Below are 72,089 nucleotides of genomic sequence, written 5' to 3' on the forward strand. Positions count from 1 at the left end.
CCACAGAAGTGCAGAGGGAACCTCATTAAACTTACTAACGTGTAGTGACATTAGTCACTCTTCAGTTCAATTCTAATTTATTTACATAGCACCACATCACAAAAACAGTTGCCTCAAGGTGTTTTATATTGTAAGCTGAAGACCTACAATAACAGAGTAAACTCCCCTAGAGCACGCAGCTGGGGATAGTGGTAAATGGAGTAGTTCTTAGATCACTTTCTGACCACTCAAGACAAGACAGAACTTGTCTCATTCACACAAGCATGTTTTTCTATCCAACATTCACATGCATTCACACTCCAATGAATGCATCAGAGAGCAACATGGGGTAGTATCTTGCCCATGGAGACTGGAGTAGGCAGGATTGAACCACCAACCTTCTGATTAGTAGGCGACTTACTCTGAGCTACAGCCACCCCAAAAACAGCAGAGTGGGAGGGCAAAGACTTGCTTTTAACAGGAAGAAACCCCAGCAGAGCCAGGCTCAGGGAGGGGCAGTCCTCTGCCATGACCACTTAAATAAATAAAATTGAATTGAAAGTGGAATTGAATTATTAATGACAGTGGAGCAGAAGGCTTTAATGCAAGACATTTACCTCACAATGAAAGAACAAAAAGAGAACCGCTGCACATTTGTGATATGACCTTGACCGACGAACAACCATTTCTGTCCACATTCTGTCAGCTTTCTACCAAACATCACTCAAAGGCAATTATTATTCCAACAAAATATCATACTTGAAAATGCCCTAATTAAAACTGTGTTGCTCCATATCTTTAATCTGATTCTGCTGATTGAATCTAGGTGGCAGTAAGTACCACTTTCTGTAAAACCCTGGGGAAGTTTTCTATTAGACAATCTCTTGCTTCTTTCTCTCCTCTTTGGATCTTAGAGGTCATTTTCTCTTTTTCAATTAACATCATTATATTAAAATGTACTGTTTCTCCATTATGGTCTGACAACATTTAATCTACAGAGAATACAAAGTGGATAGAGGAGGTCTGGATGGATATGTGACAGGTCTACATTTCCTTCACACAGGTACAGCGGTGGGAAGAAGTGTTTGCCCCCTTCCTGATTTCTTCTTCTTTTGAATGTTTGTCACACTTGCATGTTTCAGATCATCAAACAAATTTAAATATTAGACAAAGATAACACAAGTAAACACAAAATGCAGTTTCTAAATGAGGCTGTTTATGATTAAGGGAAAGAAAAAACAAACCTCCCTGGCAGTGTGTGACAGAGTGATTCACTCCACACAGAAAGACTTTCCATACAGCTACACAGTAACACGCCACCAGTTTCACTTTAACTGATACAGCTTCACTTGTAACACTGCTATCAGTGTTCTCATTGAGCTCGCTGCAAGAAAACAGAGTAATAACATTTCTCTATGTTTAAAACAATTTACATTTATTCTATATATTGTGGGAGCAGCACTCTATGCATAGATGCCCGTACAGATCCACCTCCTTCAGCTTTTCCTAGGGCACACCGAGGCGGATTAATCAATCTGTTTATTATTGTGAAAAAATTGTTAGGTTTGTACACATTTTTATCAAAGTTTGCTGCAATAAGGGTTAGCCTAACCCCCTCAGAATTTTACTTGATGATACTTAGATCCACTGACTGAATTCCACCAAGTTTATACCATCTAGAAAAAAGACAGTATAAATAATGTACTGTCAGTATAGAGGATGGAAATCTCCAGGGCAACTCATAAAACAACTGCATTCAACCAGTTGTGTACGTCTGATCAGCTGATCACAGCCTGTACATTAAGAAAATCTACTGGAACTCTCCATGGAAGTGAATGTGAGCTATTATTCTTTTCTCCATGCTGAGCCATTATAACCAGTTTTAGGTTCCCCCACCTCGGTGTCTCTCGTTAACTAGCAGCTGGTTCATTCGTGCTGCCAGACGCTCGTGGAGTGCAGTCAGCTTCTTCAGCCAGTAGGCGTGAACCATGTCGGCCCTGGTGCTGTCCAACTCTTCATACTGGAGACCCTTTCTTGGATATCTGCCACTGTGATGGTACTGGACCCTGTTCAGGGAGGTCGCTGTGGTCTGCCCTCAGATCTAGCCACTGAGCATTGTCGTCATGGGTTGCGTCCTTCTCCCATATGCTCTTCCAGTATTGCTCCGTCTCCAGCCTTGGTGGTGCTGTTCTCTTATTATTATTGTTCCCTTGCCACTGAGAGTACACCTTGGCTGGTTCTGTGGAGAACAGCTGGTTTATTCTCCTGCCTTTGGTCTCTCTGGTGTACCTCTTCAAGCCGCTGGCCAAGGCTGTGAGTCGTTGCTTGGCAGTTTCCAAGGCCTCAGGTATAGACAGCTTGCTATACTTCTTAGACACCTTCTTTGTTGCACCTTTCTGCAGCTCCAAAAGTTGTCTGACCTCCCGCCGTGCTACCTTGATCTTAGCCTCTAGCCTCCTTCTCCATGGAGGGTACTGCTCCTTGTGGCTGTTCAACTTGTAGCCAAGCATCTCACTGATCACTGCTGCCGTATTGTAGATCAGCTTGTTAGTGTCGGTAATCGTGGTTGTAGGTATTGTCCGTAGTGCTGCATTAACATCATCTAGCAGACCTTCTGAGGGTACTTCACGTAATCTTGGTAACCGGCTACGGGGGATCCAGGTTTCAAGCTTGGCCATGATCCTATTTTTCAGGTCAGTTCCTCTCGCACTCAACGATCCTTCTCCTATCGCACTTGGGGCTATGTACCCAATCTCGGGTGGGGGTGATGATATCTCCCCCCTGACCTGGTGTCCTTGCTCCCCCTTGCCGGTAGCATTCGTGTTGTACCTCGTCAATCTCTAGCTGTGAGAGCAGTCCCTTCTTTCAAATGTTGGAACTACTAGTGGTTTTGCCGTCAATGTGGATGTTGGGTATCGAAGATTCCATAGGTAAAGCAGCTGGATGGGGTAGTGGTAAGACTACATGCCTTTGGAGCGGAGAGTCACAAGTTTGATTCCCGCCTGTGTCCGTCTGCTGCCAGAGAGGGACACAGAGGACAAAGACACAAGGGGAACCTAATAGACAACAAACTAAACTCATTGTAAGCAAGCTCAGAGACATAGTAAGAATGAACTATTATTATAATTTAAGTTTAACCAGTTAGTACTGAACTGGTTAAACTTAAATTATAATAACACCAAAACACTCACAAAATTACAATGAACTGTTATCCGGAAACAGGACAAAATTGTGAAGCATCCATGCCGAAAATCTGGATTATATTATGAAAATTAATACATTTTTTTATTTTGAATAACACGTAGAAGATGTGCAACTCCTTTGATTTTCCAAGATGTGAAGTCTTATGTTTTATTAATGATTGTGAAGTCTGAGTCGTTCCAAATTTGGGAGTGAAGACAGGGAAGCTGTCGAGTTGGTAATCTGTCATGTTTTCCAACATGCTGACAAGAGCTGACGTTACGGATATGCTGTGAAAAGGGCAGTGTTTCTTAATCATCTGACTGATAAATGGGAGGTCTGAAAAAAGTATGTCTTGGCATAGTACTTATTCAGTTTGCAACCGGAATGAGTCAGACTGAGTGTTACTCAACCATTTAATAAGGCTGTTAAGTTAGTCAGTTAGTTGATTAGCTAGATGATGTTTGGTGTTTCTAGACTTCCTTGAGATTTGGGTTTTTGGAAATTTGAAGTTTTATGAGGAGAATTTTATTTTTTCAATAAAATTTTCCAAATGGTAAATTAATGGTTTGAAACCAGGAAGTGCTAGGAAATACTGAGAAAGGATACAAGATAATTGCCTGGCCTTCTACAGAGTGATATGGAGAGTTTGACCCAAAGGTTTTAATAATTTTCAGTTGGTTTAAGCAGCAGAGCTTTCCTTTTGAAAATGCACATGCTGAGCTAGGTGAATATTGGGGAATCTTAAATATTTCAGGTTTCCTGTGTGGAGGTGGTAGGTTGTTGAAATGGCTGCCACACCCCCCTCATTCATACAAACTGGTAAACTGGTCAATTTTGACCAGTTTATTGAATAGGTGAAGACTTCTGAAAACAAATCTATAACCTTCAATGTTAGGGTCAGGAAAGAAAGCACAGGAAAACAGTGCTTTTATTTTTTTAATTTTTTTTTTTTTAATTATTTCATTTTATTTTCACCTGCTAAATACGGGACGGATTTGACTGGGGAAAAGAAGGGGAGAAAGAAAGAGGGAAAGAAAAACAGTGGGGAAGAGGGACGGGGATAAAGGTCAAAAACAAAAAACCAACTAAATAAGCAGACAAAAAATCCATCTATCAATCACCTGGATCACCTGTTGAGAAAGAAAAAAGAAAACAAGCAGAAGAGAACAAGAGTAATAGAGTAAACAACATCACAATGATATATGGGAATATGACAGTAAATACTAAATATTAAACATTATTGTGCGGCACATAAGATCAACAGAACACAGTGTGCTTTGAGGTAGGAGCCAAAAAGGGTGTAGTTTGTGGGTGTGATCACCCGTGTGTACACCTGTGAGCATGGACGCGCTTGTTTTTAAAAGGTTCCTTCATGTAATGATCTGCTAAAGGGTGTGGGGGGGCCACAGCCCCGTCCTCCAGGGCATGAAGCAGGTATGGAGGAGATCAAAACTCCAGACATCCAGAGGCCCCCAGAACACAAGAGACCATGGAAGACCCACAGAGGGGCAGCCGCGCCACTGTCCCAGTAAGAGCTGAGGAGAGTCCCAGATGAGGGCTCACTCAGCAGCCGCGGAGCAGAAGCCAGGGGGAGTTGCAGTGACGCGCCTGTGAGCTCAGCCAGCCGTGCCTGAGTGACCGAGCCCCAGGCCGAGAGGCCGGGGGCACCCCACCTCCGAAGTGGCCCGAGCAAGCCCCAGGCTCCAGGCCCTGATAAGCAACCACCAAGGAGTGAGCCGGTGTGTACCTGGACGCCCACCCCCGGACACAAAGAACCACCAACGCACCGATGTCTGAGGGAGTCCGCCACTGGCAGGGGAGTGGTGGGGGGAGATAGGCCAATTTATTTAACCATGATATTTGACGTAAAATTACACGGTTATTTGACGTTTGATTAAGAGTGCAAAATAGTTGTTCTAGAAAGATTGGTTTATCTAACATCCTAGCTTGTGTTATTGTAGGAAGAAATGTAGTACTGATCAATATCTTTGAATACCTCTTATCTTTTAAGAGGTGTTTAAGTTCATATAAAACTACATATCACTTCTACATATACAAAATACAATACTATATATATGTATATACATGTAGAATTAGGCCAAGGCTTCCCTGCTGAGTCCTTGATTATTGGGATGTAGTTTTTTCTTCGTTTTGCATGTTTGCCAGATATTTACAAGATGTACTATTGTATTCACATTTGTCATGTCTCAGGTGCTGTAGAAGAAATTGTGCCATTAGCTCATTTTCCTAAATCACTTAGAATAAGTTCAGGTTGCATAGATTATTTCTAGTGATTTTATTTTCTCTTGCAAAATATTTTTAAATTCTGTGTCTTTCTTCTTTGGTAGGATGAGCATAAAATGATCCTGCCCATTAAAACAGCTTTCCCAGAATAAGATTGGGGAGGCATTTGGAAAACAGCTTATATCTATGTCTACTCCCTCTTGAAAATGATTGAAGTCCTTTCGCAGAGATGTGTTAAAACGCCATCTGGTGGATTATTTTTGTTTAAGTTTGTCATTAAGCGTAAAAGAGACAGGAGCGTGGTCATTAACCGCTCTTGAGTGGATTTGTGTTTCTGATTTATTCTAGATGAAGACAGTTGTTGGTTAGGAAAAGAAATTCTCAGTGAGGAATGATGGAGTTGAGAGAAGTGTTCTTGATCATCTGATGCAACCTCCAGCCATCACAATGGCCATACTCTTCTATGTATTGTTTTAAAATGACAGTGAATTGCGCTGTACTATTCATGAATTCAATGGGGAGACAGTACAACTGGACCAGCAGCAGTGTGACATGAGAGCACTGAGAAGATTTAGTCCAAAGCCTTGCTGCAACATCCTGAAGAACCTGAATATGTTCCAGAGAACTTTTGCATTTCTATCGATTACTGAGAATATGAATAATTTTGGACATGACACTTTTTGCTCAAATGTAAATAAAAGCTAAAAGAAATTCACACAATGTTGCTTCTTGTCTTATTATCTTTTGGAAGATGCCTGTGTCATTTCCTGTATAAAAAAACAAACAAAACTTGCTGGTTGAATAAAAGTAACTTCAAGATAAAATTTGCCAGAGTAACTCTGAGCTTGACTGTATATGATCATCAGGTGATAAGCAATAATGCAGCTGTCAAATGGCTCATCCGGTCACTGTTCCTGCTGCTGTGTTTCAATTTGATCAGAACTGAAGGTGACATGTGGGAGTAAAACCTGAAACCAGCATCGTGTAATGACAGGCGGTGTGTCTGAAGTAATGTCTACATTTTGTAGCAGCAAGGTCAAAAGGCAACATTCTACATCATTAATGTAGCTGCCTCTAATTATTGCCCTGAATTGGTTGCGACTCAGTTTGTCAAGGTCTCTTAGCACTGATGCATCCATGATCCACCATGCAGCATGTGTGTCTGCAAACCAATTGAACTACTTGAGCGTTTGTACTTGACAGCTGCTCAGGCACCTACTAATGAATGAAGTAACTGATCACCAGAGGAGCAAACTGAAGACGGAATGACATCGTGGAAAATCAGAATTACACATCCTTCAGTAGGAAAGCACAAGGTTTCGAATGGTGGTTGTGACAGAGTACAGGCCCACTTCTCAACATGTCAGCTGCTGACTGACATGGTCCTCTGTGTACCCACTTTTAAATCATATGATCACCAGAATGGCATACAACAAAACATGCATACGTTGTTACGAATGCTTGAGTGAGAACATTTGCAAAGAGGAATGAAACATATATATCTCATATTCAGTTTTAGGTCATTAACTTCACAGCAATCGTTATGGCTTTTTATTATGATAAAGAGCCTGAAATATTGTCCTCATGATGAAGGACTTACAAATCACACTTCTTTCTAAGATTTGGCCAAGAATTTGTGATTTTATTATTAAAATTAGAAAATAAATAAATCTGGCGCTTAGGTTCCCATATCGTCATCAACAACCTCTACACTCTTTAAATAATTTTACACCTAGATTTAAACTGGGAACATATCAGATTAAATTCGATACTACAGAATTAGATGCTACAAAACCTTCTCTGCCTAAACTGCACTCTTAGACACAAATGACACAAACTTCTGGGTTTAAAGCACATTTAGGAAAACAGCCAGGGTCTGGTTAAAATCTAGCCAGAGCTGCAGCTGTTGGACTAAAGGTATTACAGTATGATGATCATTTATTTGCCCCCTCGCTGATTTCTTTTTTAAATTTTTCTTTCATATTATATTACACAAAAGCAAATAAGCTAACTGGCCCTATTTGAAAAAGTAATTGTTCTCAAGCATGACTGCCTGTTAAAGGTTATGCAAGAGCATGTCAGTCTTTGACTAGGCCATTTCAGAACCTTCATTTTGGATTTTGGAGTCATTCAGAGGTGGACTTGCTGGTGTGTTTCGGAACATTGTCCTAGCTGGATGTTTCTTCCTGTTAAAAGAGAGTTTTTCCATCCCACTGTCACTAAAACACTTGTTTATAGGAGGTCATGTCATGGCTGGATCTTCTTTGTATTATTTTATAGTCTTTACCTTGGAATGTAAAGCGCCTTGAGGCAACTGTTGTTGGGATTTGGCACTATGTTAGAATTGAACTGAATTGAGTTAAACCTTCCAAAAAGTTAAACTTTTATCCACAGTTCACAAGTCCACAGAATATTTTCCTAAAAGTCTCAGGAATCATCACAGATGCGAGACGAGCCTTGTTTTTTTTGTTTTTTTTGACAGCAGTGGTTTTCATGTTTTCGCTGGAGGAAAACGTGTAATTGACTCCAAATTGTCCATGTAAATGAGTCCTATACACACACTAAGGTTAATTATGGAGTTCCACAGAATTCCACGTAAGGACCAATTCTGTTTACATTATACACTCTTCCTGTAGTCCAGTGGTTCCCAAACGTTTTTTGCTAGGGCCCCCTTTGTTTGACGAAAACAACACATCCTCCAACCGCACACGCCCATATTTTGCTCCACTGCGGTTTATTTCACACCTCAAACATTTAGTAAACAATTAAGCAAATGCAAGTAAACAGCAATAAATTAATAAAATAAACTACTAACTCTTTTACACTGCGTTAACACCCACACAGGTTTTTTTAAAAACGCAGCTGTTTCTGTGTGTTTGGACCTTTCGTCCACGTAAACGTGTTTCAAATCACAGAAAACTGAGATTTTTTAAAACTTATTTTTTGCCTTTACGTGTGGAGTTTGTAACACAACATCAAAGGTATGCGCCTTTTATCACGTCACGCTGTGGCCACATTATTGTTTACATGAGATGAATTGCAGCATGGCAGATAGAGACAAAATACTGTTAATCTGACTGTCTGCAGGTTTTACACGCAGTTACTGTCCCTCCATTTACAAAGGCAGAGGCGTCACGGTGGGATTATTTTACTGTAGTTGTTTTTTCCTGTGTAATAATATTCAACATTGCTGTCAATACATTTTTCACTCCCTCTGCAAAATAGGTTCAAAAACATAAACAGCTGTGAGATCCTGTTAGTCCGTGATTTGAACCGGGGGAACAAATCGTGGCAGGATCAGCCTGATGTTATTTGTATCCCGCTGTAACTTTACTGTATAAAGAGCAAACATCTCCAAAATGTCAGGAGTAGTTAGTCATTACAACAAGTGTTTGTGAAATAAAAATCACGAATGTGGGATCCTGTTTGTCCGTGATTTGGAGAGCCCAGCGCTGCTCCCGACGAAGGGAAAACCAACCCTGCAGGGAGACCTACCTCGGCACCTGTGCAGGTGAAGCCAAAGGGCAGATTTGCTTCATTATATTTTCTAGTCTTTGGCTTAGAATGAAGTTGGTTTGGAAACATATTCAGCGACGCTTCATCTCCTGCTTTGCGTTTGTGTGGGCGCCCCAAAAACCTGTCCGTTATGCTAGCAGTGTCCAAGCATTCTTTTTGTCTTTTCTTTTCATACCGCGCCCCCCCTGCAATGGCTCTGCGCCCCCCTAGGTGGCGGGCCCCACACTTTGGGAACTTCTGCTCTAGTCAGTATCATTTGAAAGCATAGCATATATTTTCACTGCTATGCAGATGATCCCTGGCTTTTTCTATCCATGAACCCAGATAACACACACCAAGTTGTTAAATCGGAAGAATGTCTTAAAGACCTAGATATGACCTCTACTTTCCTGCTTCTCAATTCAGATAAAACAGGTTATTTGTACTTAGCCTGGATGGCATTACCTTACACACTAGTGTCAGAGGTGGGTCGAGTATCCAAAAATTGTACTCAAGTAAGAGTAGCATTACTTTAAAATATTATTACTCAAGTAAAAGTGAAAAGTAGTCGTCAACAAAGTTACTCAAGTAAGAGTAAAAAAGTACTTGGTGAAAAGACTACTCAAGTAGCGAGTAACTGTTTGAAATGTCCGATTTATTTTTTCAATAAATGTTACCAGACAAACAAAAATAAATAAATATACAAATTTTACTATTTTCAACAGGAATATATGTAAAAACATCAACAAAATAAGGCACAACAATTCTAATTTCCAGATTTCAGTTTTTCACAACATAAAGCTTTTTTCACCAATACCTGCAGTAAATAATATAAATATATAAACAGTGCAAACAATTTCCAGTGACAAGATATGCTGTAAACTTTATATTCATCTTTGCTCCAAATGGCACAGCAGCCTCAGAGAAAACAGAACGAGGCATCTTCATCATATGTACATACAAGGCAGCTCAGTTTACCATAAATTGTATAAGTGTGCATCTATTTCTGCATATTTAGCAAAAATGTGCCCTTTCTTCACTCAGTGAGGTGATGGTTAAGCTTCAGCAGCAGTGAACAGGAGTCCAGCATGACTGAGAAGTCCTTCACAAGCTCCAGATGCATGAAGAGCTGTATTGACTTTGATCAACAGCTTCTTGATGTGAGGAACGCCATGCAATAGATCCACACCTCCAGTGAATGGACATGAAAGGTACCTCTCCAGCTCCCCTGCTTCTGGCTTTCCTGACACCATGGATCCATCATCTTCGTCGGTTAGGCCGCTGTCTGTGCTGGCCTCATCCAGCTCTGAGTCTAGGTGATGTCTGATGAAGTGGAGACCTGTGGAAAGATGTAAGGTTTTCAAAAGAATTAGGTCTGGTCAATACCCAGATAGCAAGGAAACATTGAAACAATGTTGAGTCAATATCAGGCTGTGTCATTGAATCAACGTTGAAGTGTGACGTTGACCTAACGTCACTCTTGCACCCTTTTTTAACGTTGAAACAACGTCAGGTTTTGATGTGGAATCAATGTTGAAACCTGACGTTGATTCAACGTTATATTTTCTAATACTGCTGACATTGAAACAATGTCAGATTCTGATATTGAAACACTGTTGAGCTATGGTGTTGATTTTCCACCTCTTTCGCACAGTTGCTTTTTATTAAAACAACAGTTAAATCATGACTGGAAATCTACCTTTCTTTATAGGTATTTTAACCAATACTAAACTACTGCATGTTTCCATCAATACTTCAACCACCTAAACACATAATTGTACTTATTCCTTAAATTGGACACCCTTTATAAAAAAAAACCAAATGTCTCACAATGTATCATGTCAATATTAATATCCTAAAATAAGAAAGCATTGCATGTGATGTAACAGAGAAAAAACATAAACAAAAAAAGGTCAATAGGCATGTTTCGTTTGCTAAATACTTTATTAAAAGACAGTTTCCTATTTACGTTTATATGATTCACAGAAGTTTGTAATTTTTTGCATGATGTGCGTCCTGCACCACCCAAACGATCTGGGGCGTATCGGAGCCATTTCTGCACTGCTTGTGCAAAGACAAATTCGGACATAGAGTTTGCCCCTAACTGCTGCGTCAGGCTCCAATCAAGGCAAAGCGTCTCACCTATAGACACATACAGAGATGGAATTAGCGTGTCTCATGTCTTAAATGTGTATGCAAGTGCTTGTGTGTTTAATCAACAGGCCGTTGTTATGTATTTAAATCACATCTGACAGCTATTACACTTTATAGTTACAAAGTGTACATAACCTTTATATACTTACCATTGCCTTATTTGCCTCTTGTGATTGAAGAGCTGGCTCTGCATTGTTTAGCTCCTCAATGTTGTGCAAGGGCAAATCCAGAGGCAGTACCCCAGCATCTACCGATTCATTGCAGCCGGTATTGCGGATGGCTCTGACCTCCTCACGGAGTTCGTTAACAGCTCTCGTCAGGTCTGACAGAAAAAGATAATTTTTTTTAAGTATTTAAGAATACAGACAACTTGTCAAACGTTTCCTTGTGTCACACACAGATATGTACAAAGACACTAGACAGTATTTTATTACCTGGTATTTTCACTCGAGGGGCCTGGGGAAACCATTTTTTTGTGGGCTGCTCATCCTCTGAGTCACTATATGTGTACAGGGGATTTGGTCTAAAGAAAAAAAGTTGAAAACGGTCATAAGTAATTACAAATGTGCTTTTGGAATATTTTTTCCTAAAGTTACAGTTTGATTTATAACAACACACACAGGAAACGGAGATGTGCAAGAAGTTACAGTATACACGGAATTTTTTGAAGTGCACAAGTGTACACGGCTTTGCATTTATAAAAAGTTTACAAGCTTCCACTTTTTGGACTATATTATGTGGTGATATTGCAGTATGCAAGCACCACAGATATGTATAAAAGACAAGATCATAAATTCTTAGCAATCAAAGATATGTTTGTGAAATAAAAAAAGTTTTACTTGTGCTTTCTCTTATGACTGGTCTGAGTTTCAGCTTCGGACTGAAGGTCAGACGTATCACAGTGTTCACTTAGATATTTCTGAAGACTGCGTTCTGCTTCGTGAAATGTGTCTGGAAGTACAAACACAATGTATGGCCAGACATAAATTAGGACACGAAAAACTTGTTATTGTTGCAGTTATACAACACCAATCCAGATGATACCCACCATGGCTTATTAGAAGTCGGACTGGTGCATAGGTGAGCCATGTTGCACCAGGATGAACTCTCCTCTTTACTGCGTCGTGGATCCTGAATGTGTCTCACGGAGGATATGGAGGCCATGACAATTTCTCCCCATTTATCCATGATCTAGGGACTATTTCTGTACCACCAGTGCTAAACTGCACAATGCACCAGTCTTTCATTTTTATCTTTTTTTTAATTTGGAGTCCTTTTTTGCCCTGTCTAGGATAAACAGGAAACAGATAATTACAATATATTTCATAGTCACTACAAAACTTGATCTATTGATTGAACTAGTGCTGTATACACTACTAAGCTGCAGATGTTTGTTTGGAGCTAGCCTCCAAAAACTGGCCATACACTGTGTGATTTTTGGCCCATTTTGAGACGATTTTTCAGTCGCGCAACCGTTTTGGGGATCGGCCCGAGCTTTGCCTTAATCGTGTGTGCATCATGTAGTATACATGGGGTAACGAAAAGCAGTTACCACCTCACGACCAGCTCCCAATCATCAATCGTATGGTCACATGATAATCAAACCTGTTTGAAATCCTGTCGCCCCTCAACGCAGCCTCTCACACTGCACACGCACAAACACAGAACGTGAAAAGTGTTCGTGCAATATACCTTTCACGTTTGAAAAATATAATATCACGTTTGTACAATATAATATTAATATTGTAAGAACGTGATAATTATGTATTTTGTACTAACATGAAAAGTATATTGTTAGAACGAATAGTTATGTCTATAACTTCTGTTCCCTGAAGGAGAGGAACGAGGTGCATACATAAGTACGGGATATCACGCCCTCGCGTGTCCTGGCTGAAGAAACCTTTATTCACGCCTTTAAGGCAGATGACGTGTGATGACACGCGCACGGCCCCGCCTGCACATATAGCCGCTGTCATCACAGTCATCAGTTCGATAGCTGCTCTTCACCGAGCCAAACTGCTCAGTGGGCCCACCTTGTGTTGTACCTCGTTCCTCTCCTTCGGGGAACAGAAGTTATAGACATAACTATTCGTTCCCTTTCAGTCGATTCACTCGGTACAACACATAGGTATGGGACATATATACACGCCCCGCAGAGCAGCCACCGAACCGGAATCGGACCACCACATCCTTAGTGAGTGGTAGACCCAGCAGAAAGGACAGCATGAGCCACCGAAGGGACTGTAACGTCCAACCGATAAAACCGCACAAAAGTGTGCGATGATGCCCAACTAGCCACAGGCACCCCTTTAAAAAGAGCCCATGAGGTTGCCATCCCCCTGGTGGAATGAGCTCTCACCATCATTCTCTCCATTATTTTGCAGACGTTGGATGTTAAAGCTGCTGGTCTGTAGTTTCCAGGCTTTGTCCTTCCCTGGTTTACGTATCGATATTATCACTGCCTCCTTCCAGCTTTGTGGCAACTTCCCTCCCTCCCAAACTCTATTAAACACTTCTTTTTATTTTATTTTATTTATTTATTTATTTTAGAAAAAACACCTGTTGAGAAAGAAAAAAGAGAAAACAAGCAGAAGGAAACAAAGAGCAACAAAATAAACAACATCACGATGATCTATGCCAGGGGCGTCAAACTCAAGGCACACTTTAGGTCGGGGGCCAAACAAGATAAACATTTATTGAAGACACTAAAACTGTTTTTTTTTTAAACATAAATATGAATAAAAACAGACAGGAATATAATTCCAGATTAAATAAACTTAAAAAAAACAACTTTAAATATCCTGCCAAAATTATGCAAGTTAGAAATATGAACATGCTGCCAAAACCCCAGAAAAAGTAAATGAAAGCAAACACAAGGTTGGAGCCGCATGTAGACGGAGCTGGGCGTTGCTGCAGGAGTGGAGCTAATAAACTGTGCGGTCATTCAGTGTCGTACTTTCCCTGAGTGCATCATTACACTGCAGCTGCATCTGAATCTGCACAGGTGCAGCTCAGCAAAGTGCGCTGACTTGGTTCAACATTACTTGGCAACAGGGGAAGTGAGGCAGGCTGCACTGGTGCATTAGTGACAGCTTGAAACGCCTTCACCGCATCATACATGTCCATGAACTGACAGGTTTCCTTGCTGAGCTCAAAAACTCTGTTGAGAACTTTTATCCCAACTCAGCCAGCGGAGCTCTGCATGAAGGAATGTGGGCAAACTCTGAATCTATTTCCCACATAAAAGACTGAAACTGACGGTGATTTAAACTTTTAGCTCAGATAAAATGTACGGTCTGCGTCACGGTGATCATTACATGCTCCATTTTTAGGACCACACAGCCTTTCCTGGTGTGTGATGCGGTGATATGCTGATAACTCACCGGTACATTTCTCCTGCATCTTTACTCGCATCCTGCTGACTACTTTTTTCACCGCACAGCACCGGCGCTCCATCTGTTGTAAGTCCAACAAGTTTGTCCCAGGACAGTTTCACGTCGTTACACTTTGACATACGTTTTAAAAAATGTATTTTCCTGTCGTTGTCCCGTGCATCGATTTAATGTTCAATATTTCCTCTCCACGGATGAAGATGGCCAGCTGTGCAGTGTCCATCATGTCTACTTTCATCCACAGCAAGAGAGTATGCAGTGAAGTTTTTGCTTCTTTCACACAACTGTGTTCTTAAATCAGTGACCGTCTCACAAACCCGATCAGCAATCGTATTTCTGCTCAGGCTCACATTTGCCTAAATCTGCGTTTTGTCTGGACGGAAGACGTCACACAGCTTCATCCTGCAGCTCTTCAGAGTGGTACCGGGCTCATTTGGCTCCTCTGCTACAATAAAACTTGCTTTCACAACAGCTTCACTTTGTGGTTTTGCTCTGATGACAAACGTCTGCTGAAATGTTAGATTCTACTTCCTGTAGTTTCTGCGTTTAGGTTTTTCAGCTTATCCTGACGTTTTGTCTCGTAGTGCCGTCTTAAACTAAATTCCTTACAGCCACATTAGCTCCACTAATAAGACGCACGGTTTACCAGCATGTCTGTAAACATATATTCAGCCTCCCACTGGTGCTGAAAGGCTCTGCTTTCAGAATCAACTTTTCTCTCCACCATTGTGAGCGGCTAGCTTCGCAATAACAGATGTTTGACTTGATTACACGGGAATGTTCTCCGTTAGCCTAGGTTCAGCAAGGAGGCTGCAGCGCTGCATTATGGGATCTGTAGTTTGTATATTATTAGCGCCTCATATCGCCGGGCCATGCATAACAATAATAGTACATCTGTATAAAATGATCTCGCGGGCCGGATATAAATGTACGCCGGGCCGGATGTGGCCCGCGGGCCTTGACTTTGACACGTGCTCTAGAACAATTTTCTCAGGTAGGGAAATGAAGCAGCATCCGCAGACAGTCAGCAAGGCAGCTGCAGCAGAGACTAGTGGAATTTGCCAAAGTGAGGACGCAATCCCAAACATCATCTGACATAGAGAGATCCAACTCTTTTCTCCATGTGGATTTGAGGCCCTCGGAGAGAGCTGAAGTTGCACTGCATATTTTATTGTAAATGCAGAAGATACCTTTGCCTGATAGTTGCAAACAGTAAATTAGCATCTGGAGCTCTGGAAAGCTGGAGAGGTGGGATTGCAAGAAATGTCTGAGTTGCAAGTATCTAAAAATGTTAGTTTTGGGAAGAGCGTATTCTGCAGACATCAGCTCAAATGTTGCTTGTTTGTTGTGTATAATGAGATCTTTAAAGTAGATAATACCTGCTCTAAACCAATATATATAAACTTAGAAAGAATGTTCATTTTAATGGAATTAATTCGACTGACCAGAGTTGTGTTCAAGATTGACCACTGTAGTAAGCTGTTGGGAAGACCCTTTCCAGCCTATAGGCCGGCATGTTAGCTAAAATTTTGAAGTCAGCGATCAGGAGTAATTTGGCCTGTATGACGCACACTCTCCTGGATCCTTCCCCTTTTTAGAAATTCAAGTTATAGATGCATGGTACCAGGAAGTTGGCAAAGTGCCCTGTATGAACGACTCTGATAAATCTGAATGGAGTAAAGGTACGAGTAGGAGGTTCAGAGGTATAAATCTTCAGATAGTATTCCCTGAACATGTCATTAATTTTTTTTATGGTCAGTAACAAGCCCATCATCCGAGTTAATAGCAGTTATACATTGGCACGGCTTTAGATGCCTTATTTGGTTAGCTAAAAGTTTGCTGGATTTTTCCCCATGTACAAAAAATGTGCTCCTACTTTTTAAAAGTTGCCTCTCAGCGATATGAGTTGAAAGAAGTTCAAATTTAGTTTCAAGTTCAGTACATTTCCTGTAAACCTCAAGATCCTTAATGTGTGCATACTGATGATCCAAATCTTTTATTTTATCAGCCAAAATTTATTTTAACTTTTCCCTCTTCATGTTAGCTGTATATGAAATGATCTGTCCTCAGAGGTAGGCTTTCATAAAGTCCCAAACTAAAGAGCTGTAAACATTTGGGGAGATGTTTGTTTCTAAAAAAAAAAAAAAAAAAAAGAACAAGTTAATTGGTTGTTCATAAATTCCAGAAAGGTATCATCTGACAGCAATGTTGAATTAAAATGCCAACTCCATTCTGATAAGTTGAGTAAGGCAGGTATAGACAGGGTCAACATTAAGGGGGCGTGATCTGATATTAATATGGCAAAGTATTCGCAGGCACTCATAAAACTAGTTAAATAATTATCCAAGAAAAAATATCATCCTAAAATTAGAAAAGGTGTGATGCACATTAGAGAACAAGGAATACTCACTATCAGTCCATCAGTCACATCAAGATTTTGCCATATATCTTTAACAACGTATGTAGAGAAGAAATAGTGAATGTGCAAGACTGATTTACTCAGACAGGTCAGTTTTAACGAGGCTCAGTCCAAAACAGGGTCTAACCAGCAACTGAGGTCCCTGAGTATCAAAGAGGTGTTCGAAAAACTTGTGATCATCAATGTTAGGAGCGTATACATTAACTAAAACTATCTGTATGTTATATAATCTCACTGAAACAATAACAAAACAACCTACCGATCTGAAACCTTGTTGCTGATGAGAATGGATACTCTTCTAGCCTTGGCCTCAAAACATGAATGGAACTACCAAGCTGTAAATTACCTGAACCTCTGACATGAGTTTCATGTTAAAAGGCAACAGAAGCATCGTCTTGCTTTATTTGTGCAAAATAATGATTGATTTGAATGATTTAATCCCTTAACATTCTGGGCAAATCTAAGGCACTGATCATACACGATGGTAATCTTGTATAAAGATTAAAATAAAGAAGGAATGCAAAAACAGTTTGTCATACAAGTGAAAAGAGGAATGAAAGAAGCCCAGTACAGAACATAGGATAACACCCTATGTGGATATGAGTTCTGTGGTGGAAAAAAGGCTTTCCAACAACACAAACCCCCTGATCCCTCCTGCTTCACCCCAATCACTGGACACCTACTGAAGAACGCAGCAGCAGCTCACCCATACAACATTTGTTCCTCCAAGAAAAAAACAACTTCCAGGTCAAAACTACTAACTCGGCTCTCACCCCGATCTGAAGTATGCACTGAAGCATTACTCAAAGATGTGGAGAAACCTTGCAAAGAAAAGTGACCAACAGCGCACTCTATTGGCATAAGCAGCTCAGTAAAGAAGAATGCATGAAAAATAAATAAATTAATGAATTAATTAATTTATTAATTACAAAAAAGACTAAAAACAAATAAAATAACATAAGCAATAGTAATAAAAATTAATAAATGAATAAATTAACTAAGTAGAAATGATCTACATGCCGGCAGTTGAGAACTCCCCTTCAGCACGCCTCCCTGATGATGAGCTCTTTCGTCTGAAACCTGTGAAGGCAGAGAATCACTGGTCATGGTCGGTCCGCCGCTTTTGGAAGAAGCTACAAAACTTTAAGGCTGACACTAGATTCTAGATCGCTGGATACTAGCTTCAAAGATTGGACAAATAAAGGATTACTTTATGTATGGTAATGGAGGAAGGTAGATTACTTAGTTTTGAAAAGATTAAAGAAAAATATTCATTAGGAACAGGATTTTCATAGATACCTACAGATGAGGCATTTTGTCAGCAAAAGGATAAAATCTAAGGCTGAATTAAGCAAACAGCTGTTGGACTTATTTGAAAGGATCTCTATCTTTATTTGTATAATGGGTTATAAAACATGAAATCACACTTGACCCTATGTATCAAAACAAAATGGGAAATGGAGGGAGGAATAGATATAATGGAGGAAGAGTGGACAACAATATGCACATATCAATGGAAATGTAGCCGCTCACAGAGCTGGAGGGAATTTGGTTGGAAAAGCCTGATAAAATATTTTATTACACCTCACCAAAAATCTCACTATGAAGGTAACCCTCCCGTTTGCTGGAGAAAATGTGGAAACACAAATGCAAATCATTATCATATTTCTGGGACTGTCATGTTATTAAAACGTATTGGAAGGGAATACATGCAACAAGAGATATTTGGACGTTATTTACATTTAGAAAGTAAAACTTTATTTTTTGGACTCATGCCAGAAAGATGGACAAAGAACGATAAATATTTGTTTAATATTTTATTGGTGGCAGGCAAAAAAGCCCTCACAAAAACTGGCGTTCATGTGAGAGCCCAACTATGAACATGTGGATGGATGTCACACTGGACAGGATGGAGAAAATGACAGCGGATGTGAACTACGAGACGGACCTGTGTGTATCACACTGGAAGAAATAGATGGAATAACATGGAGGCCAGATTCTGACTTTGTTAACATTAGATAATATATTATTTATATTACTGGTAATTAAATCTCACTCCCTAAGTGTTTATGTTTTTTTCTTATTATTTTCTTCTTTTTTTCTGCTTTTGTGTGGATGTTTTTGTTGTTGAAAAAAAAACACATGTAGATGGATATCTAATTATTGAAGCTGATGCACATGATACTGTACAGTGATTCCTAAATGTCAATAACAATTATATTTTTTAAAAAGAAAAAAGCCTGACACTTCTACATCAAAACAGGGCCATACATTCTGGTGTTAGGAAATGGATGCACTCTTCATGCTGCAGTTTAGCAGCAGAAATCAGTCAAGCAGTCATTAACTCCAGCGGTCATCACATCCCTTGGTCCCTTAATGAATCAAACTCTTGTAGTGTTACCTTAGAGAACCACTGCTAGCTGGCTTTGTTGTTCCCAATTATTACAAGAAAGATTCAAGATTCAAGAGCTTTATTGTCAATACAGCAGTATACACAGTATAGAGTGTACTGAAATGCTGTTTCACCCCAAACCCCCCCACGGTGCATTTATAAGTATATAAAAGATATACTAGGAATTACAAATAAATAACATGCTAAATTTCAGTAAAATTAAGGGATAAAAAGGTACTAATTACTAACTATACAATACTATAATGATAACTATACAATGCTAACAGTACGATAAACAAAGACAGGACAGAGACAATACAAAGTGGATGTGTTAACCCAGCTGTTGTAACATCAGCCATAGTCATCGTCCATTAGCCATATTCCAAAATCAGTACGCGAAACAATGTAAACAGTCAAAACTACATACAAAGAACAGCGCGTGCAAACAGGAAGTGATGGTTATGTGTTATGCTTCGTTGTTCTTTTATATCGTGTACCCGCGACCGATTTTGAAGAGTAATGGGCAAACTTAATGTCTGATCCATTAATGCTCATCAGTACTATTGCTGACCATATACCCATAGCTGTGCCTGACTAACCATTCATTACTCCGCTTTTTTAATGGGGACATGGATCAACTGGGTAATGAGATATTGTAATATATAATATTAACACACCGGTTTAGCTCAGTGGGATGAGCAGGTGACCATATGCCGTATGACTGAGAGCAGCCGGCCACGGCCCTTTGCCGCATGTCTTCCTCTCCTCCACTTTCCTGTCAAGTCTTCGCTGTACTTATCTAATAAAAACTGAAAAAAGGCAAGAAAATTAAAATATAAATATAAAAGGACGCAAATACATGCCATGGTGTACAAAAGTGACAGAGTACAGTGAGGTGTGGGAGTGAAGGTGGATTGTACGTGGATAAATGAAAGAGTCTGCAGCAGGAAGAAACGACCTTCTGTAACATTCCCTCTGACAGCAAGGTTCAAGGATTCCAGTTGTCCAGTGTGTTACGGAGGGGTGGGAGTCAGCCTTGATTGCTAGTAGTCTTACCAGCATTCTGTCACCGACCACCTCCTCCAAGGTGGCGAGCTTTGTGCCAGCAATTGACTCAGCCTTTCTGGCATGAAGCTCAAACATATGGACTGTTTGTCAAGACAGACCATTTAATACTTGGACTGTGGATGCTCTAAACTGTGTCACCACTCGGAAAAAAACGCTGTCAGCACTGCAATACCAACAAGGAGCCAAAACACTCGACAAACCAACATAAAGATTTTTTTTGTCAAAGTTTCCTGCAGAACATGTCATCTTTTCCAAACACAGCATCTCTGCAATTGTATATCATTATATGTGCGTGTAGACTGATTCCGCACACATGCCCATACCACCAGTCTAGCTGAACTACAATTCAAAAGACACAAAGAGCAAGACTTGGGGTGTGTGGAGGTGGGTATACTGGACTACAACATCTTACAGTGCCTAACACCATAACAGATAGGATCATGGATATGTTTGATACAGTCTGCAAAAAACAAAAACATAAATAAATAAATATCCAATACAAAAATTAAACTTTTATGTGGCTGCCATATATTTAAGGAGCTGTCACATATTCTGATTTTACTAATGTTGCTTACTGAAACAGGACGTCTGCATTGAAGCTTGCAGAATTTTCTGTTTTTAGGTTGAGTTGTTCTTTCCTAAAAGATTTCTCGGATTTGACAGTGCCATCGCCCAACTGGTTCTTGGTCTTCCATGTGCTAATCCCCCCAGATTCCACTAACAGTGTTTAATTTAATAATATTTGTATCAATATTTTTGATATGACAGATTATTCTGTTGGCAGTGTTAAATATAGGATGAAATGAATGCTTTTATTTGGTTCTCTTAGATGAATACACCACCGCTGGTTTCCACGGTCAGGCTTTTTTTGTGTGTGTGTTTGTCGTTTTTCGAAGCATTCTATCGCATTTGTCCTAAAGTCAAATGAACCCAGCTCAGTCTGTTTGAGATAATCTGGTTACACGTTTAGATCAAAACAATAACCTTTACGTCACAGGGGGTTATGTGTCTATTTGAAAACATATTTGTAAATTCCCGTCGCCGTTATTCTGTTATATGGGTTCTTTTACCCCAGTAATATTTACGATAAACTACATTTAGCGATGCAATGTTTAGAGAGTTATGAAAAACAAAGCGACTGAATACATTAGTGTTGATTTGCGACAGACCCCCCCTCAGCAAGCACATAATGCTGCAGTCCAAGGCGCGCTAAGCGATTTGGCGCTAGTGTGTGTCCGGTGTTCTGTAATCAGCTGCTGCAGCGCAGACACTTTCCACTTTGAGCTTCTGGCTGTTTTTGAATCATACAGTGCCGTGACCTTCATGGCCAGTCATGTCTGAAGAAGAGATCAAGGTTTCCGATGAGCTTTTCAAAGATGTCAAATTCTACGTGGTTGGGGATATTGATCAAAAGGTGAGATTCTGGACGTTAGCAGCTTTAGCCAAGTTGGTAGCCTGTGCTAACTAGCTAAAGTCATTGACTCTAAAGCAGGTGATGCAAGAGAAGCTAAGTAGTAGCTAAGTATTCGAGCTGTCTTTAGCTAACCTCTGTCAGGCCACGTAACGGTGCTTGAGACTTTCAAGTGACGCTCGCTCACTGAATAATTTGTGCAGAAGCTCCTTCAAACTGCACTTTCACGCAGCCCTTTAGCACTAGCTGCGAGTTTTGCATGTTAGCTGCTAGCTCCTAGCTTGCGGTTTGTGAGGCTAAGGCTTGCTGCTGCCGCTTGTTAGCATTATTTTTCTAAACGATTAGCCTCAGTAATATTGCTTGGAACTTCTGATAAGCAGTGAAACGCTGCACTGCCGGTGTATTGTGTTACTTTTCATCAACCTATGACTGTCAGCATCTTGCTCAGTTATTCGCCCATTACTGCGCATGTGTCCACAATTCCACTCGTTGGTACTGAACACCTGTGGTAAAGAGCTGTCCTTCTTGTCAAATGGCATTATCCAGACGCTTTGAGTCTGCACCGAGAACAAACAATACAATTATCATTTACAGTCTTCTCGTGGATTGATGTCTTATTGGGATTGCTCCAAGCTAAACCTCACATTCTAAAAGCTGGTGGGTCGTGTTGAAGTCTGGCTGCGGTTAAAGGCTGAGTTACACTTATTCGGAGCAGAGAGGTGTGGTGGACAGTGCCGTGTCTTCCTTTAGAATGCAGTCGTGCACGGTGGGAGAGATGAAAAATAAATCCAAAAAAAAAGTATTTCAGTTTTTGTTATATCAGTCACTGAAAAAATGACAGTAACCAGCTCCGTCTTTGTCTGTTAAGGCACACAGGTAATAATTGTAATATTATTATCAAACATGCTGTTATTAACACTAGATTTGGGTGGAGCACAGGGCTTCTCATCTTTTTCATCTCTTAAATGATCAGTTGTTAGTGCTTCATGCAGTCCAGGTTAAGGGATGTGACAGGCCAATTTTCAGCCAGTGAGAAGGGGCTTTAACGGCGGTTTAGTCTTGAACATTGCATTGAACGATTATATTTTTGTACACATTTACAGTCACGATAATATGCTGACATTTACACCATAAACCAGCAAGGTTTTTGGTCTGCCAGCAACAGATCTGACACTGCTGTCTCTTAAGGGATCATGTCCTTATCAGAATGTGTGGAAATGGTTCCAGTGATAAAAATAGGCATCAAGATATAAATGAAATGTCTCAAATCTTTGATGCAAAGTTTAATTGAAGCATTACAGCCTTTGAAATCCACTAGTCATAATTTTGTTTGTCAGGGATGGGCCTTCTCAGATAAGTGCTCACGCTGCCAGATAGTTGCCACAAGCGTCAGCTTAAACAATGCTCCTTTGCCAATAAGACTTCCTCATTAAAATGTTGGAGGTTGCCCTGAATCGGTGCCTGGGTGAAGGTAGTTTGAAGTTGTCTCTCAGACTCTGTGCTCCTCCTCCAAAGAATGATGACTATTAGTCTTCAGTTTTCATAACGTGGACATTGTCCAAAGCTGGTGTGGATAGACTTTAAGGTCTTGGACTTAGCTGGCAGTACTTGTTCTGCTAAGCAACAAAGGTGAGCTACAATAAAACCAAGTGTCCACTTAGTCTCTTTGCAGTCAGAGATGTAGGAGTTTCCACCTGTCTGACTGAGAGTGAGCTGAGACTGCTGACTGACACTGAGGAAGCCAACAACAGCAGCCTGCCTTCAGAGAAACACTAGATCAAAGCTCTCTGGTTAGCAGCAACTGAGCTTTCATAATCACTGATACTCTCACATGGATGATAAAGAAATCACAAAATATACTTGCACAAGACTTTAGTTGGAAACACTGTGCTCAGAGCATCTACAGTTTATTAAGAATGTCAGTATTTGTATTTATCCTTCTGACCTATTTAGTTCAAAATAACTTTGTGAACTTGTGGCTCCCACAGCGTCTGTGTTAGTTAGTTAAATTGATGTAACTGGAATTCTGTGCTCGTACTCCAGGTGGTGCAGCTGCTAAAAGCAGGAAAAGCAAAGGAGGTGTCCTACAATGCTCTGGCCACTCACATCATTGCAGAGGATGGGGACAACCCTGAGGTGGGCGAGTCAAGAGAGGTTTTTGACCTTCCTGTTGTCAAGGTAAGGGTTGTGTTACAACATACTCACTACTCCAAGTTTTTCTGTTTCTCACTTGATTCTGTAACAGCATAACTTTTGAGACAGCTCTAGCTCCTCTGCCATAAAGTTGTCATACAGCAGTATTTTTTCTGCCTGATCATTTATGCATTCTGGTTGAATCTGTACCAGCAGCTTACAGACACGCTGTCAGCCTTTGACTTACAGTTCTGCTCATGTTTTTCAGCCATCCTGGGTCATTCTGTCGGTCCGATGTGGAGACCTGTTACCGTATCCTTCCACTGTCCAGACCAGCGCAGCTCAGACTGCTGTTTGCCAATACATAAATCTATATTAATTCATTGATTGGTACTGAAGGGTAATAACTAGACCTATGAAAAACAAAAACAGTTCACATCAATGTGAGCATCAGCTAATGGTCAAATCCTTTTTTTAAACCTCAGTCTGTTCCTACAGACTGATGTAACCACGTTGGTAATAACAAATTGTCAAATAACAGTGGCTTCTCCCTTTCTTACTTTTTCCATAACCAAGAACGCCACAGAGTTACTGGCTTCTCGCCAGAATCGGGGCAGATATTCTTTGGTGTCACAGCTTGTCTTCCCAGAGTAAGTGTGTGTGTGTGTGTGTGTGTGTGTGTGTGAGTGTGAGTGAGAGAGGGCTTACTATCAGGTGTGTGTGTTTGGTGTTATTGCACTCTGAAAAATGTGAAGCTTGTTTGTTGTGTTTGTACGCAGCTTCCTGATGATCTCAATGCTCTGTGGGCTTACATAACCTTTTATGGAGGAGAATGCCAGCTTAACCTAAACAAGAAGGTCACTCATTTAGTATTGAAGGAACCTAAAGGGGTGAGTGTGCGCTCCATGGAGCTGAGTCTAAACTAGCTTTTTGCCACAGTTCATTCTTTGCCATCGGTGCTGATACGGTGTTAGCGGCTACTTTCTTCTTGGCACAAAGTCATATCTGACTTTTTCATAGGTTCACTTATTTGTTTTCACTACAGATGGTGTTTGATTGCATATACATATATATATTTGTCTCCAGGCTAAATTTGAGTGTGCCCTGAAGCACTCCGGCATCAAGATTGTCACCCCTGACTGGATCACAGATTCTGTTAAAGGTAACATCAGTGCAGGCAGTCTAATGATGCGTTTTATCAAGTTGTTGTTCTCTTAAAGGCAAGTTGTTAATTATCAGTTCTTCAAACTGTATTTTTCTGTTTAACATTGTATGTTCAACTGAATATCTTTGGTTTTGGACTAAATTACTGAGAAACGGGCATTTTCACTATTTTTGTTGCAAAAAGAAAGTGTATGCCTGTATCAGTTCATTTTCCTTATTCAACTTTAATAATGTATAAATTCTGACCAATAATGGAGCTGCTAGTAATCATTGTCAGACAGAAGATCTGTAATAACCTGTCCCTCTCTTCACCATTTAAAGATAAAGCCAGGAAGGAGGAGGCACTCTATCACCCCAGACTCACATATGTGGAGCCAGAGGAAGAGGAGGAGAGTGAAGCAGAGTCATACAACCGTCATTCTGATGGAAGCTACAGCCCCCAGCGATCCCGGCTGTCCAGTGGTGGCTCATCAGATGAGGAGTCCAGCCCCCGCAGACGACCGGGACCCAAAAGACTGAATTCTGTCTCCCCGACCTCTCCACGCAAACCCGAGCGCCGCAGCGAACGGATGTTTGATGATTCTGACGACGACTCTTCCACAGAGAAGGAGGGCACCAACCTCAACTGGACGCCGGCTGAGGTGGTCACCCCAGCTCCCCCTATTACAACCGGTACAGCCAGGCGTCGGAGTGGGCCACCCGGCATCAAAGACCCAGTGTCGTCCACAGGCAGTGGGCTGATCAACCTATGTGCGAATGTGCCTCCTGTGCCCGGTAGTGGCGGTGCCGTGCCTGCAGAGGCTCGCTCCGCTGCTGCCGCCATCGCTCACTCCGCACAGCAAGGTAGGTTTTTAAAAGCTTCGTTTGCTGCTCAGGCCTGCATTAGATTCTCTTGCACACTGTGTGTTGAGAAATGTCAGATAGTATGGGAAGTATTTGTGGAAACAAAAATGAATGCAACACTGTTAAGCCACTATAATGCATCATGTGCGCAACAGAGAGAGCATTGGATTTGTGCCAACATAAACAGCTGTAAAGTGAGAGACCTCTGGCTCATATAAATCAGGTTAATTCAGTTTCACTTGTAACACCAAATCACAACAACAGTCTCCTCAAGGCAGCAATTAATGATTTGGGCCTAAAGATTTGCTTTGTGGCGACCTGGTAACCACCAGTCACAGGGAAAACCAGTCCTCCCTGACAAGTCAGTTAGTGGTGGTTAGAAGCTGGTGGCAGCCGCTATGGAATCGATTCCTAAAACTCCATTCGTGCTGGACCCGTCAGGGATTCCTGGCAACCACACGTTGATGGGGAAAAGTGCGTATTCTGTGAATGGGTGTTGCCAATCATTAGCAGGAAATTGTTTGCAGAGAGGTGTATACGGTGCTGCCCAAAGCACTGCATATTCAGTTGTTTCACTGAGAATAGGTCCTATAAATGAGTGCAGTTTAAAGTATAAGAATTTCTTTTATTATGAAAATAATGTTTTGCATTGAAGAAAAGTTGCGTTTTTTATTTGTTTGTAAATGGACTGGTTCTTATGTATCACTTTTCTACTTTACTTGAACACTCAAAATACTCACGCACTTGCCTCATTCACCCATTCACACAAGAACCTTTTCTATGATTTTACCATCTCAGCGCTTTCTATCATCTATCTTACCTCCTGAGCTACAAAAAGCCCAAGCTTACTGCACCTGGTATTCCCAGGCAGTCTCCCATCCAAGTACCGTATTTTCACGACCATAAGGCGCACTTAAAAGTCTTAGATTTTCTTCAAAAAGTACGGCGCGCCCTATAGCGCAGTGCGCCCTGTGTGTTGTAAGGAGGACGTAGTAGAGAACACCATGAGAACGCTAAAGGGTGAAGTGTGGGCGCAACCCTGAAAATGGCAAAGAGACACGCTTATGAAGCACAGTTTAAACTGAAGGCCATCAGCTACGCGGAGGAACATGGAAATCGAGCAGCGGCGAGAGAATTTAAGATTAACGAATCGATGGTTCGCAAATGGAGGAAGCTAGAAAACGAGCTCCGGCAGGTCAAAACGCAGCTGAGTTTCCGCGGACATAAGGCGAGGTGGCCCGAGTTGGAGGAAAGACTCAAGCGGTGGATCATCGAGCAAAGAACGAGCGGGAGAAGCATTTCGATGGTCACCATTCGGCTAAAAGCAGTTTCACTTTCACTTTTTATGAAACGGTGCCATTTTTCCATCCGGACCAGGACTACGGTAGTGCAGCAACTTCCAACGGATTATAAGGAAAAGCTGGCCATCTTCCGCTCCTACTGCAGCAAACACATCGGCGACAAAAACATCCAGCCCAGCCACATCACAAACATGGACGAGGTGCCGCTCACTTTTGACATCCCGGTGAGTCACACTGTGGAGAAGCAGGGGACCAGCACGGTAGCGATACGCACAACGGGGTATGAAAAGTCTTCTGTCACTGTTGTGCTTGGCTGCCATGCTAATGGACAGAAACTGCCGCCTATGGTGATTTTTAAGCGAAAGACTTTGCCTAAAGAGAAGTTTCCAGCAGAAATCATCATTAAGGCAAATGAAAAGGGCTGGATGGATGAGGAAATGATGAAAGAGTGGCTGAGGGAGGTGTATGTAAGGAGACCAGGTGGTTTTTTCCACGCATCACCATCGCTGTTGATCTGTGACTCTATGCGTGCCCATCTCACAGCCGATGTGAAAAAAACTAGTGAAACAAATGAACTGTGAGCTTGCTGTCATTCCGGGAGGCCTGACAAAGGAGCTCCAACCGCTGGACATCGGTGTGAACCGGCCGTTCAAAGTAAGGCTCCGAGCGGCCTGGGAGCGATGGATGACCGATGGAGACCAGTTTCACCAAGAGTGGAAGGCAGCGCCGGGCGAGTTACGCCACAATTTGCGAATGGATTGTAGATGCTTGGGCTAACATGTCTGCTGGCACTGTTGTTCGAGCTTTCGCAAAAGCCGGCATCATTTCCGAGGAGCCGCACGGCACGGAAAGTGACTCTGACAGTGAAGAAAGTGAACCTGGCATGTTTGATGGAGATTTAGCGCAGCTGTTCAATTCAGACACAGAGGATGAGGACTTCGATGGGTTTGATTGATGATAAAAATGTGAGTACCAAACTTCGTTTTGCTCCTGCTTTATTTTTAAATACGCACACTTGTATGCTTGTGTGTTGTTGATGATGATGATTACTGGTAATAAAAATGTGAGTAAGGTACCGAACTCAGGTTTGCTCCCGCTTTATTTTTAAATACGCATACGGTACTTGTATGCGCCCTATGATCCAGTGCGCCTTATGTGTGTGTTAAATACAGTAATGGCACACATAACTGAGACTGCGCCTTTTAGTACAGTGCGTCTTATGGTCGTGAAAATACGGTACTAGGAGATTCAGCAGGTCACCCTTGGAAAGAAATTGCAAGTCGGAATTAGCCAAGAAAACTGCAGTCGGTCACTGAGCATTTCTCTAAATAAAACTTAGACATATATGTCTGAAAACATAGAAAATTCGCTGATGCTGAGGTGAGTACAGTGAGCTCACAGGACTTAGTGCGCTGGGAGAGCAGCCAGCAGAGCCAAACTCAGTGTTGTTTAGATTTTGTTTACATGTACGTTCTCTCTCACACACACACAAACACACACTCTCTCTCTCTTTCCAGTCTACTCAAATTCAAATTCAAATTTTATTTGTCACGTACACAGTCATACACAGTACGATATGTAGTGAAATGCTTGGACAACTGCTCGTGACCTAAAGAAAACAAAAAAGGAAAAGGCTATGAATAAGATAGGAAATAAATATGAAAAATTAAAAAGGGTAAATTTAACTAGGAAGGAATAAAATATAAATTAAGGTTAAAAATGAAATAACTGTACAACACAAATTAGAATGAAGGGTAAATTTAACTGGGAAGAATAAGATAAAATATATAAATTAAAGTTGAAAATAAAATAACTGTACAACAAAATACACAATATAGAACTATATAAGAATGTATGAAGAAATATAAATAAATATATACACAATAACAGCAGCATATACACAATAACAGCAGCGTGATTTAAGTAATGAAGTGAAACAATGTCCAGAATGTCCAGTGTGTGTGTAAGAACTGTATGTGTGGGTCAGTACTGTGTGGTGGTGTGATTGAGAGACCGTATCGCCTGCGGGAAGAAGCTCCTCCTCAGTCTCTCTGTGTTGGCCTTCAGGGAGCGGAATCGCTTTCCTGACCTCAACAGAGAGAACAGTCTGTTGTTGGGATGGCTGAGGTCCTTCACGATCTTCCTGGCCTTGGTCCGGCACCGCCTGCTGTAGATTGAGTGCAGGTCAGGGAGCTCGGAGCGGATGGTGCGCTCAGCTGACCGCACAACCCTCTGTAGAGCTCGTCTGTCCTGCATGGTGCTGTTCCCGAACCAGGTTAAGATGTTTCCCGTCAGGATGCTCTCTATGGTGCAGGAGTAAAAGTTCCTGAGCACCTTGGAGGGCAGTTGGAAGTCTCTCAAGCGTCTGAGGTGGTAGAGACGCTGTCGGGCCTTTTTCACCACGGTGTTGATGTGACAGGACCATGACAGGTCCTGCGTGATGTGAACTCCGAGGTATTTGAAGCTGTCCACTCTCTCCACTGGGCACTCGTTGATGACGGGGGTCTGGTAGTTCCTCTCCTGCTTAGTGCTGAAGTCCACTATCAGCTCCTTTGTCTTACTGACGTTTAGAAGGAGGTTGTTCCTCTGGCACCAGTTCTCCAGATTCCTAATCTCCTTCAGGTAGGCCGTCTCGTTGTTATCAGAGATCAGGCCCACCACGACGGTGTCGTCAGCAAACTTGATGATGGTGGTGGAGCTGGTAGTGGCCACACAGTCATATGTGTACAAAGAGTACAGCAGGGGGCTCAGAACACACCCCTGGGGGGCTCCAGTGCTGAGAGTGGTGGAGGCTGAGACATGTCCGCCCATCCTTACTGCCTGTGGTCTGCCAGTTAGGAAGTTGGAGATCCACAGACACATAGATGAGCTGAGTCCCAGATGCTCCAGCTTGGTGGTGAGTGTGGAGGGAATTATGGTGTTAAATGCAGAGCTGTAGTCTATGAAGAGCATTTTAACATAATTCCCCCTTCTAGTGTCCAAGTGAGTGAGTGATGTGTGGAGGAGATGAGAGATGGCATCGTCTGTGGAACGATTTGGACGGTAAGCAAACTGTAGTGGGTCCAGTGTGTCTGGTAGTGAAGAAATGATGAAGTCTCTGACCAGGCGTTCAAAGCACTTCATCACTACTGAGGTGAGGGCTACAGGGCGATAGTCATTGAGAGAAGCAGGGTGGGGTTTCTTCGGGACAGGAACAATGATGGACTCTTTGAAGCATGTGGGGATCACCGACTGAGATAAAGAGATGTTGAATATCTCAGTGAACACAGGAGCTAGCTGGTATGCGCAGTCTCTTAGGATACGACCTGGGATGCCGTCTGGTCCTGCTGCTTTCCTGGTGTTCACTCTCTTGAAGGCTCTCCTTACTTCATGCTCGGAGATGACGAGCACGTTTCCGGTGCTGGCAGTATCTTCCTGTCTGCATCCGTTAGCGCCGCTAACACTAGCATCGTTGGAGACCTTAGCTGCAGCCTCGAAGCGAGCATAGAAAGTGTTCAGCTCGTCTGCCAGAGTCACGGCCGCGTTCGTCATACCGGTTGTTGGTGCTTTATAGTCCGTTATTGTCCTTAGTCCCCGCCACAGGCTCCTAGAGTCACTCTGTTGGAGTTGTGACTCTAGTTTCCTCCCGTAGCGCTGCTTCGCCTCTTTCACCGCCCTCCGCACGTTATATGACGCGGCTTTGTACGGGTCCATGTCCCCCGTCATGAGTCCCTCTTCAGTTCTGCACTCTTCAGTTCTGCACTGTCCAATAAAAGTGAAAAATGCCCAGGACATTCTAATGATGTTTTTCTTTGAGCACAATGTATTAAATTGTATGATTTCTGTTTTGTTACTCCTGATGCAATATGATGAAGATGCTACTTCTCTCGCCTCTTCAGGTGTATCTGTTCCAGAGAGCATGTCAGGGTGGAGCCCGGCTGTTAGAACGCTCCGCAACATCACCAACAACTCCGACATGCAGCCTGCCAATCGAGCAGCCAGCGTTCATGTAAGAAACACAGCCTGCTTCCACTGAGCACCAGCACTTCTCACATTGGCTAGAAAGGAAACGATGCTAAAGGAGTGTGCTTTGAGTGGTTATTTGTTTTCTGTGTTTATTGGTTCTGTTTCACATTTTCAATCATTACTTTTGCACTGCGACAGTGACACACATGCTGTTGAAGAAAGTAAGAGCGCGGGCAGTAGCTATTACAGACAGGGCCGTGAACCTTAAGAGTTGTACAGTTGTTAGAACAGCATAGATGGAATATTTGGATAGTACTGCAAAGTGGGAGCACAGGGTGCGTAGAAGATTTCATTGAGATATTCACTGTGTCTTGGGTGGTGAGTTATGCTGAGTCGATGGATGCTCCATGAGACTGCACACGTCAACTCACATTTGAATCTCAATCGTGATGTGACTTCCCACGGTTAATCTGATCAACCGATACAAAAAAATGAATGTTCTATCAAATAGAATGAGAAGCAAATCTAGCACTCCCTAAATCCCAACAACACAGCTGCATATAGCATATCCAGTCACAGCTGTTCCTGCCCGCGTAGCTCGAAGTTTGCTGGATGTAGTCCGAATGAGTAGCACTACATTAAAATACAGACGGAAACAAAAATCAGAAGAAGAGCCTGTGTGTCTTCTAATCTACATGCACATTAGGTTAACGGGGGTTCTAAGCTGGCTGTAGGCATTTTTACTAGTGGCCAATACGGGTAACACACTTCTGACCAAATTCTGTATGTATAAGTTGAACTTGGCTTCCAAATCCAATTGTTCTCAACTTGTCTGGCTTCAGGACGCACCACCATCACCTCTTAACGATAAGCCGTGACCCAGATTTTCAGATTCTGAAATTTGGTGAATGAAAATATTGTGCGGTTTGAATCTGAGATGGTAGATCATAATATCACAGTATGACAATACAAAAAAACACACTTTTGGGTTGCAACCCACCCGTTGAGAATCACTGGTGTAGAAATCAGTGGAAAGGCAGCTTCTTCTATGTGCCCCGCAATCACCTTATGATCCAATAAAGACTTCAGGTCTTGAATGGGCAGAACAGTTAGGAGCATGCAGTGTTAAAAAACATTAAAAAAAATCAAGCATGAAGCGCACATTCAGTTTCACTTCTACTCTTTGGATTTTCACTGTTCTTTGTGGCTGGCTGACAGACTAACTACAGCGCAAGCAAGAGTTGTCCACAGACTGGAATGCATGTATTGTACACTGCCTCCAACGACAGCAGAGCTCTCTGCAGACAGATGGTCTGACTGCAGCAGAGCAGACTATAAACTCAACCTCTGCTGGACTATAAATCCCGCTTTATTAGTTTTTCATTCAGATCTTCAGCTGCACTTGTAATATTTGGTTTGAAATATGTTACGGTGACATAAGGCTTACATACCATTGGGGGATGGTGACCAAGTCTTTTTATGTAGAGGCTGTAATCATGTCATGTACATGTATAAATAGTTATGTTCAGTGATGGGAATAACCCCATTACTTTTTTCAGTAACAAGTAATCTAACTAATTACTATTTCTATCGTTACAACGCCGTTACCGTTACTAACAAGAAAATGCGGTCGCGTTACTGTTTTTCAACGGACAGTTGAAGCTGTGTTCAGCTTACCGCACCTTATATCAGTTGCACGGAAGTAGCTGTAAGTAATCTGGGCGCTACAGCTTTAAAGCAGCTGCGCGCTCCCGCGGGAAACAATAACTTTTTGGCACAACACCTGGAGCTCAGGGGGCAAAACAATGGCAGGAGTGCTGCTGTTTGACTGAGGAAGAATAAAGTAGTCGTGGTAAGCCAATCACATGACCACTTCAAGATCACAAAGCAACAAGGTGATATGTACCAGTTTTTAAATTGTGTTGATAGGCCACGTAAAACCAGGGTCATAATAAACAATCCGGTCTTTAAATCTGACGTCATTAGCCGTGCCTGGGCCCAAACTCTGCTGCAGGTCCGTAAGTTCAACGATCACTGCGGCATCACTGACAGTTAAAAACTGTCTAAATCCTTTCATCTGTAATAAAATGATCAGCGTTCTGCTCTACCAGGTGTAACAATTAGGTTTAACATCCATGAAAACGGAATTTATGAAATTTAACGGAGTTAGAAGTTAGCAGGAAGTTGGCTCGCTAGTTTGCATCTAAATATAATATACCATGTTCTGACTGAGGGATTTATGAAACAAGTTAAGACGTACAGCTCTGCTATCATTTCCGACATAAGTGAAGACAGGAAAGTAAACAGCAGGGACATTTGTAGGGTTACTGAAGTTTGGCTAGCTGGTATATAATGATGTGCTACGTGGTCGCTAGTGACACAGCTATGTTAGCTGGAGGATAAATACTAACTTTTATAGTTTTGTGTTGTGTGTCAGAACAATGAGGTGACTGCTGTCTCCAGGTAAAAACAGGAGGAGTGACACACCTGCTGCTGTCAGACCTGCAGCTAGAGCAGGGCGATATGACCAAAAATATTTATCACTCTATATACATTTGAAAATTTGCGATAACGATATAACTGACGATATAATTGACACTAGACAAAATACTTTACAACTCCACAACTTTATTAGTGCAAAAAACCATCAATGTATTTTCTCTTAAACAAGCAGCTGTTTTTTATTTTATGTGCATTAAAGTTATATAAAAACGTAACAGTGCAAATTCCTCGCTGACAGTTTACCCAAAAGGCATTTCCAGTGGAAACTGGCCGACATATCCTCAGCATAACCATGTAGAATATCCACAAAACCTAAAAAGAGCTTATACACACACAGTACGGTAATATTATGTTGAAGCAGAGTACGTATCACTTCGCGAGGCTCCGCCTACGATAGCCGTAAAGCTCCAACAATCCATCAAGCGGTGCGGCTTCGTAGCTCAGCAAAGTCGTACTGAAACATTTGACAGATTTTCGAGCGCCGTGCACATAAAATCGTTTCGAGGTCAGTAAACACAACCAGAGTTCATACATAAGGCACACGGGATTAGTTACTAACTTAGTTACTTTTTTGAAGAAGTAACTAGTAACTATAAATAATTACTTTTTTCAAAGTAACTTGCCCAACACTGGTTATGTTATCATCAAGACAAAGTAAAAAGAAGAGACTTAATCTCATACAACTGTCTTTAAATCGGAGAATAAAAATAAACAAGATTTTTGGAAATAAGTTTTGGGACTAAACAAACTATAAAGACACAGGAACAATAGGAGCTCTGAGCTGTCTCAGATAAGCAGCAAGCAGGTCAGCCAAGATGAAGGTACTTCACCTCATTTTTCTGGAGGTGACTGCTGTTGTGATTTGGCGTTGTTTAAATAAAATTGAAATAAATGTTTTGATCTGCGTCAGACAAACACAGTCGCCAGTTTGTCCAAGAGACTGTCAGTGAATGACAGGCTTCTGGAGAACACAAAGTTGTGTGGAAAGTCTGACTCTAGACAACCTGACACTAGGGGCTCATGCTCCTTGGGTTGTTTCTTACAGCGGGCATGTTTCCAGATGTGCTCCTCATGCCTTTTCCTTTTGAAAACATCCTCAATTTGCTGTTCCCCCAGCAAATTCTCATTTTCTCATTTCATTTGATCATCTCTTTTGTAGATTATCCAGCCTGCTAATCAAACAAAGCCACTGGAGCAGCAGACGAATCAGAGTCATGCTCAGACCCTGAACAGCACCAATGTTCTTCTCTTCAATCAGGCCAAACTGACCAGTCAGCCCCTGACAGCCGAGCAGCAGCAATTACTACAACAGCAGCAGTCAAACCAGGCCGCTCAGCAACATCAGCAGTTATCACAGCAACCACAGCACCCCATGATGCACCTTCAGCAGCAACAACAGATGATGCAGCTACAACACCACCCACAACAACAGCCACAGGCTGCTCAGCAACAAGGGTTCCCACAGTTGCCTCTACAGCAGCAGCAGTTCCTACAACAGCAGCAGCAGCAACAAATGCACCAACAGCAGATGTTTTCCCAGCAACAGCAGCAGCATGTGTTCTCCCAGCAGCAGCTGCGACCTCAGCAGCCCTTACGGCCTGGACTACAGCAGTTGCAGCAGCAACAGCTGCTGCAACAACAGCTGCAGCAGTTGCAGCAGCAGCAAAGAATGCAGATGTTACAGCAGAATCAACAGCAGATGCACCAACAGCATCTACAACAGCAGCAGCAGCACTTCATGCAACAGCACCATCAGATGCAACAAAAGCAGCATTTGCAGAACCAGCATCAGAACCAGCAGGCCGTGCAGCAGCAGCAGACAGCTATGCTGCAGCCACCGCTCCAGCAGCCTCCTCACGTCTCCCAGCTGTTTGGACACGAGCCGGGCCAAGAAAGTGAGTGAAGTCTTGATTACTGTGGGCTAGGGTCACATTTATACTGCTAGAACTAAAGAAGGCCAGAGTGAAGCTTCCCTCATTGTATTTAAATCATCACATTAAAAAAAAAAAATCATTTTCAACCCAACCATCCACGTTCAGACCTTTTTTCCACACATGGAAAAGTGTGAAAATTAAATGACTGAGAAATTACAACAGAGAAAAAATAATTTTGTTTAGACCTACTGCCCTGTAGGAGTGTGTCTGAATCTGAAGTTACAGTTTAAAAGATCAAAACATTTAAAGGTACGGGAATAATTTATTGTCGTAAAAAGAAATGTCAAACAATTAAGAGCAATGAAAAAGGGATTAGTAGTAATAGTGCAAGAATTTGAATAATTTATGAATATGCTAGATTGTTACGTTTTTAATATCAGTACAGTTGTAAGACTGCTGCAGGGCAATGTGCACGTCCAAAACGTGGGCCTTGAATATGAAAAGTATACACATGTTTTCCAAGTTATAAGAGTTAAAATAGCATTTTGTTCATTTTTGTGACTTAGAATTTCACATCAAAGTTTTCTAAGTGTCTATTGTTGCATCATTGTGTAACACAACTGGGGTGACTGTAGCTCGGGAGGTAGAGCAGGTCATCTACTGATCGGAAGGTTAGTGGTTTGATCCCTGGCTCCCCAGGGTTTGAACAATGTTGTTTGAATTTTAGTTAGTAAACAATTAAAAGCATAGAAGGGAATGCTTGTGTGAATGTGGCATGTAGTATAAAGCGCTCCGGGAGAATAGAAAATCACTATATAAGAATCCGTCCATTTACCACAACTATATACCATTCAGATATTCACTAATTGTTTTTTGGACTTTTAATCATTAAGTTTGTACAGGACAGTTTGGTTTTAGTTTTGTTTGTTTTTTTTTAAAATTTTTACTCAGACTTTTGATTTTTGATGCATCTTTCACAAATTATAGATCCTGATTCATTTCTATGGTAAGAGAAAATTTCAGGTTCTTAAGAGGGGTGAATGGGCTATTTTATTAAATTTATCTTTTTTCAGTTTAATTCAATTCAGTGGAATTTAATTTATATTGTGCAGTTGCTCAAGGCACTTTATATTGTAAAGACCCCACAATAATACAGAGAAAAGACCCAACAGTTAAAGAACACCTTTTAAGCAAGCACTTGGCAACAGTGGGAAGGAAGAACACCGTTTGAACAGGAAGAAATTCTGGCAGAACTAGGCTCAGGGAGGTATCTGCCACGGCTGGGGGTGAGGGGAGAAACCGAAAACAAAAGAGAGCCAGAGTTTACTAAAAATGAATACAAATTCCAGAAAAGTTGGGACTTTCTTTTAATTTGAAACACTTTGAAATCACATGAGCCATTTTTTTTTTTATTCACAACAAAACAAATAACATGACAAATGTTTAAACTGAGAAATTGTACACCTTCATCCAATAAATGATGATTTTGGGTCCTTCGCTCTAGTTAGCGGTGAGCACAGTGCATGTGAAGGGCCTTAAGGTGCACATCTCAGGACTGTGGGAGGAGCTGGAGTACCTGGAAAGAACCCACACAGATTCAGTGGTGGATTCAAACTCGGAACCTTCTTGCTGTGAGGGAACAACTGCTTTGGTACAATCATTGTCTATACCCAAACTTTGGCCCATAAAGTTTTTATTTCGATGTGATGGCTTGAAATGAGCCAAATATAATTTTATTAGGCCCTCAATAAAGTAGCTGCATGCTCTACCAGAAGCTGCTGCAGTCTTCAGGAAATTTAGTACAATGATTTTCCATACTTGCTCTGCTCTCTGCTATAACAACATCTAAATTGCTTAGACTCAGCTAGAGATGCTTCAGGTTCTTTGTGGTGGGCTTGTTTAAGGGCCTGACAGAATGAGTGTCACGTATAATAATGATAATAATTAATAATAGTAATAATTTATATAGCATTCTTCACAGGATAAGAACCACAAAATGCTTCACAATAATATAAAACAGATGTGCAAAAACAACCCAATCGATCATTTAGCACAAATCTAATTAAAGCCAGTCTAAATAAATGAGTCTTTAGCTTTTGTTTAACTCATTCACTGCCATTGACGTCTATAGCCGTCAATGGCAGTGAATGAGTCAATGGGTTTAACTCATTCACTGCCAATGGCTGGCAGTGAATGAGTTAAAAGAATGAATATAATCAAGGCGATGTAAAGATGGAGGCTTCGGGGCCGCCGCTCTAAAAGACTGATTTTGATTAGCCTTTGAGATGATGATGTCAGAGATGTAGGCAGGAGCGTCACGACTCAGAGCTTTGAAAGTCAGTACTAAGATTTTTTTTTTTTAACGAATTCTAAAACGTACTGGAAACCAGTGTAATGAGAATAAAACCAGCTCTCTTTTTCGTGTCTTTGTTAAGAGCTTTGCAGCAGCATTCTCAAACAAAGAAAAAGGCTGTTGCAATAAGCGAGATGAAATAAAAGCATGATTAACTATTTCCAATTCAGATTTAGACAACAGGGTTCATAAATATATATATTTTTTTTAGCTGAAAGAGGCAGTTCCTAATTATCTGTCGAGAGTGTTGCTCTAGGGATATGGTAGACTCAAAAAATAACACTGAGGTACCTGAGGCTCGGCTGAACAGAGGAGCCAAGAGAACCAAGATGCTGTTTGATTACAGATATTTCGCTGTCGGGAGCAATAATTACTGTTTCGGACTTCTCTGAGTTCACCTGCAAGTAAGACTGCCACGATTAGTCGACTAGTCACGATTACGAATCGGCGACGACTAATTTAATAGTCGACGCGTCGTTTGAAGCTTTGTAAGATCCCAAAAGGTGCAGGAATAAGTAGCAGGATTTAAGAGTGTAATAGCGGACTAAAACAGAAGATGGCAGCACTGCATGTCCAGAGATGCAAGCTGGACCCCGAACCCTGAAGAAGAAGCTGTGTGCGGTAGAGCAGGGCGATATGACCAAAAATATTTATCACGATATACATTTGAAAATTTACGATAACGATATAACTGACGATATAATTGACACGAGACAAAATACTTTACAACTCCACAACTTTATTAGTGCAAAAAAAACCATCAATGTATTTTCTCTTAAACAAGCAGCTGCTTTTTATTTACAGTGGGGCAAAAAAGTATTTAGTCAGCCACCGATTGTGCAAGTTCCCCCACCTAAAATGATGACAGAGGTCAGTAATTTGCACCAGAGGTACACTTCAACTGTGAGAGACAGAATGTGAAAAAAAAAAATCCATGAATCCACATGGTAGGATTTGTAAAGAATTTATTCGTAAATCAGGGTGGAAAATAAGTATTTGGTCAATAACAAAAATACAACTCAATACTTTGTAACATAACCTTTGTTGGCAATAACAGAGGTCAAACGTTTACTATAGGTCTTTACCAGGTTTGCACACACAGTAGCTGGTATTTTGGCCCATTCCTCCATGCAGATCTTCTCGAGAGCAGTGATGTTTTGGGGCTGTCGCCGAGCAACACGGACTTTCAACTCCCGCCACAGATTTTCTATGGGGTTGAGGTCTGGAGACTGGCTAGGCCACTCCAGGACTTTCAAATGCTTCTTACGGAGCCACTCCTTTGTTGCCCGGGCGGTGTGTTTTGGATCATTGTCATGTTGGAAGACCCAGCCTCGTTTCATCTTCAAAGTTCTCACTGATGGAAGGAGGTTTTGGCTCAAAATCTCACGATACATGGCCCCATTCATTCTGTCCTTAACACGGATCAGTCGTCCTGTCCCCTTGGCAGAAAAACAGCCCCATAGCATGATGTTTCCACCCCCATGCTTCACAGTAGGTATGGTGTTCTTGGGATGCAACTCAGTATTCTTCTTCCTCCAAACACGACGAGTTGAGATTATACCAAAAAGTTCTACTTTGGTTTCATCTGACCACATGACATTCTCCCAATCCTCTGCTGTATCATCCATGTGCTCTCTGGCAAACTTCAGACGGGCCTGGACATGCACTGGCTTCAGCAGCGGAACACGTCTGGCACTGCGGGATTTGATTCCCTGCCGTTGTAGTGTGTTACTGATGGTGACCTTTGTTACTTTGGTCCCAGCTCTCTGCAGGTCATTCACCAGGTCCCCCCGTGTGGTTCTGGGATCTTTGCTCACCGTTCTCATGATCATTTTGACCCCACGGGATGAGATCTTGCGTGGAGCCCCAGATCGAGGGAGATTATCAGTGGTCTTGTATGTCTTCCATTTTCTGATGATTGCTCCCACAGTTGATTTTTTCACACCAAGCTGCTTGCCTATTGTAGATTCACTCTTCCCAGTCTGGTGCAGGTCTACAATACTTTTCCTGGTGTCCTTCGAAAGCTCTTTGGTCTTGGCCATGGCGGAGTTTGGAGTCTGACTGTTTGAGGCTGTGGACAGGTGTCTTTTATACAGATGATGAGTTCAAACAGGTGCCATTCATACAGGTAATGAGTGGGGGACAGAAAAGCTTCTTACAGAGACGTTACAGGTCTGTGAGAGCCAGAGATTTTCCTTGTTTGAGGTGACCAAATACTTATTTTCCACCCTAATTTACGAATAAATTCTTTACAAATCCTACCATGTGGATTCATGGATTTTTTTTTTTTCCACATTCTGTCTCTCACAGTTGAAGTGTACCTCTGGTGCAAATTACTGACCTCTGTCATCATTTTAAGTGGGGGAACTTGCACAATCGGTGGCTGACTAAATACTTTTTTGCCCCACTGTATGCATTAAAGTTATATAAACTTTAACAGTGCAAATTCCTTGCTGACAGTTTAACCAAAAGGCATTTCCAGTGGAAACTGGCCGACGTATCCTCAGCATAACCATGTATAATATCCACAAAACTTAAAGAGGTTATACACACACAGTACGGTAATATTATGTTGAAGCACAGTACGTATCACTCCGCGAGGCTCCGCCTACGATAGCCGTAATGCTCCGACAATCCATCAAGCGGTGCGGCTTCGTAGCTTAGCAAAGTCGTACTGAAACATTTGACAGATTTTTGAGCGCCGTGTACATAAAATCGTTTCGAGGTCAGTAAACACAACCAGAGTTCATACATAAGGCACACGGGGTTATAAGGGGCTCTGTCGACTTTCAGAAAAATCAAAGGATTGATTTTAAGTGCGCCGTATTTTCCAAACAACACGGTAATAACGACGGCCCGCTAGCATGCTCTACCAAAAATAGTGTTCGGTTGTATCTGACGGACGAAAGCTAAACCAATTCCACACCACTGAAGCTGCAGCATTTTTACAAACCAGTTCTGGTTCATCTGTTTCATTCAACGATCCGCTTTCGCTCTTCTCATTCTGTGTCACCGCCATGCTTTTTTCACCATGTGCGTATGAAAACAAAGGCACTGTGCATGCACGTTTTACCCATATTCTATCGCAATATTTCATTTTCTTATCGTTGCCCAACATTATACTATTACCGTGAACGGTATGAAATGGCCCAGCGCTAGTGTCCGCTTTCATAGCTGTGTCCAAATTTAGTGGCTGCATCCTTCGGAGGCTGCATTTGTAGGCCGATTACGTTACAGCGACGCGGCAAAGCCTGTCCAAATTCGAAGACTCCCCTAAATGCGGCGGAATAATGCGTCCTTCATTTCCCCAGGTTTGAAGAATGGGTCGGGCGTATCCTTCGTGGCCCAACCTATCCCAGAATTCATAGCGCGGTCCAGCCAATTCCAGTTTCCAACAATGGCGGCGGCTACTTAGTTTGAATATTACTCTTATGACTGTTTCTGGGTCACAAAATAAACTTTTGACATATTTTCAGGTGAGAATGTAGCTGTGTAAACTTCAAATATCTGCTCGGTTTATCAAGACACCACATATTTGCAAAAAGTTCTCCGATGTTTTTGGAGACGTCTGTTACAGTACTTCTGGCGCCGCTCCGAGCTGGCAGCCAGTATCAGCAGCTCCGAGCTGACAGTCCTTTTTTCTCTTTAATATATGTTTCTCTGTTGTTTTGTGTTTGTTTTTGTTTCCCCCCACAATGGAGCTCAGAATTCTATCGTGTTCTTTATTACATTTTTACGGCGTCTTTGTCCGGAGAGCGCTCGGAGGTCCGACCTCCCATTGTTTACAGCAGGGATCAGCTGTTAGCCCTTGGAGCCTCCGTTGCCCTGCCTACCGCCGAGCAAGCTAACATCCCCCGCGAGGTGAGGAGGAAGAGACGTAGTTCTTGGGCCGGGACCGGGCGTCGCAGTAAAGTTAGCAGGTACCGGCCAGCGATTCCATCTATTATTATGAGGAATGTGAGATCTCTCCCCAATAAAGTAGACGAACTAGCAGCCCTTACCCGACATCAGAGGAGCTACAGGGAGTGCAGCCTGATGTGCTTCACAGAGTTTATCTATCAAAGAGACGCTATGCTGTAAGGACATTGAGCTGCTAGCAGTTAGCATGAGACCGTACTATCTACCTCGAGAGTTTACACACGTGATTATGATAGCTGTGTATGTCCCGCCCTCTGCTAGCGCTGCAGCAGCCTGTGAGGTCCTGCACACTGTAACCAGCAGACTCCAAACACAGCACCCTCAGGCCCTTTTCCTGATCTCTGGGGACTTTAATCACATCTCCCTGTCCTCCACTTTCCCCACCTTCACCCAGTATGTCACCTGCTACACCAGAGACAATAAAACATTGGACTTATTGTATGCCAACACCAAGGAGGCATACAGCTCATCACCTCTTCCTCCCCTGGGGGGCTCAGATCACAACCTGGTTCATGTCCATCCTGTGTATAAACCTCTGGTACACAGAGAACCAGTAGTGAAACGCACAGTAAGGAAATGGTCGGCAGAGACTGAAGAGGCCCTGAGGGACTGTTTCCGTTCTACTGTGTGGGACAACCTCTGCAGCCCCCTGTAGGATGACCTCAACAGCATCACAGACTGCATTACGGATTACATGAACTTCTGTGTGGACAACACCGTACCCATCAAAAAGGTACGTTGTTTTTCTAACAACAAGCCATGGATAAATCCTGAAATTAAGGCTCTCCTCAAGGAGAAGAAGAGTCTTTAGATCTGCAGACAAACAGGAGCTGAGAGTTGTTCAGAAGAAGCTGAAATGGAAGATAAGGGAAGGAAAACTACAGCAGGAAGATGGAAGAGCAGCTGCAACAGGACAACAGAGGGGTTTGGAACAGCCTGAAGACAATCTCAGGACAAAAACCAACCCCCCAGGCTGCAGGAGACTTGGGGTGGGTGAATGACCTAAATAAATATTTTAATAGGTTTGATCAAACACCCACCCCTCCCACAGCATCGTCCCCCCTGCTGCAATCTCCTTCATCTTCAGGGCCTGCCTGTCCTTCATCTCAGGACTTCACACCTCCCAGCTCCCAGTCATTACACCCACCCCCAGCTTCTGTGGACTCCAACATACACACCCCTCCCCCAAAATCCTCTCTTTCTATCTCAGCACTTCAAGTGAGGAATGAGCTTCGCAAGATCAAGGTGCGGAAGGCTGCAGGTCCAGATGGCCTCAGCTCCAGGCTCCTGAGATGCTGCGCAGATGAACTGTGTGGCATCCTAGGATATCTGTTCAACCTGAGCCTGTCACTGGGGAAAGTATCACAGCTGTGGAAGACCTCCTGTGTGGTACCGGTACCAAAGACCTCCCATCCCAAGGACCCCAGCTGCTACAGGCCGGTAGCCCTGACATCGCATCTGATGAAGACCCTCGAGAGGTTGGTTCTAAACCATCTGCGCCCCCTGGTGAGGTCTTCATTGGATCTGCTACAGTTTGCTTACCAGCCTGGCATCGGGGTGGAGGACGCCATCATCTACCTCCTGCACCGAGCTCTGACTCACCTGGAGAAGCCTGGAAGCACTGTGAGGATCATGTTCTTTGATTTCTCCAGTGCTTTCAACACAATCCAGTCACGACTTCTGAGGGACAAGCTGGAGCTATCAGGAGTGGACGACCACATGTCCCAGTGGATACTGGACTACCTCACAGGACGCCCACAGTATGTGAGGACACAGGGCTGTGTCTCTGACACGCTGGTCTGCAGTACGGGGGCCCCACAGGGAACTGTGCTGGCACCGTTCCTCTTCACCCTCTACACTGCAGACTTCTCCATCAACTCCCCACGCTGCCACCTACAGAAGTTCTCTGACGACTCTGCCATAGTCGCCTCATCACAGGTGAGGACGACTCAGAGTACAGACAGTGGACTCTGGACTTTGTGGACTGGTGTCAGCAGAACCACCTGCTGATCAACGCCGGGAAAACCAAGGAGTTGGTGGTGGACTTCCAGAGACGCAGACCCACCACACTGACAGCGGTGAACATCCAGGGAGTGGACATTGAGATAGTGGACTCTCATAGGTACCTGGGTGTTCACCTGAATAATAAACTGGACTGCAGCCACAACACTGATGCTCTTTACAGGAAGGGTCAGAGCAGACTCTACCTGCTGAGGTGGCTGAGGTCATTTGGAGTCCAGGGAGCGCTTTTAAAGACCTTCTATGACTCTGTGGTGGCATCTGTCATTTTTTACAGTGTTGTATGTTGGAGCAGCAGTTTATCAGTAGCTGAGAGGAAGAGGCTGGATAACCACATCAGGAAGGCCAGCTCTGTTCTGGGATGCACCTGGACCCAGTGCAGGTGGTGGGAGACAGAAGGACTTTGGCCAAAATAACATCTCTGATGGACAGTCTCCCAGCCCATGCATGTAAATGTTGCTGAACTGCAGAGCTGCTTCAGTGTCAGACTGATGCATCCTCGATGCATGAAGGAGCGTTTCTGCAGGTCCTTCCTCCCTGCAGCTGTCAGACTGTACAATCAGACCTGCTCCCAACAAACATAGATGTTCACATCAGCGCTGTAACTGCAAAAAGTTAACCGATTCGCACTACAACCTGGTTTGCCTCTTATCTGTAGTTATTTTTATTTAATTTAATAACTGTACAGTACTCTGTATATAGTAACCATTGTCCTCAATGTAAATATGTAAGAAAAATTGTGTATGTTTCTGCTCTGTGTCCTGCGTACTGTTTGTTTGTATATGTGTCTTTTTGGCTGCTGTTACAACCAAATTTCCCCTTGTGGGACAATTAAAGGATTATTCTATTCTATTCTTACCCACCAGCTCGATAGCTAGCTGGGGTTCGAGGCTCACTAGAGCCGGCGAGAACACCGGACTCCCGGCACATCGTTTTCAAACCCCCCGCGGTCTTTCGCTACTCAGGTTAAACATGATATATAAGTCACTCAGATAATTTAAAAATGTTATTGTTTGGCTTTTTTCAGTGTTTTATTTGTTCCTCAGTAAATTGGTTTGACTGAGATTAAAGTTATAGTTTTCACACAGCTGAATAAACGTCAAAGAGAGAACTGATAAAACAGAAGTGTGAGATGGTCGAGAGTTTACTCCAGTGTGCTGTTATATTTTAAAATGTTTTTTAAATTTTTTTTTAAATATTTTTAAACCTGAGACAATCTGCAAATTTCATTAAAATTTAATAAACTATCATCTTGTCTTTATTTTTAGTTAGCACAGACCTTAAACACTTCAAGCTGTAAGCTAATGATAGTTAAATAAGAGCAGATGCTGCTGGTGCAATAAGCTGTACATTTTACATCCAGTGGATGATGATCTGATTAGTCGACTAAAAATAATTGGTGACTAGTGACTATCAAAATAATAGTTTGTGGCGGCCCTACCTGCAAGCCACTGTTCAGTGGAAGCTAAACAAAGCATTTAAAAAGAACAACTTTTGAAGCTGAATATTATCAGCATAGAAGTGATAAACAAATCAGGGAACTGACTAATTATAAGTCCTAGAGGTGTACAGGAGAAAAAGAATAGGTCCAAGAACTGAACCCTTTGGTACCCCACTAGTCAGGTTCTTACAGTGTGACATAAACTGATTTGCAAAAATGCTACAAGATCTGTTGGAAAGTTATGACTGAAACCACTGCAAAGCCAGACCGGACACATCGACTACATCCCGGAGCCTGTTCATCAGGCTGGTAGGGTCGACGGTTTCAAAGTCCAGCAAAACCATAACTGTGACTATGTCGCTTTAAGTAATGTGGTTTCCTTTGAGTGGCATCCAGACTGAAATTTGTCATACATCTCATGTTTTTCTAAAAAAGCCCCAAGTTAATGTGAAACTCCTTTTTTCAGAATTGTAGACAATAACGGGAGCTTGGAGATGGACCTATAATTCTTAAATTCTGTTGGGTCCAAACTGCTCTTTTTTAATATCGGGAAAAACAACAGCATGCTTAAAGGGCCGAGGGACCACACCTGTTAAAACAGAGGCATATCTCTACAGTGAGGAGCCAATAGCAGAGAGAGCTTTTTTTAAACAGCCCAGCAGGTAGTATGTCATTTGGACAAGTCGTGATTTTCATTTTATCCAACAGAGGTGAAAGGTCATGTATAGTCATTGGGTTAAACACTAATAGGTGGTGTAATGGCCACACAGAAACTGATGTGCTGCTGTGCTCACAGTCAGCAGCAGCACAGGTCGAAGACGGGAGAAAGAGTCAGCTCTGATGGCTGAGAGGACAGCAGCTGTTTTCACCACCTATCTTTCCAACATAGGAGACTCCAAGTAATACAGGGTGACTGATTATCTGTTGCTGGCTTGATATTGTTTTGTGTTATTGCGTGACTTGTGCTTTAATGGGTGAGTTTAGATCACAGAATGCACTGAAACACAGTCACACAAAGTCTGTGTGACCACAAACTGAACCTGTCCAAGTCTTTTAAGTCTAATTAAGAAAATAAGCACACCTGCTGATTGAGATGATGAATTTCTATAGAAGGCTGGGTCTCTGGTAACTGCAGGATTGAAACTGCTGTCAGTCCTGCACTCTCTTCAGTCTGTGATTCAGTGACAGTAATTTCTTTCTTTCCGCAGTCCCACAGGATGGCTTCCTCCTGGGCTGTGTGTTTGGTATTGCCGACTATCCAGAACAGATGGCTGACAAACAGCTCCTTGCTACATGGAAGAGGGTAAGTCACTGAGAGAGAGTATGAGTACCCAAGTAGGGTGAAAGACAGGAAACAATGCTGAGCATCAGACAGATCAGTGTTTGTTTACCGATCTCCTTCGTCAGGTCATTCAGGCGTGTGGAGGCTCAGTTGATCCAACCCTAACCAGCCGCTGCACACATCTGCTGTGTGAAAGTCAGGTCAGCAGCATGTACGTACAGGTAAGGATGTCTCCCATGAGAACAGACACAGTTTATGGAGTGTGGAATCCCAGTATGACTATCATAAATGTTTTCGTACTCATTCATTATTAGGGATGGGTATCGTTTAGGTTTTATCCGATACCAGTACCAAACTGGTACTTTTGAAATGGTGCCGGTGCTTAAAGAATGGAGAACACAAACTTTGTCCAAAAACCTCTCATGTTCAGCTGTTTTTTTTGTGAAAAGATAACAATGTTAGCCTTTTCTGCAGCTATGGGGCATATATGGTATCACTCTTGGCTGGAAGCAGTGCTTAAACAATGGAAAAAACACAAACTTTGTCCAAAAACCTCTCATGTTTAACTGTTTTCCACTTTTCTTTGGTCATTTTAGCCTTTTTGGCCAGGGTGAAGGGAGTATCTGCCATCAAACAAGAAGATAGCTGCATGTAACTACGACGGTGTTTGCTAGTTCACCTTACATGCATTCATGTAATAGCGTGGTTAGCCTACTCAGCGTAAATTACACACGAACAACATTAAGCTACTCACGCAGAGAAGAACGGCTGCTGCTGCATCATCATCCTCATCATTTCTGCTACACTGGCAGGGCTACGGCTACACCCGCAGTAGATGTGCTCGGTGTGAGGTCTCGCAGCAAGCTATCAAATAGGGTGGATTTCTCGGCTTTTAAAAAAAAACGCTATGCGTCGCCAGGTGTTTCATCACATTCGAGGTGTTACCTCCTTTGCACAGTATCAGCTTAAAGCACTTGTTGCTGCTGAGTTTGCATCTTTTGCTGTGAAGTACAGCCAGACTTTGACCGCTTCGCCTTGGGCATTTTTAATCTGTAGCTCTGCTCTAAAAGAACGTACGTACCTGGGCCCGCCTACTACGCTTACAAAGGTAAAATGATTGGCTAGAATCCAAAGTGTATCACGTCTCAGGGGGGAAAAAAAGCACCAAAATAAAGCACTGAAATGTGCGCTGCTTTTCGGTCTGGTTACTACCGTTTATGTCAGAACCGGTGCGATACCGGTACCCATCCCTAATCATTATTGGCCTTTAACTGGAGTGCAACATTTAGTATCACCTAATTGATACTTTATTGCGATGGAATGAGACAAACCCTTGAATGGGACCGATATTACCCGCTGTCTCCTCAGAGTATAGAGGATAAATACTGAACTTCTGCTGGTTGAAATTGAACCAAAAGCACGTTTCCTCTTCCAGGCACTCAGAGAGGGGAAACGCTGTGTAACTGCCCACTGGCTCAACACTGTGCTGAAGAAGAAGAGGATGGTTCCTCCTCACCGGACGTTACATGTGCCATTTGCCTTCCCTCCTGGAGCCAAACCCTGTTCTCAGCATGTACGTCTGCCGTTTCTTTTAACAGTAGTTTTTCTACAGTCTTTGTACTTGGTGAACTTAATGAACTTCAAAATACTGCACTCCAATTGGCAGGAAGCATTTCTGCTTGTCAGATCTTTACTCCAGCTCTCTGTTGCCGTCTTTCCTCAGATCATATCAGTGACGGGTTTTATGGATGCTGACAGAGATGATCTAAAACTGATGGCCTACCTGGCTGGTGCCAGATACACCGGATATCTTTGTCGCAGTAACACTGTCCTCATTTGCAAAGAGTAAGAGTTGGGGTCGGGTAGATGAGTTCCTCTTTGGGTATTCTTTTGTACTGCACGCAGTATATCCATAGAACTCAAACTATACAAGAACTATCTTACTTTTGGTTTTATGTCGTTCTTGGAGTGTACTCCTCCTCATTTGTATGTGTGAAGGACTCAGCCTATCTTCAAGCTTCTCTTTATCCTAAGTGTTAACCTTTTTTAGTCAGATCAGATGCTTTGTTTTGTTAATCCAGCATTTTCACTCTTTTATTTCCCAACTTTGTTGCAACTTGTTTGAAATGTCTCATTTTCTTTTAAACATTTTTCAGTTGAACCTTCTTGTGTGAAGGTTGAACGTTCAGTTTGCTTGAGAACCTTCACTTCTCAAGCACACTGTCAGTTTTATGGTTGTCTTGCTAATATCACTTTAGACCCAGTGGGCTTAAATATGAGAAGGCCAAGGAGTGGAAGATCCCTTGTGTGAATGCCCAGTGGCTGTGTGATATACTGCTGGGCAACTTTGAAGCACTGAGACAAATCCAGCACAGCCGATACTCCATCTACACACATCCTGAACCACTGGTGCCTAACCCACAGCTGGTCCAGAACCTGCTTGGTATGTACGCCGTCACTGGAGTTGTTACGTAGTGAGCAATTACATGAAGATATTACCCAATATCTCTTACTTGCCACACACTCTCTCCTGTGGGGTATGCTTAGTTAGTCTAACCTGACTGGAGCCACACAGCTCTGGTTTTGTGTGGCTTGATTTTGGTTCGTCAGGAGAGTGAAGAGCTTTTGATGTTTTATCACTTGGAATGGCCACACTTTAAGATACTGTCGTGATTACCTTGTGCATTTCTCTGTAGCCGCTTGGAGAACACCAATCAAAGTCTCTTCTGAAGCTTTGGCGGTGAGTTTTTGTGTCACAGTGTTCTTCACATTCTTTTGTTTGGAATGTCGAGAAGCTCCGTAACCCCTCTCTCAGCCTGCTCTGAATCCTCTGCTCCAGACAGTTTTCCGACTCTTGGATTGACATAACGTCACACATTTCTAGCTTTAACCACAACACCTCACACACCTCTTCAGTTGTTGGGGGCAGTTATTCACAGGAAAATATCTGTGTGAGAGTGATTTGTTTTTTAGTGCGTTTGTCCTTAAAAAGTTGAATCAGTCATAGAAGAGAGAGAAGCAACAGAGGAACAGTGTACCGGCTCGTCTGATTGTGCTTTTGTGGCGTCTGTTTGGTGTTTAGAGCCTCCAGCTGCTGCAGAAGCAGAAGATCAGCGACTCAGCAAACCCACCTGCAAACAAGAAGGCCAGGTCGGTATAGCAGGTTAGGGACTAGCCTGTCACTCCTCTGCACGAGAACAGAGTTGGACCACACACCCTCCAGACTGCCATGTTCTAATGATACTTTGCATTTCTGTCTCTGAAGACTGGAAGAGATCCAGTCCCCGAGTAAGAAGCTTCCTCCAGAGTCCACTCCTCGGGTCATGTTCACAGGCTTTGAGCCTATGCAAGTACAGCAGTACACCAAGGTGAAAGCAGCCTTCCCACGCTCAAACATTTAGTGTGTTGTTAGACTGAAGCTCAGATTAGTGAGAACGCTGAAGTTACTCTCAAAGCACATCTGCAGCCTCAGCTGCTATTTGAATGTGTCCCCTTTCCTCCTGCAGAGGTTACATGCTTTAGGTGGTGAGCTTGCAGACAGCAGTCAGAAAGTCACTCACCTTGTGGCCAGTAAGGTGACTCGCACCGTCAAGTTCCTCACTGCCATGTCGGTGGTCAAACACATAGTCACCCCAGAGTGGCTGGAGGAAAGCTGGAGGAGTCAGAAGTTTGTGGGTATGTTTGCGTCCCACCCCTCCTTTTTCTTATCTAACTGTGTTTTGTAGAGATCAAAGTGGAACTGAAATTGGTCTTGTGCTGCGGTTTTACCTGTATATGTTTCGTTAACGGGAGCAAACCTGTTGTGTGTGTTACAGACGAGCAGAGTTGCACTCTGAGGGACGCAGAAGCGGAGGTGTTGTTTGGCTTCAGCCTGGAGGAGTCGCTAAAGAGAGCCCAAAGTGCACCTCTCTTTAAGGTCCTCTGACAACATAACTGCTGTGTTCAACCAAAAACCGTCTTTTTCTTGATGCCAGTTAAAGAATTCAGAAGTAGGGCTGTGCCATGTGACCAAAATCATATCCTGATAACAATATATGTTCTGGGAACCCGACTTGTGTGAAGTGTTTTCAGCTGGGCGTCCTGTACCTGGAGTCAAGTGTTTTGACCGATGCATGAAACTATATTTTTAGATATAAGTTGTAACGGCCGCTGTTTTCTTTGTATTTCTTACATGCGGCGCTGCGGGGAAAAGCGTTTGAGTCTAAGGTTTATTTTGAGCACCTGACGGCTCTTTTTTTATTGCTTCTCAGCTCTCTCCATCCTCTTTCACGTGATTCTTGCATTAGAAGAGGTTTGTTGTGTTTGAGTCTGAGGTGGACCGGTTTGCAGCATAATTTGCATAGTACAGTTTTCTGGTCCGTGTCAGAGTTTGTATAACCAAACCATGTCCATGCTACAGCCCCTCGTTTAGGAATAAGGTCCTTGATTTGTTTTGACTGGTCTGTTTGGAGCCAGTTGTTCCTGCCTCCTCTTCACTGGCCATGCTGGGATTCTCTGTGCCCCGATGAACAAATATTGCTGTAAACAGTGTGCTTTGCAACACCATGAAACAAACGATAGCGTATAATTTGAAACGACAGATGTTTTCATATCTGATGTATTTCATCATATTGCACAGCCCTATTCAGAAGTGCTAAACTCATTTTACCTTTTTGTTCAACTATTAAAAAGTCACTCGTGCTGATGATCACACAACAACATTTAAATATATTAGGCCTTTATATATAGTGGGTCAGTTGACTGAACTAGTATATTTAAACTGAGCTGGACTAACTGGAAACCAGTGTACTAATTGTTCTGATGATTAACGGTTGAGTCTCTTTTTGCGTTTCCTGTGACACGGTGATGCAGGGGAAGTACTTCTACCTCACACCAGGGATCTGTCCAAGCCTCAGCACAATGAAGTCCATTCTGGAGAGCGCCGGAGGAAAGCTGCTGACCAAGCAGCCCTCATACAGAAAGATCATGGAGCACAATCAGAATAAGGTGCTGAAAGTTGCTGCAACTCTTTCATGTCTCTAGGCACTCGTAAATGTCCACAGAGGTGGTGGGTTCTTGTGACAATATGGCAGAAACCTGGGAGGAGTGTAGCTTTTATTTCATGTATTTTCATTTCAGCACAAAATAAAACAGACATGTGTTTGACAGAAGTCTTTTATTACAGTTTTTCTCTATAAATCAGTAACCACATGTTGGCATTTGGTTGCAGAACCTTCCGGAGATCATATTAATTTCCTGCGACAATGACCTTCACCTCTGTAGGGAATACTTCTTGAAAAACATTGGTAAGATGCTCTCCCAGGGCCCACTTGTATTTATCCTCATTTTATTTTTTTTACAGAGTGTCTTCATAAAGTTGACATTGTGTTTCATTTGCACTCTTGTGGTCTCTGTTTTCCAGATGTCCACAATGCTGAGTTCATTCTGACTGGAGTTCTCACCCAGAAACTTGACTATGAATCATATCCTTTACAGTCTCACAGCAACTAGTTTAGTTTGCTGACATGTTGTATGGCTGAATGATACTTTCAGTCTTTAAACCCAAAATGATCCCAAATTAAAGCTGTAGAGTTGTTCTTCCAGGCAGGGATCATGCAGTCAGTGGGAAACAAACGCATTAGTCACATGTCCTCTTCACTGCAGTGTGGACTAAACACACTATTGGGAGATTTGTGGATTCATCACTCATGATGAATCCACAGTGATGAATCTAATAAGTCTGCCTGAGATTGCACAGGTCTTCACTTACTGTCATGTTATCTATGAACTAATGCACACATGCCAATCGTTTGGCATCAACAAAAGTACGCAATAGGGGTATTTTCCAAAGCGGCCTGGAGCCCCTCCCCTGTAATACTAATGTGGATGTTATTACCAGATAGAGGCCAGAACTGCAGCTGCGTTTGAGCCCATGGAGAAATGTTTTGCTGTGTGATGTAGAGTGACCGGATGGTGGTGTTACTGTGTTCAGTCAGTTTCCTTGACAGTCACACATATAAGTTCACTTGATGACGCAGCAGTGAAGCATAAAGAAGAGGACGCGGGACAGAATGAGGACGACCGTGTGTACAGTCCAGCCACACTGACTTTTCTATGTTTTTATTTCTGTGCAGATGTCTCCAGTCTTTTTGTAGCCTTTTGTTACCTGTTTGAGACGAATTAAATGGATGTTATTTTTGTGAAATAATTGTTTAAATTATGGAGGATGAAACTTTGTTTTCTGTTGTTGAGAATAGGATGTGTAAAGCTTCAGCTCACAAATGCTGCTTTTTGGAATAAAAACTACACTTTGATTGTGAAAAATGCTTTCAGCTTCATACCTGATCAAGAAAACTGTTAATAACTAAAGTAAAACATTAGCTTTTTAGATAAAGTTAATGTCTGTGCATGTGCAATAAAGCCTCATAGCAGAGTATGCTAAATTCACAATTCAAGCAGTCACGCAGTAAAAGATGGACATGTTGAGAACAAAAGGTCTGTTGACTTCTCATGTTTTTGAGGGTTTCAACGCTTTCTCGATGTTATTCCTCCCAGGTTTAAACGGATAATTCCTGATAGAATTAATTTAATTAACTGCTAATGAGGGTCTGGGGTAGTTACTGGTGAAGTTCTAATTGCTGGCTGTCAGACAGACAGCCTGAGATCATGTGGGTGGAAGTGAGACGTGCGGCGTCGCCTGCGGTGCTGTCCTCAAAAACGACAGACTGAATTAGACACAGCCTGAGCCAAGGTCATGTACTACATATTCCACGTGCGGGTGCCAGTAGCACTGCTCGATGTGTATTTACATGAACGTGAGATTTGATGTTTCATGGCTGACCGTGCAGAATCATGGCTGAACTGCACAGAGATTCATGTTGCTGTATTGAAAAAGAGCCATCATACACACTTGGCGTGTCACTGAATACACCAATAAGCCTGACTAAAGCTGTGGGTGCAGGCATTCCTGAGACTGAGCGCAGACACAGCAGCAGATACATTAGGTACTGGAAGTGTTTGAGATGAATTCAGATTTAACCACAGCAATGGTGCTTTGTATTGTAAAGATCCCACAGTATTGGAGAGAAAACAAGCAATCAGAGCAAATACTGTTAAAAGTTCTGCCAGAGGTTTCTCACTCAGCACTTTTAACGAAAACACAGCGTAACCACCTCTTCATGGTTCAATTGTGATGCTTGTGTTCAATGTAGGATCTTTTGGCGTTGGCACTTTGTCCATTCTGAAGCTACGCAGCCAGCTTTTGCTCTCGATGCCAATTATTGAGCCTTATGTGCCCATGATTCTTTCACAGGTTCAGTGGTTGTTCTTCCCTTAACTTAATGTTGTCTTCTAAGAAGGCTCTAAAAAATGAAAGCATCGACCTGTAATATTTACTGTTGAAACGTTAGGGTCAGAAAGCCCTGTACAGCTGCAGCGGGAGATGACATCGGGCTGATGGAAAGCATGAAGATGATGAAGCAACCAAAGACTGCTAATTGGACAAAATGAGGTGTGAAAAAAGAGAAACCATACGCCAAGAATGTGATTGAAAGCTGATCTACGGGACACAGAGTATAGTGATATCTGTTAAACTGCAGTACATTACAGTGGGCATCGGCAGTTTTGGACACAACAATGTGTCCGCCTTAAAAACAGCCGACTCCCTCTGATATGTTGGTTCAATCCTGCTGCCTGTGTGTTGTTGAGAATGACATCATCAGATAAATGAAGAAATCCAAAAGAAGTAAGAACATCTCAGAGTACAGCGAATACACACAGACACACACACACAGTATTTGGGCAATCCTAATTAATTCCAATTAAAGATGCAAAAAAAAAAAGCCACATCTTTGATTAAGCAGCAGTTGGGCTCCTTGTTGGTTTGCGATGTCCTCCTCTGACACAGCCCAGTTATGGGGAGAAGGAAGGACACAGAAACTGTTGTAATTAATACAGAAATGCTTCATGTGAGATATTTCTAATTAGTCCCCAGTTCCTCCCTCTGTTGGCTCAGACACACTTTGGTTTGCCTGTTCCACAGGATGCAAAGGAATTACAGACTAATTACACAGAGACGGGCGTTGGGATTCATCGGGCCCTGCAAATTAACATATGAGCTAATTAGCATACGATGGAACTAATGACTAATAATGTAACCAATTACATGGGCTGGGCCATCTCATTCTACTTTTGGAGAAAATTATGCTTGGAGGGGAATGCATTGTTTTACTCACAGACGAAGACGAGAACAGGAAAAGGTTGGTTTTACAGTCAGGTTTCCATGTTCACTGTGCAGCAGCCTCAGTGCCCTGCTCAGGGGCTGCTAGATATAATTGGAGGTGGTGATGAATGCTAGTATTTTAAGCAACAGCTTTGCAGGCTCAAATAGTACTGAGAAACTAGCACATTTGATCAAATGTAGGTTTTTCAGCAATAGGGCAGAAAAATAAAATTACATGACCAAAAAAACAAAGCCATATAAGAAGAAAACAGACAAACGAATACAATGTAAATGATATGTTTAGTGGATCTCAGAGTAGTGAATGTTTTTAACTGCTTGTGTCCACAAGTGGTGACAGGATTGTTTCATCTATTGAATTACAGGCTCTCTGGTACCCAATCCAGGTGGTTCTTAGGTTGGTCTGCCTGGTCTTAGAGTCCTGTATCCTGCTCTATGTCATGGTTGGCTCTGGGTTTTTTGTCCCAGCATTTTGAGTTTGGTGAGCATCAGTGTTGTGGCTGCAGTCCAGTTTATTATTCAGGTGAACACCCAGGTACCTATGAGAGTCCACTATCTCAATGTCCACTCCCTGGATGTTCACCGCTGTCAGTGTGGTGGGTCTGCGTCTCCGGAAGTCCACCACCAACTCCTTGGTTTTCCCGGCGTTGATCAGCAGGTGGTTCTGCTGACACCAGTCCACAAAGTCCAGAGTCCACTGTCTGTACTCTGAGTCGTCCTCACCTGTGATGAGGCGACTATGGCAGAGTCGTCAGAGAACTTCTGTAGGTGGCAGCGTGGGGAGTTGATGGAGAAGTCTGCAGTGTAGAGGGTGAAGAGGAACGGTGCCAGCACAGTTCCCTGTGGGGCCCCCGTACTGCAGACCAGCGTGTCAGAGACACAGCCCTGTGTCCTCACATACTGTGGGCGTCCTGTGAGGTAGTCCAGTATCCACTGGGACATGTGGTCGTCCACTCCTGATAGCTCCAGCTTGTCCCTCAGAAGTCGTGGTTAGGGGTGGGTTTTGATTATCGATTTATCGATTCTAGCTTGGATAACGTGATATCGATTCATTAAAATCCTGAATCGATTTTTAAATATAAATTTATTTTGTCCTCAGGTTAAACCTCACAAAATTTCAACAACCACCAAACAGCTAAAACAGTAAATGAGAGCAGGAGCACGGATTCTGCACTAAGACGTGAACAAAAAAAGCGTGGACCCGCCGACGGATCAGAATCAGTGAGCTGAGCTTTCTCACCCGACGGCACGGACACGGCCGGGGCTGAAAGCCGACAGCTCGCTGATTCTGATCCGTCGGCGGGTCCACGCTTTGTGTTTACGTCCTCTTTGCGCTGATTCTGAAGCTGCAGGTTTTATCTCTCTCCAATATTGACTGAACCAGCAGCAAAAGAAGATCCAAACTACGCTTCACATTTCGCTTCACGCAAACATGAATTCCCTCTGACTTTTCCTGTTTTGCTTCCACCAGGATAAAATCACACTTCATGCACAGCTCTCTCTCTCTCTCTGTACTTCAAGAACAGTTTCCCGTCTAAAAATCTGTTTTCTTCATTATTCGCTTGCTTATTACGCACAAGTTTACCGTTGTTTACAGCCTGTGGGCCGCTGTGTTTTCCTTTTACTTACTTCCAACAAGAAAGCCTCATTTCTGCCGTTCAACAGGCTACTGAACAAATTTTAAAAAACTTTTTAAAATTTGCAAAACGCTTGGCTGTGTCTGTTACGACCCCCTCTGCTGGGCGACAGGAGGGGAGTAACATACACAAGCCCCCACATGAAAACTGAGTAAAATAAAAGGGTTTATTGCAAACTTTAAACAGAAAACCAACAGGACTGTTCAACAGACCACTGGGCAAACAATTGCCTTTTATACCCACAGGTGCACACAATCAGCCAGTCATTTCCTTTTGGAGTGTCATGGGATCTCCAGGCAGCCAATCGTCCGCGTGGTCTGGCACACTGCAATCTGCATAGAAGAGGGCTGGCACGGGTCTCCCAGCAACCAATCATCCGCGAGTCATAGCACACTTGGATTTGCATGAACAAAAAAAAGGCAGTCTCAGTCCCTCCAAGGCCCAGGGCCGTAACAGTGTCTCTAATAAAACCTCTGTAACTTTGCTCTGCTTCACTTCAGCAACATCAGGTAATGTTCATGTTGTATGTTCACCAGTATGATAATGATCAAGCAGTAGATTCAGCTGACGTGGTTTTATTAACCGGCAGAGCAGCAGCGCTCGGATTCAAGAGCCGAATGCCGCATACACCACTCAAACATATACAGACCTACACGGAGGTACGGCAAGCGGATTAGGACAAAATACGAAACTGACAGGAGGTTATCTACACCCCCCTTCTTTAGTACATCCCTAACCAGATATAAAGTTTAATGCATGCTAAATAATAATAATCACAGCATTAAAGGTCACATATGCTGGTCCTTAGGAACATTTAAATTTGCAAACCAAATGATCGCCCCCACAGTTAGTACAGTTAGTGATATGCTGTGTTTCAGACCTGTCTCCTTGCATTTTTATTTTATCTCCTCTGTGCTTTCTTGTAAATTTGGGCTGGAGCACATCAACATTTGTCGCAGATTGTTGAGGAAAAGCAAGTGTTTTATTGTGCTCTTCAGTCATTTCATGAATCTGGCAGACAGATATGGCTTTCGCTAACGTTAAATCACTGCAGTAGCACTTTCCTTAAATTGTCATTGTTGATGTCTGTCTCTTATTAGTGCATCACTCAGATCACCAAATCTGCAGCTTTTTGCTTTAATCCGTAAACCACTTACATAGGATTCAACAGTCTCGTCCTCTGATTCCGCATGTTGAACTTGTGTCTTTCCATCGTGACGTTGGTTTGTGGGCTGCACATTTCTCTGAACTTCCTTTTGAGGCACTCAGGATCCTCCTTCGATTCTGCAGGAATAAGGACTCGTCCTCCATCGCCGGGCTCTCTCACTTCTGGCGCGTAAACAAAAGGCCGCTCTCGTTCTATAGCTTTGGGGCTAAGTTGAGCAATATGTAGGCTTGTGTGCACGCTGGCTTGTCAGAGTGTGTCGCCGCTATAAAGATGTCATATTCTTGCTCAAAAATGCGCCAATTTTCAGCAACATTACCATTGAAAACAAGCAGGTCGGGCCTCCTGAATCCTTCCGCCATGTCGGCTACAGTCCAGAGACAAAAAAAAAAAATGCACCCACAAAATAGACTTTTTGTGGGTGCATAAACGAAAAAAAATACCGTTAACTACGGAGTACGTGTTCCGTCGCTTCTGACACCATGTTGTATGTTCACCAGTATGATAATGATGAAGCAGTAGTTTCAACTGACGTGGTTTTATTAACCAGCAGAGCAGCAGCGGACTTACAGTTCATATGCTGATTCATGGTTTTCTTTCGTTTTTGATCTACTGCAGAATATTTTTAAGGTTATCTGCTATAAAGTCCCAGGCCAGGAAAATCTCCTTCATGTTTTTCTGTGTTTTATCCTCAGTTACTTTGACACAAAGGCCTCTGCTGTGATGCTTACTGTCCTGAGCAGTTATGGACTTATCTTTCATTATATGTATTTTTGGTAGTGCTTTCCTTCTTCTTCCTGTTTGCAGATGTGTGTCTGTGTGTGGATGCAGGTGTTTCTGCGAACACCTGTTCACAGGCGCCTTCAGGCCTGGTGGGTATGGCCCTGCTAGGGGACTGGCCACACCTGAAGCCCCTGCCACACGCCTGCTGCTGATCAGGGCTCGTCAGGGGAGCTATTTAGGAGAGTGTTGGAGCTCCCACCGGCGCAGGATCATTGAGTTAGACTCCAAGTCTGTGTGTGTGTGTGTGTGTGTGTGTGTGTGTGTGTGTGTGTGTGTGTGTGTGTGTGTGTGTGTGTGTGTGTGTGTGTGTGTGTGTGTGTGTGTGTGTGTCCCCGCGGGGGTCAGTGTTTAACGGCTGCTTCTATTGTTTTCCTGCAGGAAGGACAGCAAACACAACAGCGGGGAGCACGAACACGGACGTCTGAGTGGGAAACACACACGGGAGTCTTGGGGAGCAACGGGGATAAACTGTGCATCTATTGTTAACCACACTGTAAATAAATGCAGTTTGCATGGCAGAGTCCTGCATCTTGGGTCCTCCTTCCCCACGGTTTGCCATTGCAAACCGTGACACTTACACCTTGGTTTAAGTCTTGCAAGTTTCAGCTTTCTTTTTATAGACAAAGAAATATGGAAATGTACTGATGCGTGATCGGAATTATAATATTTCTGAGGCAAAATTTTCCCGATTCAAATCGATTCGGGACCTTGTGAATTGGAATCTAATCAATTCTAGAAATCAGTGACGATACCCAGCCCTAGTTTTTAACCTCTTCCCTGTGGAGCCAGCTCCATGCACATTCCATGTGACAAACCTTAGCGTCCCACAGTTGTGTGTGTGCAGCTAACGTTGCAGCTCAAATGAGTGAGGAACAAGGAAATACATCAATCGAGTGTAAGAAAGAAACAGAGAAAAACATGTGTGGCGAGAGGCTCCATAAGTCTTATTATGTGCGTGCATATTCATATATATGACACATGTGTGTACTCTATGTCTGTGTACGCTGTGAGGCTGTGGTGATGTGGTGATGTGAATGTGCGTGATCATGCTGTGCAGTTGTGTAAAAATAGCAGGTGACGTTTGTGACTGCGTAGAAAAACAGGTGATCGGTGCATGAAAGAAATTAGAAGGAGGAAAACCATGGAAAAGGGCAAGCGGGAGGGATGAAAGAGAAAACCTAAACGAAGTTTTCTTCGTTCAAGTTTTCTCAAGAACGTTGAAGAACGTTGAAGAACACTGTAACTAATGCATTAGCGCTATGGAGACTGATGGGTTTTCTCTATTATGACGTCACATTGTATTAAAAAGTTGATAAGTTAGATTTATGTTAATGCAAGAGGAGGAGAGAAAAACGTCGCGGATTCTTATCTGGAATGGCGTTAGTACAAACTAACAGGGTAGAGCCGGACCTGCATGGCGATGCACGGGAGCCAATCTGTATTAAGGTGCGTCAGACGGGGAACAGGACCTTGCGTCGTTCCAGGATCTCTTTTGGGAACTGATCGTTTACACTGAAGTTCGTTCCTTTCATGTCCGTGTTGTGACTCTTCACCTGCTCCTTCTGTTTGAAATGGCCGCAATTCTTCCGAATGTTGGAAAACTGTAATGGACTGGCTCTTATCTTATCTAGTCCATGAGAGAAAAAAAAGAAAAAGAATCTATGATCAGATAACATTTAAAATCCAATTTATTCAATAACCTGTAACAGTCTTTAGCATTATGCTGATAGGTTGTTTGTGCATGTGTTGAATGTACAAGGTGCTGAATTTATATATAGCTGTAGCACACAATGCAGAAGTGCATAATTCATGACGAAAGAATATTTATTTATATAAAGTAAAAGCACAAAATTTAGGTACCAGTACTAACACTAGTGGTTCCTACGAAATGAATCCATTCTTGATTTTATTTTTAGCAGATAAATGTTTTCATTGTAAATATTCAGCGTCATTTCATTCAAACTATATTCATATATGATCGGAGGATCAGATGAAATCCATTAGGTCATTGTGTGTGTCTACTGCCCTCTAGTGGTACAAAACATCATTGTATTGTGAAATCAAAGGAGAGCCGCAACACCGTGGAAGCCCTTTATTACTTTTCCAACCTCCAGGAAGCTAAGAGAGCCAACAGCTTATAAAATCAGAGAACAAGACATTTACAGGACATATAATCTCCATACATTTTAAAACTGACAGTTTAAGCCATGCATAGGCTCCCATCTTGGCAAGACAAACAACCAGAAATTTATTTGCATAAATGTAAAAGCTAATATGAAACTATGCATTTAGGCTTTAAAGTTTTTTTTTGTTTCTTTTTAATTTCTATAGACAGAACGCAGTAAGAGGTCCACACAGTGTGTTAAATCATACAGCTCACATGGCTGCTTTATAGGGAAGAGAACAGTACATTTGCATACAGTTATCTCAGTTTTTAAACTTTGTGTTTATTTACATGTAATACTCCAAGTGAGTAAAACAGTCCGTGTAGTGAGCAGGTGGTGAAGAATTTGATGGGTGAAACATAGGATTAATGTCCCACATGAAATATTAAATGTCAGTGTGTCTGATTAATTTGACTTTGATTTTGAGATTTATTTATTTATTTATTTTTAGCTTAAATTAACTTTCAGGACAAAATGTTCCAAAGACCACCTTTTATCAGAATCCAAGCAACTGTTATGTATTCAAAATTGAATAATTGTCCCTGGTACATATGTTGTACATTTGTTTGTTGTATGTGTTTATTGTTCAATTGTGTAATAATTGTGTAATTGTGTAATTACGTGTTACGCACTGGCAATAAAGTGAGTAAAGAGTTGGCCTTATCGCACACAGTTGTCCCGCGTACTTATTCCGATTCAGAGAAAGAATCACACATGGTGTCAGAAGTGCTGTGTGACTAAGACATACATCTGCCAAGTGTGAGGAGAAATGGAAGGTAAAAAGGAAATGCCAAATGATGATGCAGACGATCGTCCGAGGGCAGGAGTTAGCATTGCGGCTAGCACTCCCAGCACTATGTTTAGCATCCAACCACTGGTGTTCTGACGAACCATCCTACTTTGGCAAACCATCCTACTTTGGCAAAACATCCTACCGTAAGTAGTTTATGCACATTTCTGCTGTCACAGAATAATTCCAGCACAAATTTAACTAGGTATGATGGTTTGCAACTTAACGTTGCCCATCAGAGTATGCTTATAGCTCATATTCTTAAAGACAGGATGGTTTGCCACTTCATTTTACCCGTTAAAATATGCTTATAGGTAACATTCACAATGGTAGGATGATTTGCCACTTAATTTTAGCCATCACAATATTTTTCTAGCTAATATTCACAAAGGTAGGATGGTTCGCCACTTAATTTTGTGTTGTGCACATGCGCAGAAACAACGGGTAGGATGGTTTGCCAGAACACCGGAGCCCTTTGATTTTTCCAAACCACATGAATGGACAAGATGGGTCCGTCGCTTCGAGAGATTTCGTCATTCATGCATTCATGACTGCCTTTCATGCATTAGCAGAGCACTGTAACTACGGACCGCTCCACGATGAGCTGATAAAAGACAGAATAGTGGTGGGCTTGGTTGACACAAGGCTGTCTGAGCGCATGCAGATGGAAAAAGACTTGAACTTGGATAAAGCTATAAATATGGCCAGGCCGTCAGAAGACATCTAAAAGCAACAGTCAGCTTTGAAACAAACGTGATGCAAGTAAATGTGAATGCAATTGACAGAGTGATAAAAAAGCACGACAAAACAAAGTTCAACATGTTCAAAAATAAAACTGTCAAAACACAACAGCAATATAGCGAGAGACAAAGTAACAAATGCTACAAGTGCGGAGACTCTCCACATCTGAAACTTGAGTGCCCAGCAAATGATGTAAAATGTCGTTTATAAAAAAAGGTCACTACCAGCACGTCTGCAGACAAAGCAAGACAGTACAAAGTATTGAGGAGGAAGAGGAGCAAGGTTTCTTCCTAGGCTCAGTTTCCAGTGACAGCCAGGCGTGGACAGCCAACATACTGGAGCAGATGTGACTGTAATAGCTGACTCTGACTTTCTCTGTCAAAGATCTTTGCTAACGAACAAAGACCAGTTCTCCAGCAGCCAGAAAGACCTTTGTTAGGCCCTGGAAAAACACCACTGGACGTTGCAGGTTTTACAAAGCTACAGCTCAACTACGGAGCAAAACAAACAACAGAGAAGGTCTATGTTGTAAGAAACCTGAGCACTCCACTGCTAGGCCTGCCTGTGTTACAGCTCTTGGCCTGCTGGTGCGAGTTGATGTGGTATCAGTGGATACTCTGAAGACTACTTACCCTAAACTTTGCAATGGTCTAGGGAAAGTGCAGCGGGTCTGTCATATTAAACTCAAACCAAACGCTGTGCCGTACTCGCTCAAAACTCCGAGAAGGCTTCCTCTGCCTCTAATGTGAAGGGTAAAGGAGGAACTCCAACGAATGGAAGAACTTGGTGTCATTAACCGAGTTGAGGAACCAACGGATTGGTGTGCCAGCATGGTTGTTGTTCCAAAGAAAAACAGCCCTAGGCTGAGACTTTGTGTAGACTTTACTGGACTAAATGAGTATGTGTGCAGGGAGAAATATGTGCTGCCATCGGTTGAACAAATCTTGGAATGCTCGCAGGAGCCAAAGTGTTTAGCAAACTGGACGCTGACATGGGCTCCTGGCAGATTCCCCTGTCCGATGAGTCTGCCAAACTCACCACCTTCATCACACCCTTTGGGCGGTTCCATTTTACTCGCCTACCATTCGGGATCAACTCAGCGCCCGAACACTTTTGAGGGTCATTGAGGGTCTCAAAAGAGTGGTGTGTCACATTGATGATGTGTTGGTGTGGGGACGTTGCGCATTTTTCTGGGCATGGTGAATCAAGTGGGCAAGTTCTTCCCCCATTTAGCTGAAAAAGACAAAGCCCTGCAAGATATTCTTTCCAAATATGATCCATGGTACTGGGGAACGGACCAAGCGAGAGCTTTCAAAACATTAACAGATGCCCTGACCTCACCTCCAGTGCTTAGGGCTGGGTATCGTCACTGATCTCTAGAATCGATTTGATTCCGATTCACAAGGTCCCGAATCGAGTCGATCCACGATTTGATTCGATTCTATTCGATTCTATTCCGATTCGAATTGAATCGGGGAAATTTGAATCGGGGAAATTATAATTCTGATCACGCATCAGTACATTTCTATATTTTTTTGTCTATAAAAAGAAAGCTGACACCTGCGAGACTTTATCCAAGGTGTAAGCATCACAGCAGAGGCCTTTGTGTCAAAGTAACTGAAGATAAAACACAGAAAAACATGAAGGAGATTTTCCTGGCCTGGGATTTTATAGCAGATAACCTTAAAAATATTCTGCAGTAGATCAAAAATGAAGAATCACCATATGAACATTTCCTGATGCTGCTGAAGTGAAGCAGAGCAAAGTTACAGAGGTTTTATTAGAGACACAACCAAGCGTTTTGCAATTTTGCATAATTTTAAAAAGTTTAAATTTGTTCAGAAGCCTATTGAGCAGCAGAAATGAGGCTTTCTTGTTGGAAGTAAGTAAAAGGAAAACACAGCGGCCCACAGCGCTGTAAACAACGGTAGACTTGTGCGTAACAAGCAAGCGAATAATGCAGAAAACAGATTTTTAGACGGGAAACTGTTCTTGAAGTACAGAGAGAGAGAGAGAGAGAGAGAGAGAGAGAGAGAGAGAGAGAGAGAGAGAGAGAGAGCTCTGTATGAAGTGTGATTTTATCCTGGTGGAAGCAAAACAGGAAAAGTCAGAGCGAATTCATGACGATGTTTATCTGAAGCGAAATGTGAAGCGTAGTTTGGATCTTCTTTTGCTGCTGGTTCAGTCAATATTGGAGAGAGATAAAACCTGCAGTTTCAGAATCAGCGCAAAGAGGACGTAAACACAAAGCGCGGAGCCGCCGACGGATCAGAATCAGCGAGCTGTCCGTGCCGTCGGGTGAGAAAGCTCAGCTCACTGATTCTGATGCATCGGCGGGCCGCGCTTTGTGTTTTCGTCTTAGTGCAGAATCCGTGTTCCTGCTCTCATTTACTGTTTTAGCTGTTTGGTGGTTGTTGAAATTTTGTGAGGTTTAACCTGAGGACAAAATAAATTTAAAATTTTTAAAATCGATTCAGGATTTTAATGAATCGATATCACGTTATCCAAGCTAGAATCGATTTTAATCGATAAATCGATAATCAAAACCCAGCCCTACTTGCAATGTATGACCCCAACGGAGACATTAAAGTATCAGCAGATGCTTCATCCTATGGTCTCGTTGGTGTTCTTTTGTAACTGTGAGAAGAAAGATGGCGACCCAAGGTCACTTTCTCCTACTGAACAACAAAAAGCACAAGTGGAAAAAGAGGCACTGGCGTCTACATGGGCGTGTGAGCAATTTCGTGATTTTCTGATTGGAAAACATTTCTGTCTCAAAACTGACCACAAACCTCACGTTTCCTTACTGGGAGGACAAGCTCTGGATCTCTTGCCACCCAGGATCAAGCAATTCAGAATGAGACTCATGCTGTACGAGACACTGTACGAGACTCATGAGACTCGTACAGTGTGCCGTACGCCCCAGGAAAATCACTCTGGACAGCAGATACTTTGTCCCGCTCGCCTCTGAAAAAAACAATGAACATGTCAGATGGAAAGCACAGACATATGTAGACGGTATTGTAGTATTTTGACTACAGACCGGCCCACCAGGTATTAAAGCCATAAAAACTTTGAATGAAAACAAACGCTGTTGTGACAGTGATGTACAGTCTTGTTGGTATATGTATGATTTCTATACATTTTACGTCAGATAAAAACTTTGGTTGTAAGATTCAGATAATTATTTAATAAAAGCTAGACATTTTAAATGAGAATAAGAAAGAAAAGTATTTCTTTGTGCCCCCCTCTCCCTGTTAATGCCTACCTGGCCCCCTGGCAAAACTTTCCTAGACCCGCCCCTGCACAGTTACCAGCTGTCAGTTGCTTAGAAAAGGATCCTGGTGTTATTTGTCTCTCAGAAACAGTTCATAACTTCCCTTCAACTCATTCATGTCACCTAAAAGGTAAACCTGTTTCTCTATCACCTGTTCAGCTCTGATGATTCAGTAAGGACATCTCCTGGTTTCCTCTTTCTGGCGAAAAGTAAACAAGAGAGAAAAGCCGATCAGCTGATCATTGATCAGTTTCATGATTGAAGTAGCAACAGGAGAGAGAGGGGAGAGAATGAGAAAAGAAGAGGCAGCTGTGCAGCGTAACGACAGAATAACTCCAGCTTTGTGTCTTTTTTTCATTATAGCGAAAGACCAGGACAAACTGCGTCTCTTCTCAGCTCAATACGAAACGCGTAATATTTTCTCTGAATGAGGGACCATTCCATTTTTTTAAGGAGCTGTTGGCAACTCTACTAACTAACCTTATGAATAAAATAAAGCTTACTATCAGTAACATCATAGCACCCACCCAGCTGTATAGAAACTCCGTCATGCTAGCTAGTAGCAGTACGAGTTATTGTAACTGACTGTAAAAAGTCAGCACAATGAAAATAAACTAGAATAGAATAGAATAGAATAGAATAGAATAGAATAGCCTTTATTGTCATTGTACAGAGTACAACGAAATTGGAGTGCCACTCCCTTGGTGCAAGTTTCAATAATAAATATAAATGTAAAATATAAAAGTACAAAAAAAAAACAATCGTATTACTCAAACAATAGTATGTACAATATATGCAGGATAGCAGCATTAATATAATGACAGTATGAATAGCAGCATAATATAATGACAGTGACGGTATGGAATAGGTTCAATTGTTTTGTGCTTATTTACTACGGTGGTAGCTCTGGGAAAGAAGCTATCCCTGAATCTGTTTGTCCTGGTTTTATGTGACCTGTACCGTCGGCCTGACGGTAATAGTTCAAACAGTTGGTTGCAGGGGTGAGAGTGGTCCTTGATGATATTGCCAGCTCTGCTGAGGTACCAAGAGTTTGCAGTGACCTCCAGGCTGGGCAGAGAGCAGCCAGTGATCTTCTGGGCTGTGTTGATGACCCTCTGCAGTACTTTCCTGTCCGCAGCTGAGCACCCTGCATACCATGTTGTTATGCCGTACGTTAGGATGCTCTCTATGGTGGCTCTGTAAAATGTCACCAGCAGCCTCTCCTCCAGGTTGTTCCTCCTGAGCACTCTCAGAAAGTGGAGACGCTGCTGGGCCTTTTTAACCACCGCCGTGGTATTTGCAGTCCAGGAGAGGTCATCAGAGATGTGCACGCCCAGAAACCTCATGGAGTGTACCCTCTCCACACAGTTCCCGTGGATGTAGAGTGGGGCCGGGTCTGCTCTGCCCTTCCTGAAGTCCAAGATAAGTTCTTTCGTTTTCGTGGTGTTCAGTTGGAGGTTGTTAACTGAACACCACTCAGTCAGTCTGTTGACCTCATCTCTGTAGTCCGACTCATCCCCCTTGCGATGAATCCAACCACTGTGGTGTCATCCGCGAACTTTATGATGGTGTTTGAGAGATGGGTAGGGGAGCAGTCGGATGTGTAGAGCGTAAACAGGAGAGGACTCAAAACACATCCTTGTGGAGACCTGGTGCTGAGTGTGATGGTGCTGGACCGGTGGGGGCCGAGTCTGACAGACTGTGGTCTATTTGTCAGGAAGTCCTTGATCCAGAGGCAGATGGGGGTGGAGAGTCCCAGGTGAGACAGTTTCTGGACCAGGATCTCCGGGATGATATGATTGAATGCTGAGCTGAAGTCCAGAAAGAGCATTCTCACATAGCTTCCTCGGTGCTCCAGGTGACTCAGCGCAGTGTGGAGCGCTATGGTGATAGCGTCCTCGGTGGATCGATTTGTCCTGTAGGCAAATTGGTGGGGGTCCAGAGTGGGAGGCAGACCGGCCCTGATGTGCTGACAGACCAGACTCTCAAAGCACTTCATCACCACAAGCGTGGCAGCTGCCTCGGGGCTCTCCTCCTGCCTCCCCTTCCCTCATCCACCTGCTGGCCTCTGTGGAAGCCCCGCTATAGCCACCACCAAACAACTGAGTTATTTTTACACATCGACCTGCATCTGGCCAATCCACCACCTCTCATTGTTCATGCCGTTACAAAAAAAAAATAAAAAAAAGTCACCGGGCATATGCCTGGTATGCCCGATGGCCAGTCCAGCTATGTTAACCTGCAACCAAATCTGCAGCTCCATACAGCAATGTTACGACTTAGATTATATCTTATAACTCATAACTCTTATGTTAGCTCCCCTCAGTAGCCTACTGTCTGAAATATTCGACGGCTGCAATAATTCTTTAAGTGTTATTTTTTCTTGGTATTCTAATTTCACCGAAGTTTACTAAACTCAAACTTAATATTACTTACCGGGACATTTATTCTCTCCTCATTTTCTTTCACCGAAAAATTGTTTCCTGCGGTGCTGTCTTTCGTGCTTGGCTCTCCTACCTTTGCTAACGTGATGCACATAGTGCAGAAGCCGATGCTGCATTCACTTACACTCGGATATCTGAGCTTCACCGTGAAAACATAATCGTACATTTGATATTTGATTGAATTTTATTGTTTTGCCTTTGGGGTGGCACCTGGGGTGGCCAGTCTGGTTGGGGGGGTGGCCTGTGCCCCCCCAGGCCACCCCACTGGACACGCCACTGCGAACGGACCAGGCCGAACCTCCACAGAAGAAAATACAGTCAGATGATCCTGACTTCTCAGCAAAGGTTCGCATCATTCATAAACTCATTAAGACAGTGCACCATTTAAAAAATGTTTCGGGGGACGTTCCTCCTCCCTCTCTGAACAAGATAGCTCAAAATCTAATGACTGTGATTAAGCCAGCTATCCCCAATAGAGAAGTGCAGACTCTAATTGAGGGCAATGCTAAGAACTGGGCTCATACAACCATCATAATCCTTCGGGATCATTATAATGAATGCATGGAAGAGGCAGTTAAGACTCTTTTTGAGTTTCCTGAACAGGACTGGAGAGGCCCGTTTGAGATAGTGGCATCCTGGGCCAAAAGGAATCTGGGCCGCCGTCTTCAGCCTGAATCTTTGGAGCAAACTGAGGCTGTCATTGTGGCGAAGCTGGCAGACTTGCAGGCAACTATTGGATCGACGGAGTGGAGCAACACCATCAATGAACCAGATCATCAGCCACAAGTAAATGGAGAGGTGAGACATTTGGACATGATTGCACCCCTGATTGAAGCATCACAATCAGCTTCTCTGCACACACAACCCGCAGCACTGCAGGCCACTACTGGCCGGATCGTTTCTGTCACAGCACAAGTTCATGCTCCACCCACAGCTAACGCCGCACCCAAAACTACGACTGCTACGACGTCTGACCCGATTGGAGGTGAACTGTCACTCTCCAGTAAGACGGTGGAGGGAAGAGACGGCGATCTGAGACCTGCCACTCCTCCTGTGCATCTACAGGAACCAGGGCAGACTCTAATAGAGGGCAATGCTAAGAACTGGGCTCATACAACCATCATAATCCTTCGGGATCATTATAATTATAACTATCCACTTTTCTTGTTTTTTACTTATTTTTTGCTCTGGTTTACATCCCAAAATCCTCTAGTCTTATAGTATACGACAGCGGATCACTTGTAAACATCGGTGCCAAGGTTGCAACATCTAATCTTGGACACTTTTAAACCTGACCCTTCCTGGCCGCCAGAGATTCTACGCGGCGCGGAGAACAACAAAGGACGGGCTGCTCATCCGAGGCGCAGAACAAAGAAGCGCCGGGGAAAACGCGCTGGTATTAGGAACAGACTGAGACAGCAGGCGCATCGCGCACCACTGCCCAGTATCCTACTGGCCAATGTACAATCCATGGAGAACAAGCTCGATGACCTAAGAGCAAGGGTCACCTTCCAACGTGACATGAGGGACTGCAACATTCTGTGCTTCACGGAGACATGGCTGACCCCCACCGTGCCGGACCAGGCCGTAACTCCGTCGGATTCATTCTTTGTGCTCCGCGCGGACAGAACGGCAGAGTCAAACAAAACCAAAGGTGGAGGAGTGTGTTTCATGGTAAACAGAAAGTGGTGTGATGCCAGGAGCATTTCTACTCTCTCCAGCAGCTGCTCGCCACATCTGGAGTTCCTGAGCATTAAGTGCCGCCCTTTCTATCTGCCCCGTGAGTTCACCTCAGTCATCGCCACGGCGGTCTACATCCCACCCCAAGCGGACACAGGTATGGCTTTGTCCGAATTACATGATGTGCTGAGCTCGCTTCAAAACAAGGACCCGGGCGCAGCCCTCATTGTAGCAGGAGACTTTAACAAAGCGAACCTCAGACAAGTCATGCCAAACTTTTACCAGCATGTCTCGTGTCCAACGAGAGGGGATCGGATTTTGGATCACTGCTACACGCCATACAAGCAGGGCTACAAAGCTGTCTCACACCCGGCTTTTGGGAAGTCTGACCACAACGCCATCTTCCTCATTCCCCAGTATAAACAAAGCATACGGAGGGAAGACGTGACCACGAGGGAAGTAAAACGGTGGACTGCCCAATCAGAAGCTACGCTACAGGACGCACTCAACGACGTAGACTGGGACATGTTCAGAGCATGCGCAGTCAACATCAACGAGTTTACGGAAGTAGCAGTATGCTTCGTCAATATGCTAGCGGAGGAGATTATCCCCACTGCGAGAGTCACCACATTCCCAAACCAGAAACCGTGGATGGACAGATCGATCCGCACTGCAGTAAACGCCAGGACCGCCTCCTACAACGCGGGTCTCGCCACTGGCGATATGAGCGCCTACAAAGCGGCCTCATACGGCGTGCGGCGTGCGGTGAGTCAGGCGGCTAATGCTATCTACCGCCTGACTACCGAGGACAGTGACGTCATCAGCGAAAGACCGGTGACCAGCATCGCGGAGCATGACGTCCGAGCGGCACTGAGGAGAGTGAACACAAGGAAAGCGGCGGGGCCAGACGGCATCACCGGCCGTCTGCTGCGCTGCTGTGCTGACCAGCTAGCAGGTATGTTCACTTACATCTTCAACGAGTCCCTGGCGAAGTCTGTGGTCCCCACATGCTTCAAAAGATCCACCATCATCCCTGTGCCCAAGAACAGCAAACCCTCATCCCTGAACGATTACCGGCCAGTTGCACTGACCTCGGTAGTAATGAAGGTGTTTGAGAGGCTGCTGAAGAACATCATCTCCTCCTCCATCCCAGACACCACAGATCCGCTGCAGTTCGCCTACAGATCCAACAGATCCACAGAGGATGCCATCGCCCACGTCCTACACACCACTCTCAGCCACGTGGACAAGAAACAGGGTAACTATGTGCGAATGCTGTTTGTTGATTACAGTTCAGCGTTTAACACAATAGTGCCCTGCAGACTGTTCACAAAGCTGAGGCATCTGGGACTTAACAGGCGTCTGTGTGCATGGGTGTTGGACTTCCTCACTGGCAGAACTCAGGTGGTGAGGGTGGGCAGGTGCTTCTCCAACAGCATCACCATCAACACAGGAGCACCTCAGGGATGTGTCCTCTCGCCACTGCTCTACTCCCTCTACACTTCAGACTGTGTGGCCACCCATGGCTCCAACACCATTGTGAAGTTTGCTGACGACACAGTGGTGTTGGGTGCCATCTCCAACAAAGATGAGGCGGCCTACATGGATGAAGTGAAGAATCTGGCATCGTGGTGCCAGGACAACCACCTCCAGCTGAACGTCAGCAAGACCAAGGAGCTGGTGGTGGACTTCAGAAGGGGTCAGCACAGAGACTACAAGCCCATTATCATCAATGGAGCTCCAGTGGAGAGGGTGCAGTCCTTCAAGTATCTTGGTGTCCACATCTCCTCAGACCTGACATGGGCTGCCCACATTCAGGTCCAGACCAAAAAGGCTAGGCAGCGCCTGTATCACCTACGACAACTGAGGAAGTTCAGGGTCTCTCCAAAGATCCTCAGGATTTTCTATACAGGTGCTGTGGAGAGCATCCTCACACAGAACATGACATCGTGGTTCGGGAACAGCTGTGTGAAGGACCAAAAAGCTCTCCAGAGAGTGATCCGTACAGCAGAACGCTGCTGCAGGATTGCTCTCCCCCCGCTTCAGGACACCTACACCAGGAGATGCCGGACTAGAGCAGCGCAGATACTGAAGGACCCGTCCCATCCTGGCAACAAACTGTTCCAACTTCTGCAATCTGGTAGAAGGTTCCGCATCTTCCGGGCAAGGACAGAGAGACTCAAGAGGAGCTTCTATCCCCAAGCCATCCGTGCCCTAAACACACACACCCGCCCTCTCACATCATCTATAATTGACTGAGACAGGACTCTTCCAGACACTAAACCAAGGAACAATGTACATTTCAATTCCTTTAATTTTAAATATGTTTATATTGTCTATCCTGTAAAATAGTCAGATGTCTATTCATATTAATGTACAGAATTCACCTGCTTGCTGCTACTACTGCACATTCACCCAGTGTATATACTATATGTATATATATATAATGTTCTTCCTCTACACCTCCCCCCCCCCAGCGTGTCAGGCTACATTTCACTGTGTGTTATACTTGTATAACTATGCATGTGACAAATAAAGAACCTTGAACCTAATGAACGCATTGAGGAGGCAGTTAAGACTCTTTTTGAGTTTCCTGAACAGGACTGGAGAGGCCCATTTGAGATAGCGGCATCCGGTATCATGGTCCTGGGTCAAGCGACCCAGTGTTTGAGTTTTA

The 72,089-nt window shown here is 43.1% G+C and overlaps 2 protein-coding genes across 3 annotated transcripts; one reads left to right on the forward strand and one right to left on the reverse strand.

The window, feature by feature from the left end:
- Positions 1–10,327: 10,327 nt before the first annotated feature.
- LOC146648763 (uncharacterized) lies at positions 10,328–12,197 on the reverse strand (the record flags this gene model as incomplete). The annotated part of the gene is made up of 5 exons (XM_085390183.1): positions 10,328–11,043; positions 11,205–11,377; positions 11,490–11,578; positions 11,895–12,006; positions 12,104–12,197. Coding segments are annotated over 5 exons (498 nt in total), but the record flags the coding sequence as incomplete, so codon positions are not given.
- Positions 12,198–21,549: 9,352 nt separating this feature from the next.
- On the forward strand, positions 21,550–52,826 carry paxip1 (PAX interacting (with transcription-activation domain) protein 1). Of its 2 annotated transcripts, none has more exons than XM_085388198.1 (23): positions 21,550–21,740; positions 23,781–23,915; positions 24,139–24,182; positions 24,457–24,520; positions 24,650–24,760; positions 24,957–25,032; positions 25,356–25,877; positions 31,057–31,166; positions 34,884–35,520; positions 46,439–46,533; positions 46,638–46,733; positions 47,948–48,085; positions 48,236–48,357; positions 48,771–48,955; positions 49,209–49,252; positions 49,595–49,662; positions 49,778–49,880; positions 50,019–50,187; positions 50,328–50,428; positions 51,364–51,498; positions 51,722–51,797; positions 51,914–51,973; positions 52,505–52,826. In XM_085388198.1, exons 1-23 carry the CDS (start codon positions 21,660–21,662, stop codon positions 52,519–52,521), a joined length of 3,189 nt encoding a protein of 1,062 aa, XP_085244324.1. In that variant the 5' UTR covers positions 21,550–21,659; the 3' UTR covers positions 52,522–52,826. The 2 variants fall into 2 exon arrangements, with proteins under 2 accessions (XP_085244324.1, XP_085244323.1); XM_085388197.1 differs by having other exon boundaries at positions 34,785–35,520; positions 52,505–52,825.
- The last annotated feature ends 19,263 nt before the right edge of the window (positions 52,827–72,089 follow it).

The sequence above is a fragment of the Rhamphochromis longiceps genome, linkage group LG18 (assembly GCF_057381845.1).
Source record: "Rhamphochromis longiceps isolate RC_006_pf linkage group LG18, R_longiceps_female_GT1.1, whole genome shotgun sequence".
Lineage (NCBI taxonomy): Eukaryota > Metazoa > Chordata > Actinopteri > Cichliformes > Cichlidae > Rhamphochromis > Rhamphochromis longiceps.

What these genes read in the sequence shown, in the direction of transcription:
- paxip1 (XM_085388197.1), top strand. Translation starts at nt 21,660, where the DNA reads ATGTCTGAAGAAGAGATCAAGGTTTCCGATGAGCTTTTCAAAGATGTC. An exon ending in TCAGCAGCATGTACGTACAG is followed by an intron (nt 46,734 to 47,947) that starts GTAAGGATGTCT and finishes TTCCTCTTCCAG; the next exon opens with GCACTCAGAGAGGGGAAACG. An exon ending in AAGTACAGCAGTACACCAAG is followed by an intron (nt 49,881 to 50,018) that starts GTGAAAGCAGCC and finishes TTCCTCCTGCAG; the next exon opens with AGGTTACATGCTTTAGGTGG.